Source organism: Gossypium hirsutum, chromosome A06 (genome assembly GCF_007990345.1).
Source record: "Gossypium hirsutum isolate 1008001.06 chromosome A06, Gossypium_hirsutum_v2.1, whole genome shotgun sequence".
Classification (NCBI taxonomy): Eukaryota; Viridiplantae; Streptophyta; class Magnoliopsida; order Malvales; family Malvaceae; genus Gossypium; species Gossypium hirsutum.
The window spans coordinates 86,563,741-86,635,829 of NC_053429.1; the positions used below are offsets into that span (position 1 = coordinate 86,563,741).

The following is a 72,089-nucleotide window of genomic DNA, read 5'->3' on the forward strand; positions in this document are numbered from 1 at the left end:
ATAATTTAATTAACTTAATTTATCAATTTACTTATTGACCCTTAATGAATAAACATATAAATTTATAATTCATGTCCATTAATGTCCATTAATACTACCAATGGTCTAATATCATCTTAAGGACTTTTAATTTAATTAATCATAACAATTAAGCACTTTAAACAAATAGTATGCAACTTTTGTATTTTACACGATTAAGTCCTTTTATCAAATTAAACATCCAAACTATAAAATTAAATCACAAAATTTTCACACACATGCTATCATGCTGTAAACACTTAAAATAATATTAAAATAATTTTTCGACATCAGATTTGTGGTTTTGAAACCACTGTTCCAATTTAGCTAAAATCAGTCTGTTACAACTTTCCCCCCTTTAGGGATTTTCGTCCCCGAAAATTTTACCATTGAATAGGTTTGGGTAATGTTTTCTCATAGCATCCTCCGGTTCCCATGTAGCTTCGTCAACCTCGTGCCAATGCTATAATACTTTCACTAATGCGATTCTCTTATTTCTCAGCTCTTTGATCTCACGAGCTAAAATTTGAATCGGTTCTTCAGCATATGACATATCAGACTAAATTTCAACCTCGGTCAAGCAAATGACATTTGAAGGGTCGGATCGGTATCATCGCAACATCAACACATGAAACAGATTATGCATTTTCTCTAACTCAGACGGTAAAGATACTCGATATGCCACTGACCCAACTCGCTCAGTAATCTCATACGGTCTGATGAATCGCGAACTCAATTTCCCTTTCTGACCAAACTGCAATATCTTTTTCCATGGCAACACTTTCAAAAACACTTTATCCCTGATCTGGAACTCAATATCTTTTCGTTTCAAGTCTTCGTACAATTTCTGTCTATCTGAAGCTGCTTTCAAACTATCGCAAACTACTTTCACTTTTTCTTCAGTCTCTCTGATTAGATCAACCCTGTGAATCTTATTTTCGCTGAGCTCACTCTAGTACAATGGTGTTCAACATTTATGACCGTATAGAGCTTCGTACGGTGCCATCTTTATACTCGATTGGAAGCTATTATTGTAAGCAAATTCAATCAGCGATATATATTTCTACCAGCTACCTTCAAATTCAAAAATGCAATAATCCAACATATCCTCAAGTATATGAATAACTTGTTCAGATTGACCATCTGTTTGTGGGCGAAATGCATGTTGGAACGCCGGTGCCTCCAAGGCGCAGGGAAAAAAATAAAATAATTAAAACATTCTGGCGATCCAAACCAAGGATCCATGTGTAAGGAACGAATCGGAGTGATAAAAAGGGTTTCGAAATTATCGAAACTTCAATCTGAGTAGACAGCGACGCCTAGGCAACAGGAATGCTGAACCACTATCGAACCAAGCCGCAACCTTTTCCGATGTCGGCCTCTACGTAGTCCACTCGATTGACAATGAACAATAGAAATCCCAAAAAACTATTTTCAGAGAGTATTTTGCTAAATGGCTGCTAGACCACACAGCATATTTTCGTGATAGTTTTTATATATTCTTTTTAGGGTTTTTTACCCTTTCTATATATAACTCCCTCTTAATTGGTATATATTTATAACGAATTTTAATTCATTAAAATTAATCCGAACATAATAATTATCATTCAAATAAATATAATAATGTTTAACCGAAAAATTATAATTACATTAATTATAATAAAGATTTTAGTAAACTATATTTATTTAAACTTATATACGAACTAAATTCATATATCAATAAAATTATGTTCTGATTATGTGTACAACATCCTTGTACATATAGTATGTTCAACAATTTGATTGCCCAATTAAATTAATTCTATAATTAATTTAATTCATGTGACAACCAAGCAATATACCAACTATGTTTTACCTCGTTCATTTCAACCATAGGGTGTGACCCTATAGGCTCTTGTAACGTTAGCAGTAATATTAGAACGAATCTAATGTTACAAACAATGAGTGGCATCTAGTAATGCATCAATGCTACCTAAGTTACAAGAAGTCATGATTCGACATAACCTTTTGTGATTAACCTTTCATGCATTAATCCTTAAGTCCTATATCTTTGGAATGGACACAAGTCATGGAATAGCCACACTTGCATAGTCCATCCCATGTTTCTTGATACCTTGAGTAGACTATGATACACAAATAAGTATGACATCTCATATCAACTTATTTGAGCATGACCATGCATTTCTAGCCTCACTCAATCAAGTGGCCTGGGATATTACTCCCATTATGTAGGAGGGACTTATCCTATATTGATCAACTATATCCCTCAACATAGATTGTGGTATATCCAACATCAGTCTTTATAGAACAACCAGTTATGATGTTTGTTTGACTGTATCAAAATATACAACTCACGATGTTAGGATAAAGATGATCTCAAGTATGAGGATCATATACATATTAATCACTATGAGTAATGTTGTGACAATTACATAATAATCCAAGAAACATACTCATAGCGGGTCAGTCCAATATGTTGTTATCTAACACACATATTCATGCATTGATTGTGACAACTCTTTATCATCAATCAACTACATGTTAGTCTTAATGTATTATTATTGTCCTAGCCAACAACAATACTTGACTAAGGATCTTTTAAGAATAAACATATTATTCTCAGGACATTATTATAAAATAGTTTATTTATGCACACAGAAAAGAAACTGAAATAATAATGGCAACGCCTTATATTAATAAACATGATAAACCAAGTATGTTATTACAACCATCTCGTGATTGATCTTTGGGCATACTCTTACAATGCAGTGCTAAAATGCAGCTTTGAACCCAAAGCTTCTTGCAATTTCTTCCAAAATCGTGAAGTAAATCTTGGATCTCTATTCGAAATAATAGATAGGGGAACACTATGTAATCTCACAATTTTGAAAATATACAACTCAGCTAATTTATCTAGCGAGAAATCTGTACGGATCGAAATGAAATGAGTTGATTTCGTCGATCTGTCAATAACAACCCAGATCACATTTTTTTCAGAGATAAGGGCAAACCCAATATGAAATCCATTATTACTCTATCCCACTTCCACTCAGGAATCATAATAGGCTGTAATAAACCTGACGGCACTTGATGCTCAACTTTGACTTGCTGACAAATCAAACATTTTGAAACAAATTTTGAGATATCTCGCTTCATGCCCTGCTAGCAATAAAGCTGTTTCAAATCGTTATACATTTTCGTGCTTCTTGGTGTACTGATAAACAACTACTGTGTGCTTCGTTTAGAATCTTCTGAATGAACTCAGAATTTTTTGGTACACATATTCTATACTAAACATCAAACAGTCATCAGGCCCTATTCGAAACTCTAAATCAGTTGACTCACACTGAGCTCATTTTGCTTGCAATTCATTATCAAATTTTTGAGCCTCGCAAATCTGTTGTAGAAATAACGGTCTCGCTTTCAACTCGGCTACTGTCGAACCGTCATCAGAAAAAGCTAATTGTGTGTCCAAAACACGTTAAGCAAATAAGGACTTTCGGCTCAAAGCATCAGCAACTACGTTCGCTTTCCTCAGATGATTGTCAATCACTAATTCATAGTCTTTTAGCAATTCTAACCATATCTGCTATCAAAAATTCAAATCTTTCTAAGTCATTAGATATTTCAAGCTTTTGTGGTTGATATAAATATGGCATTTCTCACCAAACAAGTAATGACACCAAATTTTCAATGCGAACACTATCGTGGCTAACTCTAGATCGTGTGTCAAATAATTCTTTACGTCTGGCTTCAATTGTTTCGAGGCATAAGCTACAACTTTTTCTTCCGGCATCAAAACACAACCCAGGCCATTTAATGATGTATCATTGAAAACTGCGAATTATTTACTCAACTCAGTCTGAACTAACACTAGTGCCTCTGTCAATAATGCTTTCAACTGCTCAAAGCTTTGCTGACACTTTTCTGACCACCTAAATTTAACATCTTTTTGAAGCAATCGTGTCATCGGAGCCGCAATCATTGAGAGGCTTTTCACAAATCGTCTATAATAGTCAGCTAGTTCCAAAAAACTACGAACTTCATATGCATTTCTCGGAGCTTCCAATCTATAATCACAGAAATTTTGCTCGGGTCAACTCTAATACTCGCGGCTGAAACTATATGTCCCAGAAAACCAACCTCCTGTAACCAAAACTTACATTTGCTGAACTTTGCAAATAACTGTTGATTTGCCAAAGTTTGTAACACGATTCTCAAATGCTCAGTATGCTCAGATTCATAACGAGAGTAAATCAAAATGTCATCAATAAACACAACTACAAACCGATCTAAGTACGGCCTGAAAATCCTATTAATCAAGTCCATAAAAACAGCAGGTGCATTTGTTAGTTCAAAAGGCATAACAAGAAATTCCTAGTGTCTGTACCTGGTTCTAAGTGCAGTCTTTATCACATCTAAGTCTTTAACTCGTAACTGGTAATAACTTGATCTCAAATCAATTTTCGAAACGACTGCTGCCCTTTTAACAAGTCAAACAAATCATCTATTCATGGCAATGGGTATCTATTCTTGATCATCACTTTGTTGAGTTGTCAATAGTCTATACACATTCTCATCATGTCATCTTTATTTTTCATAAATAACATTGGTGTACCCTAAAGAGAGAAAATCAGTCTAGTAAAACCTTTATCTGTCAACTCTTGCAACTAAGCTTTCAATTCTTTTAACTCTTTCAGAGCCATTCTATACGGAGCTATCGATATCGGTGTTGCTCACGGTATTAATTCAATACCAAACTCAACCTCTCTGATAAGTGGTAAACTCGATAACTCTTCAGGAAATACATCTGGATACTCGCACACAACTGGTACTAATTCAATCTTTATCTATGTCACTTTCGTATCAAGTACATAAGCAAGATAAGCTTCACACCCCTTTCTCACAAAGCTCTGAGCTAACATAAACGAGATCACAACTGACAAACTATTCAGAACATCAGATTCAATTCCAATAGTCTCATTATTCTGACATTTCAATTCAATTTTCTTTCATCTACAATTCACTATAGCATTATGCACCGTTAGCCAATCAATACCCAAAATTACATCAAATTCATCGAATAACAACAACATCAGATTAGTCAGAAAATAAAAATCCTGATTCATTAACTGACAATTCTTGCAGAGTTCGTCAACCAAAACACATTTGCCTAAGGGGTTCAATACTCTAATCACAAATTCAGTAGACTCTATAGGAAACGTCTTACTAGATGCTAAATTCATACATATATCAGAATGAGTTGATCCTAGATATATCAATGCAATCACATTAGTATCATAGAGAGTGAAAGTACCACTGATAACATTTGAAGATTACTCTTCTTCGCGAGCATGAATAGCGTAGGCTCTGACAGGTGCTCTAGCCTCGGATCTCACAGCTGAATCCTTTGTCACCCCTCTACTACCACTTACATTTTTGGCAATTCTAGGTGGTCTACCTCTATTTGACGTGTTACTTGGTCTTACATTCTGAACTTTATCATTCTCATCCAGCTCAGGGAAATCTCGGATGAAGTGATCTAGCGAACCACATTTGTAACAAGCTTTATTACTTTTATTCCAGCATTCTCCAAAATTTCGTCTCCCACACTGCTAACACTCGGGTTTGTTGTCTCTCACACTGCCAACACTCGATACTGATGTAGCCTGAGCTTTAGAACCTGAGTATTGTTTTCTACGATCTCTATTCGAATATTCATTTGAAGCATTTGGGCGAGCATACGAATCTCTGGATTTCTTTAATGAAGATTGAAATGGCTTACTCATCAATCTTTTTCTTGAGTCTCTAGCTTCTGAATATGCTTTTCTTCTTTCTTTGCTAAGATCCTCGGCTTTACAAGCCCTTTCAACCAGAACGACAAATTCTTTCAACTCTAGAATTTCGACTAGTAATTTTATATCTTCGTCCAACCCGTCGACGAACTGCTTACACATAATCTCTTCGATAGAAACATATTCCCTAGCATACTTACTCAACCGTACAAATTTTCTTTTATACTCAGTTACAATCATTCAACCTTATTTTAATTCTAGAAACTCTTTGTGCTTTTGATCGAGAAATCTTTGACTGATGTATTTCTTTCAAAATTTGGATTGAAAGAACTCCCAAGTATCCCATTCTTTCGGAACCACTGATATCAACGTTTCCACCATTGATACGTGGCATCTCTCAGCAAAAATACAACAAATTTAATACATTCATTAGGAGTACAAGACTATTCATTGAATACTCGAATCGTATTTTTGAGCCAAAGCTCAACTCTCTTAGCATCATCATCAACAGTAGCCCGAAACTCTTCAGCCCCATATTTATCAATCTTATCTACTGGCAGCTTGTTCAATCGTATCAGATCTCTAACTTGAGGAACAATAGGGATTTGTTGAGGAATAGGTAGGGGTGGAGGTTGTTGAGTGAACAAATTCGTTCGAACAAACTCCGTGAACCACTTGTTCATCATTTGGAAATAGGCTTGTTTACCCTCTCCATCGTGGCTACACATTACAGGCCTAGAATCAGATGGCACTATTCTTTAAGCGGGAGCGGGCGCATTACTCTCTACATCATCGGCTACAGCTCGTTACACAATTTAAGTTGTCAAGAATCATCACACTATCGTAGAGTATATATGGCATGTATAGCTAGACTCTCACACATGCTATGTTAGTCCTAGAACCGACTAAACCATAACTCTTATACCAATAAAATGTAATGCCCCTAACCTTTATCCGTTGCCAGAGTAGGGTTACGAGGTATTAATGATCAATACACATCATTTAACATACATAACTCATACATTTATGAATTCATACTCAAATACCATTTAATTACAAACATATTGTCCCTTATAAGGGCCCACGAGGCCTTAAACATGCTTTAGAAGTGATTCAGGACTAAACCGATAACATATGAGAATTTTGGAAACTTAGAAAAAATTTTAACCATACAGGGGTCACACGCCCATGTGAACAGGCCGTGTGCCTCACACGGCTCCAGACACGCTCGTGTCTCAGGCTGTATGGAAACAGGGCATAGATACTGACTTGTATCACACGGCCGAGGACACGCCTGTGTGCTAAGCCGTGTGAAAACTGGAGGGTATACTGACTTGGCCATACGGTCGACCACACGCTCGTGTGTCTAGGCTGTGTAACTCACTGACCTGATTTTTAAGCAACATCAAGGAACACACGGCCATATGCCATGACCGTGTGTCGCATACGGCTGAGACACACGCCCGTGTGTCTGCCCGTGTGGACAAAAATAGGCCATTTACAAGGCTAATTTGCCACCCCAACTTCAATGTTTTGCCATCCCAACTTCAATGTACCTACACAAGGAAAAATGTACAATTTCCATACACAAAGGGCAGCGAATCGATCCCAATTCATGCACAATTCATGGTATATAAATACAACCAGTTCACTTACTTAAATATATACCAAAACAACATGATCTTTAACCTCAATTCATACAATATGTATATATATATATCAACTTAACATTCACAACTGAAAACTATCCTAAACTCAATCAATTCATTCACTGTATTGCATACTATTTAACTACCAATTTGACATATAAATTCATGCCACAATAAGACCTTTCTCAAGCTTTCATCCACCATAATTCAAATAACCATTTTAACTTCCATAATGTCTTGGTTACAACCATGCCAAAACAAACCATCTCACAAGGCATTATAAACATCTTATAGAAGTCATTAACAACCATTTCTAATAGCCAAACACATATCAATATTAACATCATTTACAAGCCAAATCTCATGGCTATAATCACAACCAAAATGCCACATCTAGCCTATATATGCCATATAACATAAATGTATAATTCAAAAGCACCAACTTAGATGTTTGATAACGCGATGATGCTCCTAATGACTCCCGGATCTGAGCTAGCCCTTATTCACTAGAAACCATAGAAAAATAACACGAAGTAAGCTTTATAGCTTAGTAAGCTCGTATGTGAATAACTTGATTCATCGAATAAATGCAAATCAACCATGACAAAACCATATACACATTAACTACAAACCTTTCAAACTTGATCAAATACAAACTCATCGAACTTTCAATATTTAATACTCGAATAGGTTCTGCACATACTTGTGTTGCCTCGTACTAACCTTTTTCTCAACCACATTATTCTTTTACCCATTGAACCATTTGGAATAGAAATCAAATACTTAGGAGTCTCGTACAATAAGTACCTATACCATGGCCCATAACCACATCAAGGTAACTTATCAAAAGAACAATTATCATGGCCCGATGCCAAATTATCCAATATGCATGGCCCAAAGCCAAATCGGTAAAATACGCACCTGAAGTGCTAATATCATGGCCTGAAGCCAACTCAACGTAGCACTTACTGACATGTCAATAGTATCCAAAACAATTCTTCAAGTTCAACCTGGCTTTCACATTTTTCGTTTCTTTCATCGAATGCATCGTAGAGTCGTTTTCACAATTTATACAATATTAAAGCATTTTAACATACATTTATAATGTAATCATCACATACGAACTTCCCTCGTATTTGGAAGTGATAGATCGGGTTGACTACTCGATAACCTTGCTTTTCCCCTGATCTAAATCTGAATCCTTTCTTTCTTTAGCTATATGAATTCAAAATTAACTTATTTATTCATCTACTCATTCACTTAATCCAAAAATACACATTTGGGCATTTTTTCACATTAGCACTTAAACTTTCGCATTTAATCAATTTAGTCTCTATTTCACAAATACACAAAATTCATACAATTCAACAAAACCCAGCTTGGCTGAATTATATATAGGTCCCTAGTAGCTCAAAACTTTCATTTATTTCACATTTCAATCACACAATTTTCACATTTCGCAATTTAAATCTCTAAATTGCACTTTCATTAAAAATCACTTTACAAAACATGAAAATCTATTATCAAAAATTCATATTTCATCTTCAAACACCAAAGAACACATAAACTCATCAATGGAAACTCTTAAAATCTTTAACAGTTTTAGAAATGGAGGTACGAGCTAGTACTAGATGCAAAGATCACAAAAATCACTAAAAACCAAGCTCAAAATTACTTACAATTGGAGCATGCATTAGCCGAACCCTAACAAGCTTCCAAATTTTCTTTTTCCTTTGATATTTGGTCACCAAGGACGAAGATGAACACAAATTCATGTTTTGATATAATTTAATTAACTTAATTTATCAATTTACTTATTTACCCTTAATGAATAAACATAGAAATTTATAATGCATGTCCATTAATGTCCATTAATACTACCAATGGTCTAATGTCATCATAATGACTTTTAATTTAATTAATCATAACAATTAAGCACTTTAAACAAACGGTATGGAACTTTTGTATTTTACGTGATTAAGTCCTTTTATCAAATTAAACATCCAAACGATAAAATTAAATCACAAAATTTTCACACACACTTTCTATCATGCTATAAACACTTAAAATAATATTAAAAAAAATTTTGACATCGAATTTATGGTTTCAAAACCACTTTTCTGATTTAACTAAAATCGAGCTGTTACACTAGGTGCCACATACCTACGTACTTGATTGGAAATTTTTCCTAAGTGACCCTTATGTATGTACAAATGTTATCATATGATGCTTAAGGTATTTTAGCAAAACTTTATGATAATTAGAAGCATGTTTCACTTAAAACTCAAGAAAATACTAAAATGGATGACGTTTCTTCTAGAATGAGCTTTTAAATGTTGTGAATGACATGAGACGTTGGTGTGGCATCCTGATATTGAAGCTCGATGATCGAGCTAGATATAGGTTGCTACACATATAGCCAAAGGCCATCAATTTGCACCAATGTCTTACAGTGCCAAAAAGGTTCCTTGTTTTGATCGTATAACCAAAAAAGTCGATGGAATACTATTTTCCCAAGGACCAAACGATGATCAAAGTATGTTGGTTGCATTTCTAGATCGGTTATGGAACCTGGTACGTGTCATCTAATTGCTAACACCATTGCTATAAATCATTGTATGACCTGTCTTACCAGTAATCCAATGGAAAGTGAGGTCATCTAGCAAAACAAGTTTTGTCTAACATTTTCAAGAAGCCTGAATACAACTACCTGACCTTTGCAATGCTTTTAGAGATTTTCAGCATGTATAAGTGATATTCAATGAAAATGTTGTCCTACAATGAGTTTTCCTCCAAAATATTTTTCCTCTCTAATTGGATCCTTCCCTTGTGCCTATAAAAAAGGCTTCTCCTTCCATACTCCTTCATCCCAAAACCATTATCTCTCCCAGCCTCTATCCCTCCACTTTAAAATATTTCTCTCTCTTCATTTTCTTCCTTGCTTCATTGTTAAAAATTTTCGTCGCTAATATAATTTTCGGTTCAAAGTATTCTTAAGTCATCGATGATACGATATCGCTCTATCAATGTAAACATTTCATATATCTTGCCAAGATGGGACCTTTACCTCTGAAACCTATCCCATGGAAGTTGATATCCGAGGTTATTTTACTTTGTACAATCACGGGTGGAAGTCTACGTAGAGGTCACAATTGATGATCGTTATGCGGTCATGGATTAGAGTATAACGAGGGAGCTAGTTGACGGTTGTTACGCAGCCATGAGCTCAAACTTTTTAAATACACTAAAATGTTTTCTTATAAATACTATATAGAAGTTTGAGAGCATAATCATAGGGAAAAATTGTGGGGTTTTTCGCTATAACTGGTGTAATTTATTTTTACATTTCCACGCAGCCAGTATCTTTAACTTTCCTTATTATCCGAAGGTCAGCACGTCAAGGACACGGGAGGACTCTCAAGTAGGGAGCGGCTATTACGGTGCAATAAAGGTGATGCTCTTTTCGACGTGACAACGATTTTCGTTATTAAACAACCCATTAATAACTACAGCCTCTATCATGCTAACCCGAGTTTGACCTCTACTATGATGGAACATCCACTCTTCACCTGTGAGCCCTCTTGTGTCCACCTCGGTGTCAGCCTTCGGATAAGAATGAAAGGTTAAAAATATTGGTTGCTTGGAAATAAATAAAAAAATACGTTGATTACATTGGAAAGCCCTTTATTTTCCCTATGATTATGACATCAATCTTATGTATAGTATATATAAGGCATCATTTACGGGTATTCAAAAAACTTGAACACGTGACTGAATAACGACTGTCAACAGGCCCCCAGTTATACTGTGACCACATAACGACCACTGGTTGGGACCTCTACTTAGCCTTCGACCTGTGACTGTATCAAGCACTGTCACCCTGAAACTTGACTTCCATAAGATGGGTTTCTGAGGTAGTGGTCCTATACTGACATGACATACGAAATGTATGTGTTTCAAGGAGCATTATCGCATCCCTGGCCCCTCAAATCTACTTATAAACTTTTATTGTTTAAACCCTAAAACTCTAACCTTAATAAAAATAAAAAACCATAACCCTAGAAGAAAGAATGTGAAAGTGTGTTCATCCAAAAACAATTTATATCCTAAATTTAAAAAAATGGTCTAAAAGGCCAAATAAAAAAACATTTGACATATAAGACTAATTTAGCCTACGTGAATAAACTTGCTCATAGGTCGAGGTAGTTGACCTAGCCTGAAGGTCTGTCCAAAAAGTGGGAAGGTTTGGGCAAAAATATAGGCCCAAAAAATAGGCTTGGGAAAAAAAATAACGACAGTTTAGAAAACAGATCGGACCTCGGGTAAGGCTTTTTTGGCCCGAATCTGGCCCGACCCGGAACGAATATGCAAAAAAAAAACTATTGTTTTTTTGAAAGTTGGGTTAAAAATTAAATGAACTAGACCTAAGGTTAATTAAAACTAAAAGGGTGGATGTTAAAGGCCCAAGAATTTGGAATGAATTTCTGAATTGGTTTATATGGTTTAGTAAACAAGCTTAAAAATAGGTGGACCACTTGTCAAGGCTATTTGTGATCATAATTCAATGGAACCAAGTATTTCTCTCATTAGGAGAATGCAACATATTTTGTCACAAGAAGAAAGGTGGTTCATACGACATATTCCTAGAGAAAATAATCAGGCATGAGACACTTTAGCTAAAATGGCATTTGCAAACGAGGAAGATTTATGCTTGTATGAAGCCCCGCCTTTGGAAGTCTGGGAATTCTTTGAAAAGGATATTGCTAAGGGTGTCCTTTTCCCTGGTTCTATTTTGTAATCTTTTGTTTTCTCCTTAGACTATTTGTTCACCAAAAAAAAAAGGTGGACCACTTCAAAATAAAAAAAATGACTGTACTTTTTGGTGACAATTTCTGTGATTAGGTCACACCTTTTGTTGTTACTATGATAATTCTTAATTGACACTAAATAAATAAAAGCATTTTTGAAATTATTTTATGTAGAGTATGTCACTAACCATGTGACAATATCTTTTCACTTATATTTGAAATATTATGGCATTACTGGTGGGGATTATACCAATGAATGTTAATTACATATAGAATTTGGTGGTGGAACTGTTTGTTACAAAATACTTATTAAATGGTGGTGTTTTACATTATTATCATTAGTGTTATTATTTTATTATAATTGTTGATGATAGAATATGTAATTGACATTCTTACAATATCACTTCTATCACCTATGCATTGAATGTTATTCCATTATTGGTGATATGTTATCAACAATAAAATCTTATATAATTACCTAACACAACTATTTGATGACATTATACATTATTGTCACCATATTGTCAATATACATGACGAATAATGATACGTCACCCTTAACTTTTAGTGACAAACTTAAGTCACGGACATTGTGATGTCGAAGTTTTCATTGCCAAATACAAAAAAAGACATACATCTAATCTTTAGTACCAATATTTTAGATGCCACTAATAAGAAGATTTCTTGTAGTGATGCTAACATTGTAGAAACCTCTAGTGAATGCCACTAAGGATTTCTCTAGCTTTTTCACAAACTCATCCTTAATAAAACCCCTCAACCTCATTACAACCAACTCATCTTGTTCTTAGATATCAACGAAGTCAATGCTTGAAACCTTCTTTTTATGTAAGGGTGGTTTAATACTTTCCCAACCGAGTTGGTGTCCGGTTAACTTATGATAGCAACTCCTAGAATTTAAGGGTTTAAATAACAGTATAGACAAACTAGGTAAATAAAACTCTAGATTAGATGAGAGAGATCAACCCTAGAATTTCCATTAAACAAAGAGGAATCAAATTAAATCTTGAACCATGTTGATTAAATGTTAAATGTGATTTTAATGGGTTTTAAGTGATTTTAATGGGTTTAATTTAGAAGTTTTTTTTTTAGGAAAATGAAAGGTCAAGAATCATTGGTTTATGGCTTTTATTATATTTTAATATTTTCAGTTTTTTTTAAGGACAATAGCCTATAAATAGTTTTTAAGCATTTGATATAATATAGAGAGAAAAGTAAGAAAATTCAAAATACAAAGATAAAAGTTTTTTTTCCTATCTTGAGCAATTTGTCAATTTGGTATCGAGCCATGGAGAGTGTGACCAGTAATGTGCCGCAGCCTCGACTAACAAAGGTGAACTACGAGTATTGAAGCATCCAAATGAAAGATCTCATCGGGTCTCAAGATGGTTGGGAGGTGGTCCATGAATGTTTTTTAAAACCGACAACTAACGCGTGATATACTGTGTAACACCCCGAACCCGAGACCGTCGCCGGAGTCGAACACGAGGTGTTAACAGACTTCAAACCACTTATTAAAATTTTTCCAGACAAGCTGTCAATCTGCGTACTAGTCGCTTTAAAAATCATATCTTGAGCTCTGGAACTCAAAATCCAGTTCCTTGAATTTTCCCTGAAAATAGACTCATATTCCCATCTACATATTTTTTTCTAGAATTTTTGGTCTGACCAATTAGTACAGTTTATTAGTCAAAGTCTCCCATGTTACAGGGATCGACTACACTGACCTTTGTGCATTACGACTTGGATATCTCCCTGCACAGAGTTTCAATACTGATGCTGTTTGTTTCTATGAAAACTAGACTCAGAGAGGAATCTGTACATATATGGTACGACCCCTAATTATCTCGGGTTAGTTTATAATGAATTTCCAAAGTCGGAGCAGGGAATCCAGAAACCGTTCTGGCCCTGTCCCACAAAAATCTGATTATCTCTTAATATACTGCCCATATGATCTTTTCGTTACTTCCTCATGAAAACAGACTCATCGAGCTTCGATTACATAATTTATTCATCAATTAATTCCACTCCTACTATTTTTAGTGATTTTTCAATCTCATGACACTGCTGCTGCCAGCATCTGTTACGAAAGTAACTAGGTCCATTTCATGCCTACCCTTGATCCAACTCAATCGAACATTCGTGCCATTTTCGCATGGCTTAAAGTTTACATGCCAAAGTTCAAACACAACGTAATAGCTTATACATGCCAAAATGTTCTTCTAAGCCAACTAAGAAGAAAGTACCAAAACTTGCTATCCGGTGTGATGACTTCGATGACGGCCTGACCCCGCAAAAATAGATGAGTCCAAGCAACCTATAATGGGTGACAAGGAAACACCGAGTGAGTTTATAACTCAGTAAGTCATAAGAAATGCACTACCATCCGTCAATAACATTATCACAAGAGGAAACAAAATGGAACGAGACAATTTACTCCATCCATACCGAACCATACTATAGTTCCTCCAACCTATCGATTCAGTTTCATATCAATTCATGCATTCACATTCCATATACTCATCAATAGGACATTGAGGCATTTTCATAAATCAATTTATTTTCGTTACAATCAAACGACTAAACGGCCTTTCACCCATCCTACGATAAATTTTATGTACGTGACTTCAAGTATATTTGTCACATAGGTTCAAACTTACCGAGCTCAACACCAAGTATAAGCATAGCACCTATTAGCCATGTACTCAAGACACTTACCCGATCCGCTGTCCGCGATCGACTCGATAGTGTCGCACACATAGTGTCCATAATGATTCACGAATGTATATTGAGTCCGCACACTCAGTGCTATATAATCAACTCGCACACTTAGTGCTACGTAATCAAATCGCACACTTAGTGCTACATAGTCAAACTCGCACACTTAGTGCCGCATGGTCAATTCGCACACTTAGTGCATCATATTCATTTCGCACACTTAGTGCAACATAGTTAAATCGCACACTTAGTGCTGTACAATTTAATCCCGCGCACTTAGCGCCAATCTCATGGTCATAAATGGTTATACCCGCACGTTTAGTGCCGAGATCAACAACTCAGTACATCTTACCTCTTTTCTTTTCATTCAACAATTTCATCATCACATACGTACATGCATATATATATATGTATATTTATTCATTCCATTCAGCATCAATACATAAACATTATGACCATTTGAAATAATACCAACTACATGCTTAATGACTTACCTTGTGTTGGGTAAGACGGTTCCAACTCGGCTACTCAGTGATCTTTTCTTTGCCTTTGCTTGATTCTCCTCCTTTAGCTCCTTGAGCTTAATCAATAATTCACTAGTTTAACCATCTTGTTAAACATTCATAATTCAATTACACATGCTTATGTATGTTTGTATATTCGGCAACCATCCTCACTAATTACTCATGTTGATGGCCGAATGGATGTATGTGTGTACAATGTCAACTATAACATCATGTAATTCCACATATGACTACATTTCTTAAGTTACACATCTTAATGCCCATTATACATATTCAAATTTAACATCATATATATATTTACTCATGTGGCCGAATATACATACTCCCATATATTATCAAGTACTCACTTTAAGTATATTGCCGAATATACTTAATCATACGTACACCTAACCAAAACAATTTCCTAAAATCTTTATATCATTTATACACTAAGCCGAATACTCTCACCAAGTTCACCTATATTCTTCAACAATTCCTTCATTGATCAAGCACATATTCGGCTAAAGAAATGGCAATTTTAGCAACCTTCGATTTAGTACTTAACTTTTACCACATATCAAATAACTCATTTCCTTACTCATGTGACCACGTATATTCGGTCATGCATACACACATAAAATCAATTTGGAGACTCTATCAATCCAACATACATTCGGCACCTTCATCCACCATTCTACCAAGCATGTAATATTCAAACACAACCAAACTCACATTCGGCCCTAGCTCATAACAAGGTAGCCAATTCTTTTTATAGTTCAAACACCCCTCTATCATCATTCACCTAACTTTAACATGAAACAACAAAACTCACCATTTCTCATCCAAATAACATGAACAACAACCATTTCTTGAACACTTTCTCATGACCGATTGCTCATGTTACCAACAAGATTCAAGATTTGAACATGGGCTATTTAGAACTCAAGTCAATTACTAAAACATGCATGCATCTCAAGGACAACATCAAACATACCTTAGTCTAGCAAACCACCATAGCCGATTTTCTCAAGCTTTCCCCTTCCTTTCTTTCCTCTATTCGGCCAAAGATGTTCAAGAATGAACACTTTTTTTTTCTTTCTTCAATTCACGGCAACAAGGGGGTATGGATGAGACCATATTTTTTTTTTCATCACCCTTCCTTTCATTATTTAATCACCATGCTCATTATTTTATTTTTCTTAACATACATCACTAGCATAACATGTTGGAGACATGTTTCCACCCATAGCATGGCCGGCCACTACATATTAGGGAGGGGGAATTTGACATGCAAGTCCCCTTTTTCTTCCACATGCACTAATAGGTCCTCATGCATTGACCTATCACATTTTAAAATTTTCTCATATAAGTCCTATTGACTAAATTCACATGCAATCGACTAAATCGAAGCTTGAAATTTTCACACATTCATGATTACATATTCTAGACAATAAAAATCACATTCAAACCTTTCGGTGAATCGGTTTAGCGGTCCCGAAACCACTTCCCGACTAGGGTCAATTTTGGGCTGTCACAACTCTCCCTCACTTAAGAAATTTTCGTCCTCGAAAATCTTACCTGTAAATAGGTTTGGATATCGTTCTTTCATCGAGCTCTCGGGTTCCCAGGTTGCTTCCTCGATTCCGTGTTTGAGCCACAACACCTTAACCAACGGAACCCTTTTATTTCGCAACTCTTTCACTTCACGAGCTAGGATACGAATCGGTTCTTCTTCATAGCTCAAGTCAGATTGAATTTCAACTTCTGAGGGATTAATCACATGTGACGGATCGGATCTATAACGTCGAAGCATTGAAACATGGAAGACATCGTGCATCCTTTCAAGTTCAGGGGGCAAAATCAATCTATATGCAACCGGCCCCACTCGTTCGGAAATTTCGTACGGCCCAATGAATCTCGGGCTCAACTTGCCTTTACGGCCAAATCTGAGTACCTTCTTCCAAGGTGACACTTTAAGAAACACTTTATCTCCCACCTGATATTCAATGTCCTTTCGTTTTAAATCCGCATACGATTTTTGACGATCTGTGGCTACCTTCAGACTTTCGCGGATTACCTTTACTTTTTGTTCGACATCTTTAATCAAATCAACTCCGAAAATTTTACTTTCACCAAGCTCGGTCCAAAACAATGGCGTACGGCATTTACGACCGTACAAAGCCTCATAAGGTGCCATCTTAATACTTGATTGAAAACTATTGCTGTAAGCGAATTCAATCAAAGGTAAATACCGTTCCCATGAACTACTGAACTCGAGGATGCAACATCTCAACATATCCTCAAGTATCTGAATTATCCGCTCGGATTGACCATCGATTTGGGGTGAAAAGCGGTGCTAAAATGCAGCTTGGTACCCAAAGCTTCTTGTAATTTCTTCCAAAATCGTGAGGTGAATCTCGGATCTCTATCCGACACGATAGAAATAGGTACTCCATGTAATCTCACAATCTGAGAGACATACAATTCGGCTAGTTTATCCAATGAAAGATCCGTACGCACGGGGATAAAGTGAGCCGACTTAGTCAGCCTATCAACAACAACCCAAATCGCATCCTTCTTACTTACGGACAATGGCAGTCCGGACACAAAGTCCGTTGTGACTCGGTCCCATTTCCACTCGGGTATCATGATCGGCTGAAGTAACCCTGAAGGCACTTGATGTTCCGCTTTCACTTGTTGACATATTAAACATCTCGAAACAAAGTCGGAGATGTCTCGTTTCATACCATGCCACCAAAACTGACGTTTCAAGTCGTTGTACATTTTCGTGCTCCCCGGGTGAATTGACATTCGGCTACAATGGGCTTCGTTCAGAATCATCGGAATGAGTTCCGAATTCCTTGGAACACACAAACGACTTCTAAACCTCAAACAACCATCATCATCAATCTGAAACTCCGATTCCTTGTTCGGAACACACTCAGCTCGTTTTGCAACCAATTCATCATCGACTTTCTGAGCTTCACGAATTTGATGAGTCAATAATGGTTTGGCTTTTAATTCAGCTACTAACACATTGTCAGGTAGAACAGACAAGTGTACATTCATCGCTCGCAAAGCAAACAGTGATTTCTGGCTTAAGGCGTCCGCAACCACATTAGCCTTTCCCGGGTGGTAATCAATGACAAGCTCGTAATCTTTCAACAACTCAAGCCAACGTCTTTGTCGCAGATTCAAGTCTCGTTGAGTCATCAAATATTTGAGACTTTTGTGATCCGAAAACACATGGCACTTCTCACCAAACAAATAATGTCGCCATATTTTCAATGCAAACACAATGGCGGCTAGTTCGAGATCATGGGTCGGATAATTTCTCTCGTGTGGCTTCAATTGTCTCGACGCATAGGCCACAACTCGACCTTCTTGCATCAATACGCAACCCAACCCAAGTAGGGATGCGTCACTATAAATGACAAACTCTTTACCCGATTCGGGTTGCACCAAAATTGAAGCTTCAGTCAAATGAGTTTTCAGTTGATCGAAGCTTTTCTGACATTTCTCCGTCCATTCGAACTTAACATCCTTTTGAAGTAGCTTCGTCATTGGTGTGGCTATCATCGAGAAACCTTTGACAAATCGTCGGTAATAACCGGCGAGCCCTAGAAAGCTCCGGACTTCGGTAACATTTCTCGGAGGCTTCCAGTTAAGTATGGCTGAAATTTTGCTCGGGTCAACTCGAATACCCGATGCGGATACCACATGACCCAAGAAGCTAACCTCTCTTAACCAGAACTCATACTTACTGAACTTAGCATATAACTGCTTATCCCGCAAAATTTGCAACACTAGCCTCAGATGCTCAGCATGTTCGGTCTCATCTCTTGAATAGACCAAGATGTCATCAATAAACACAACTACGAACCGATCCAAATACGGCCTGAAGATCCGATTCATCAAATCCATAAACACCGCAGGGGCATTAGTGAGCCCAAACGGCATCACTAAGAACTCGTAGTGACCGTACCTCGTTCTGAAAGCAGTTTTGGGTACGTCCGAATCTCGAATCCGCAACTGATAATAACCCGATCTCAAATCTATCTTTGAAAACACCGATGCTCCCTTTAATTGATCGAACAGATCATCAATACGTGGTAACGGATACTTATTCTTTATCGTCACTTTATTCAGTTGACGATAGTCAATGCACAACCTCATGGTTCCGTCCTTCTTTTTCACGAACAATACTGGTGCACCCCAAGGTGAGAAACTCGGTCGAGCGAAACCTCTATCCGTCAATTCTTGCAACTGAGCTTTCAACTCTTTTAACTCGGTTAGTGCCATACGATACGGAGCGATCGAAATTGGCGTAGTTGCAGGTACAAGCTCAATACCAAACTCTACCTCCCGAACAGGTGGCAAACCCGGTAACTCTTCAGGAAAAACATCTGGGTATTCACAAACCACCGGCACCGATTCGGGTTTCTTTTCTAACTCCTTGTGATCAAGTACATACGCGAGGTATGCTTCGCACCCTTTCCTTACATATTTCTGGGCCAACATTGCTGATATTACAGCTGGCAACCCCCTTAAGTCCGCAGACTCAACTCGGATTATTTCATTATTTGCGCACCTCAAATCGATAGTCTTGCTTTTGCAATTCACAACCGCATCATGCGCGGTTAACCAATCCAAACCAAGAATAACATCAAACTCGTCGAACGGCAAAAGCATCAAATCGGCCGGAAAACAGGATTCTCGGATTATTAGAGGGCATCTCTTACACACTTTATCAACAAGTACGCATTGACCCAAAGGGTTTGATACTCGAATTACGAGCTCAGTAGACTCAACAGGTAGAGTCTTACTGGTTGCTAAGGTTTCGCATACATATGAATGAGTAGAACCAGGGTCAATCAATGCAATCACATTAGTATCAAAGAGAGTGAAGGTACCAGTGATGACGTCGGGGGAGGATGCCTCCTCTCGTGCGCGAATGGCATATGCTCTAGCAGGAGTACGGTTCTCGGCTCGATCGGCCGTATCAGAGGCCCCCCTCTGACTACCACCCCTGCCTCCTAAAATTCTCGGTGGTCTACCTCTAGATGTCACTCCACTAGGTCTTGCACCTTGAATCTTATTCTTCTCATCCAGCTCCGTGCAATCTCTAATGAAGTGGTCCTTCGAACCGCATCCGTAACAGTAACAGGCCCTGCTAGTAGACTTGCCCCAACATTCACCTAGGTGTCGTCTTCCACATTGGGGACATTCAGGTTTCTCGTGACGATTATTGCCCACACTAGCTACCGAAGTAGCTCGGGAGCCCATCGATGGTCTTGCCCTGATGGAAATTCCCGCAGTCGCCCTCGACTTATTAATGTCCTCCCTGAACTTCTTTACAGCTGAGAACGGAGCTTTACCCGTCGATCTTTTACGATAATCTCTAGCTTCAAATTCAGCCTTCCTCTTCTCCTTTCCAAGTTCTTCCGCCTTGCAGGCTCGTTCGACTAGTGTTACGAATTCTTTTATTTCCAAAATACCCATTAGTAGCTTTAAATCTTCATTCAATCCTTCCTCGAATCTTTTGCACATAGCAACCTCATCAGCTACACACTCCCGGGCATACCTACTGAGTCTTACGAATTCATGTTCGTATTCAGATACAGTCATACGGCCTTGCTTGAGTTCCAAGAACTCCTTACGCTTCTGATCAATGAACCGTTGGCTAATAAATTTCTTTCGGAATTCCGTTTGAAAGAAGTCCCAAGTTACTCGTTCGTTTGGGACTATGGAAATCAGGGTCTTCCACCAATAGTAGGCTGAGTCCCGCAACAAGGATATAGCACACCTTAGACATTCATCGGGTGTGCATGACAGTTCATCAAACACCCGAATGGTGTTATCAAGCCAGAACTCGGCCCTTTCAGCATCATCAGTAACTATGGCCCTGAACTCCTCATCCCCGCGCTTCCTAATCAAGTCTACAGGTGGCTTACTCAGCCTCACAGGATCAGTAACTGATGGCATTACTGGCTCCGGGGGTGGATTATTCAAATTCGGGAATTGTTGGACAGCCGGATTGGTTCGGGCATACTGTGCGACCCACTCATTCATCATGGTAAAGAAGGCTTGTTTAGCCCCCTCACCTTGATTATTCGCAGATGACTGAGGTTCAATAGGCGGTGTCCCTTGTGCAGGAGCAGCCGCTACACTTTCAACGTCATCCGCTAAGATTCTTTCTACACCGGGATCCATTTACTAATCAAAACATAAACATTTTAACCGTCAGAAGTCATCACACATTTAAACATTAACATTAAGGCATGTATAGCTAGACTCATACGCGCTATGGTAGTCCTAGAACCGACTAAACCATAGCTCTGATACCAATCAAATGTAACACCCCGAACCCGAGACCGTCGCCGGAGTCGAACACGAGGTGTTAACAGACTTCAAACCACTTATTAAAATTTTTCCAGACAAGCTGTCAATCTGCGTACTAGTCGCTTTAAAAATCATATCTTGAGCTCTGGAACTCAAAATCCAGTTCCGTGAATTTTCCCTGAAACTAGACTCATATTCCCATCTACATATTTTTTTCTAGAATTTTTTGTCGGACCAATTAGTACAGTTTATTAGTCAAAGTCTCCCATGTTACAGGGATCGACTACACTGACCTTTGTGCATTACGACTTGGATATCTCCCTGCACAGAGTTTCAATACTGATGCCGTTTGTTTCTATGAAAACTAGACTCAGAGAGGAATCTGTACATATATGGTACGACCCCTAATTATCTCGGGTTAATTTATAATGAATTTCCAAAGTCGGAGCAGGGAATCCAGAAACCGTTCTGGCCCTGTCCCACAAAAATCTGATTATCTCTTAATATACTGCCCATATGATCTTTTCGTTACTTCCTCATGAAAACAGACTCATCGAGCTTCGATTACATAATTTATTCATCAATTAATTCCACTCTTACTATTTTTAGTGATTTTTCAATCTCATGACACTGCTGCTGCCAGCATCTGTTACGAAAGTAACTAGGTCCATTTCATGCCTACCCTTGATCCAACTCAATCGAACATTCGTGCCATTTTCGCATGGCTTAAAGTTTACATGCCAAAGTTCAAACACAACGTAATAGCTTATACATGCCAAAATGTTCTTCTAAGCCAACTAAGAAGAAAGTACCAAAACTTGCTATCCGGTGTGATGACTTCGATGACGGCCTGACCCCGCAAAAATAGATGAGTCCAAGCAACCTATAATGGGTGACAAGGAAACACCGAGTGAGTTTATAACTCAGTAAGTCATAAGCAATGCACTACCATCCGTCAATAACATTATCACAAGAGGAAACAAAATGGAACGAGACAATTTACTCCATCCATACCGAACCATACTATAGTTCCTCCAACCTATCGATTCAGTTTCATATCAATTCATGCATTCACATTCCATATACTCATCAATAGGACATTGAGGCATTTTCATAAATCAATTTATTTTCGTTACAATCAAACGACTAAACAGCCTTTCACCCATCCTACGATAAATTTTATGTACGTGACTTCAAGTATATTTGTCACATAGGTTCAATCTTACCGAGCTCAACACCAAGTATAAGCATAGCACCTATTAGCCATGTACTCAAGACACTTACCCGATCCGCTGTCCGCGATCGACTCGATAGTGTCGCACACATAGTGTCCATAATGATTCACGAATGTATATTGAGTCCGCACACTCAGTGCTATATAATCAACTCGCACACTTAGTGCTACGTAATCAAATCGCACACTTAGTGCTACATAGTCAAACTCGCACACTTAGTGCCGCATGGTCAATTCGCACACTTAGTGCATCATATTCATTTCGCACACTTAGTGCAACATAGTTAAATCGCACACTTAGTGCTGTACAATTTAATCCCACGCACTTAGCGCCAATCTCATGGTCATAAATGGTTATACCCGCACGTTTAGTGCCGAGATCAACAACTCAGTACATCTTACCTCTTTTCTTTTCATTCAACAATTTCATCATCACATACGTACATGCATATATATATATATATGTATATTTATTCATTCCATTCAGCATCCATACATAAACATTATGACCATTTGAAATAATACCAACTACATGCTTAATGACTTACCTTGTGTTGGGTAAGACGGTTCCAACTCGGCTACTCAGTGATCTTTTCTTTGCCTTTGCTTGATTCTTCTCCTTTAGCTCCTTGAGCTTAATCAATAATTCACTAGTTTAACCATCTTGTTAAACATTTATAATTCAATTACACATGCTTATGTATGTTTGTATATTCGGCAACCATCCTCACTAATTACTCATGTTGATGGCCGAATGGATGTATGTGTGTACAATGTCAACTATAACATCATGTAATTCCACATATGACTACATTTCTTAAGTTCCACATCTTAATGCCCATTATACATAATCAAATTTAACATCATATATATATTTACTCATGTGGCCGAATATACATACTCCCATATATTATCAAGTACTCACTTTAAGTATATTGCCGAATATACTTAATCATACGTACACCTAACCAAAACAATTTCCTAAAATCTTTATATCATTTATACACTAAGCCGAATACTCTCACCAAGTTCACTTATATTCTTCAACAATTCCTTCATTGATCAAGCACATATTCGGCTAAAGAAATGGCAATTTTAGCAACCTTCGATTTAGTACTTAACTTTTACCACATATCAAATAACTCATTTCCTTACTCATGTGACCACGTATATTCGGTCATGCATACACACATAAAATCAATTTGGAGACTCTATCAATCCAACATACATTCGGCACCTTCATCCACCATTCTACCAAGCATGTAATATTCAAACACAACCAAACTCACATTCGGCCCTATCTCATAACAAGGTAGCCGATTCTTTTTATAGTTCAAACACCCCTCTATCATCATTCACCTAACTTTAACATTAAACAACAAAACTCACCATTTCTCATCCAAATAACATGAACAACAACCATTTCTTGAACACTTTCTCATGACCGATTGCTCATGTTACCAACAAGATTCAAGATTTGAACATGGGCTATTTAGAACTCAAGTCAATTACTAAAACATGCATGCATCTCAAGGACAACATCAAACATACCTTAGTCTAGCAAACCACCATAGCCGATTTTCTCAAGCTGTCCCCTTCCTTTCTTTCCTCTATTCGGCCAAAGATGTTCAAGAATGAACACTTTTTTTTTCTTTCTTCAATTCACGGCAACAAGGGGGTATGGATGAGACCATATATTTTTTTTTTATCACCCTTCCTTTCATTATTTAATCACCATGCTCATTATTTTATTTTTCTTAACATACATCACTAGCATAACATGTTGGAGACATGTTTCCACCCATAGCATGGCCGGCCACTACATATTAGGGAGGGGGAATTTGACATGCAAGTCCCATTTTTCTTCCACATGCACTAATAGGTCCTCATGCATTGACCTATCACATTTTAAAATTTTCTCATATAAGTCCTATTGACTAAATTCACATGCAATCGACTAAATCGAAGCTTGAAATTTTCACACATTCATGATTACATATTCTAGACAATAAACATCACATTCAAACCTTTCGGTGACTCGGTTTAGCGGTCCCGAAACTACTTCCCGACTAGGGTCAATTTTGGGCTGTCACATACTGCGTCTCAAAACAAGACGTTGAAAGAGATGCGATCAGATAAGGCGACATTGTACATGCTGTTCTGAGCTGTTGACGAGTCAGGCTTTGAGAAGATTGTGAGTGCGGCAACTTCAAAAGAAGCATGGGACATTTTGGCAGAGGTGTACAAAGGAGCTGACCGGGTTAAACAAGTCTGCCTTCAAACTCTTCGCGACAAGTTGGAAGACATGAAGATGAAGGAATCGAAAGGTGTCTCCGACTATATTACGCGTGTTCAAATCTTAGTGAACCAACTCAACTGAAACGGAAAAGCGCTAAACGATGCACAAGTTGTGGAAAAGATTTTGAGGTCGTTAACCGATAGTGTGGTACCTTGACACGGGTGCAAGCAACAATATGTGCGGGCACAAGCACCTATTCAAAAAGATGTGAAAGGTTGAAATGGACATGTGTCATTTGGAGATACGTCGAAAGTTGAGGTAAAAGGCCAATGTACCATTTTTTATTTAGAAAAGGATGGGTTAGTTGGGTCTATCCAAGATGTTTATTATGTACCAAACCTCAAGAGCAACATTTTGAGTATGGGGCAACTTATGGAAAAAGGTTATTCGGTACTTATGAGAGACCGGGTGTTGCACTTGAAAGATAAGTAAGGGCGTTTGGTTGCTCGAGTTGAAATGGGGAGAAATCACATGTACAAGTTGAATTTGAGAAGCCTTCGAGAAAAAGGTTTGCAAGTCGACGTAGAAGACAAGGCGTCATTGTGGCATCTCTGTTTTGGTCACCTACATTATGGTGGTCTAAATGAGTTAGCGAAGAAGTACATGGTGTACGGGCTACCGGACATAGACTGGGAGGGAAATTTTTGTGAAGAGTGTGTGCTTGGAAAGTATACAAGAACTTTGTTTCAGAAGAAGGCAGAATATCAGGCTAAACAACCTCTCAAATTGATTCATACCGACATATGTGGACCAATTACCCCCCGAATCTTTTAGCGGTAAAAGGTATTTCATTTCCTTTATCGATGATTTCTCACAAAAAAACAAGGGTTTATTTTTTAAAAGAAAAATATGAGGCGTTCGAGGTGTTCAAAAAGTTCAAAGTAATGGTGGAAAAGGCAACCAGTAGATACATCAAATCTGTACGATCCGATAAAGGTGGCGTGTATACTTCGACGTGTGACAGCCCAAAATTGACCCTAGTCGGGAAGTGGTTTCGGGACCGCTAAACCGAGTCACCGAAAGGTGTGAATGTGATGCTTATTGTCTAGAATATGTAATCATGAATGTGTGAAAATTTCAAGCTTCGATTTAGTCGATTGCATGTGAATTTAGTCAATAGGACTTATATGAGAAAATTTTAAAATGTGATAGGTCAATGCATGAGGACCTATTAGTGCATGTGGAAGAAAAAGGGGACTTGCATGTCAAAGTGCCCAATTCTTGATAAGTGGCCGGCCAAGCATGACTCCATTCCTCCAAGTTTATGTTGTTTATTATTTAATATTGGTAAGTAAATTAAAATAAATTAAAGAAAGGAATTAAAAAGGAAGAGATGAATAAAATAAGGAGGGAAGAGGGAGTGTTCATCTTTTTTTTCTTTGGCTATTGCCGTGAGTGAGGAGAAGGAAGGGAGATTTGGTTATTGGATTTTGGCTTGGAAGATGGCTAGAATGAGGTATGTATTGAATGATTCTTGAAAATCTATGCATGTTTGAGATGGTTAGTTCAAATTCTACTCATCCTATAGATTAGACTTAGGATTTTGAGGTTGAAATTCGGCCAAGAAGCTTGAAACTCTTAGTAGATGTGTTAATGTCATTAAAATGGATAGTAATGTAGGATATGGTGAGTGGTTAATTGCTTTTAACTTGAAAGTTGAGGTTAAAGGGGTTAAGTGATTGCCGAATCTAATTTAGGGGTGGAGGATTGTGTTCATGTTATATTGGATAGGTAGAGGTTGTAATGAGGTTGAAATTGTTGAATTGTTAGCTTGGTAACTAATGAAGTAATCGGCCATATGGGGTAAAAATGGGATGTTCATTTTAGTTGTTGTTTCATTTTTGTGAGAAATGGGTCAAGTATTCATGAGATGAAATTGTGTGATTAGATAAATTAAAGGTAATAGTATAGTTGATGAATATATATAGATATACATATTCGGTCATCACTTAGGAGCTTATGTGATGTTGAGTTAAGCTTTGCATATTCGGCTATATATATATATACATATATATGTAAGCCCATTCATGATACTACCCTAGGACTATGTATATATAACCGACAAAAGAATGGGAAAAACTAGTAAGGGTGAAGGCCGAATGAGCTATAGGTGGTGTGGATGACTTTTATACATGTGGGTGTGTGTGTATGCCATTTAGTTGGTGACATTCGGCATTTCTTAATTAACATTAGAGATGAGTGAATGAAATCGGCATGTGTGCTTGTGAAAATGCCGAATGTGAATTTGGATAATATTGAGTAATGTATGTGCTTTAAAATGATGGAATGGAGTGGATGCTTTAAATGTGTTATGAACAATTATAAGTTAAATTAAGGGTTGCTAAATTACCATTGTCATTGCCGAATATACAAACATACATATGCATGTGTAATTGAAGTATGAATGTTTAGCAAGATGGTTAAACTAGTTAAATTATTGATTTAGCTCAAGGAGTTAAAGGAGGTGAATCGAGCAAAGGCAAAGAAAAGGTTATCGAGTAGCCGAGTTGGAACCGTCTTACCCAACACGAGGTAAGTCATTAAGCATGTAGTTGGTATTGTTTCAAATGGTCATAATGTTTATGTATTGATGCTGAATGGAATGAATAAATATACATATATATATATATATGCATGTACGTATGTGATGATGAAATTGTTGAATGAAAGAAAAGAGGTAAGATGTACTGAGTTGTTGATCTCGGCACTAAACGTGCGGGTATAACCATTTATGACCATGAGATTGGCGCTAAGTGCGCGGGATTAAATTGTACAGCACTAAGTGTGTGATTTGACTATGTTGCACTAAGTGTGCGAAACGAATATGATGCACTAAGTGTGCGAATTGACCATGCGGCACTAAGTGTGCGAGTTTGACTATGTAGCACTAAGTGTGCGATTTGATTACGTAGCACTAAGTGTGCGAGTTGATTATATAGCACTGAGTGTGCAGACTCAGTATACATTCGTGAATCATTATGGACACTATGTGTGCGACACCATTGAGTCGATCGCGGACAGCGGATCGGGTAAGTGTCCTGAGTACATGGCTAATAGGTGCTATGCTTATACTTGGTGTTGAGCCCGGTAAGTTTGAACCTATGTGACAAATATACTTGAAGTCACGTACATAAAATTTATCGTAGGATGGGTGAAAGGCCGTTTAGTCGTTTGATTGTAACGAAAATAAATTGATTTATGAAAATGCTTCAATGTCCTATTGATGAGTATATGGAATGTGAATGCATGAATTGATATGAAATTGAATCGATAGGTGGGAGGAACTATGGTATGGTTCGGTATGGATGGAGTAAATTGTCTCGTTCCATTTTGTTTCCTCTTGTGATAATGTTATTGATGGATGGTAGTACATTGCTTATGACTTACTGAGTTATAAACTCACTCGGTGTTTCCTTGTCACCCATTATAGGTTGCTTGGACTCATCTATTTTTGCGGGGTCAGGTCGTCATCGAAGTCATCACACCGGATAACAAGTTTTGGTACTTTCTTCTTAGTTGGCTTAGAAGAACATTTTGGCATGTATAAGCTATTACGTTGTGTTTGAACTTTGGCATGTAAACTTTAAGCCATGCGAAAATGGCACGAATGTTCGATTGAGTTGGATCAAGGGTAGGCATGAAATGGACCTAGTTGCTTTCGTAACAGATGCTGGCAGCAGCAGTGTCATGAGATTGAAAAATCATTAAAAATAGTAGGAGTGGAATTAATTGATGAATAAATTATGTAATCGAAGCTCGATGAGTCTGTTTCCATGAGGAAGTAACGAAAAGATCATATGGGCAGTATATTAAGAGATAATCAGATTTCTGTGGGACAGGGCCAGAACGGTTTCTGGATTCCCTGGTCCGACTTTGGAAATTCATTATAAATTAACCAGAGATAATTAGGGGTCGTACCATATATGTATAGATTCCTCTCTGAGTCTAGTTTTCATAGAAACAAACGGCATCAGTATTGAAGCCCCGTGTAGGGAGATATTCAAGTCGTAATGGGCAAAGGTCAGTGTAGTCGACTCCTGCAACTTGGGAGACTTTGACTAATAAACTGTACTAATTGGCCGGACCAAAAATTCTAGAAAAAAATACATAGATGGGCACATGAGTCTAGTTTCTGGGAAAAATCACGAAACTGATTTTCTAGTTACGAAACTCAAGATATGATTTTTAAAACGACTAGTACACAGATTGGGTAGTGTCTGGAAAATAAATTTTATAAGGGGTTAAAGTCAGTTAACACCTCGTGTTCGACTCCGGTGTCGGTTTCGGGTTCGGGGTGTTACACGATGACTTTCATGGATTATTGTGAGGAGTAGGGCATAAGACGATTCCTAACTGCACCGTACTCTCTCCAACAAAACGGTGTGGCAGAAAGGAAGAACCAGGCTGTTCTCGACATGGTTCGGTCAATGCTCAAGAGCAAGAAGATGCCGAAGGAATTTTGGGCGGAAGCTGTGCAATGTGCCATCTATGTGCAAAATCGATGTCCACATGTGAAGTTGAATGATCAAACACCACAAGAGGCTTAGAGTGGACAAAAACTGATAGTTTCTCATCTCAAAGTATTCGGTAGTGAGGCCTATGCACATGTGTCGGATCAGTGACGAACAAAGCTCGAAGACAAAAGCAAAAGGTTTATTTTTATTGGGTATGATGAGAAAACAAAAGGATAGAAGCTACTCGACCCGATAAGTAAGAACGTTGCGGTGAGTCGTGATGTACGAGTTAATGACGCAAGTGAATAGGATTGGACTACCTCAACGGAGGTTATCATCAAAGATGGAGAATCATCAACCGCTACACCAACAATATACCAACAAATCCTGAAACTATCGATGATAAAGATGAACCGCAATAACCCAAAATGCGAAGTTTGCAAGATTTGTATGATTCAACAAGTGAGGTACACATTATATGTATTCTGGAAAATTATGAGAATATAAGTTTTGAAGAGGTAATAAGAGACAAGAAGTGGCAAACCGCCATGGACGAGGAGATTAAAGTAATTGACTGCAACAACACATGGGAGTTAACGGAGTTGCCAAAAGGAAGTCAGCTCATTAGTGTGAAGTGGGTGTTCAAGAGAAAGATGAATGCTCAAGGCGAGATAGAATAGTACAAGGCGTGACTTGTTGTAAAGGGATACAAACAAAAGGAGGAAATTGATTCTGACGAGGTGATTGCTCCCGTTGCAAGAATGGAGACAATCTAATTGCTCTTTTCACAAGCGGCTCAATTCAAATGGCTGATATTTCAAATGGATGTCAAGATAGCATTCTTGAATGGTGTACTCAAAGAAGAAGTCTACATCGAACAACCACCCGGATACATGAAAAGTGGAGAAGAGAAGAAGGTGTTGAAATTGAAGAAGGCACTTTACGGGTTAAAGCAAACACCGCGGCCATGGAATACTCGTATTGATACATACTTCAAGGAGAACGGGTTCAAACAATGTCCCTATGAACATGCCTTTTACGTGAAGAAGAATGGAGGTAATATGTTATTTGTTACTCTTTATGTTGATGACCTCATTTTTATGGGGAACAATGGTGAGATGATACAAGATTTTAATAGCACAATGACACAGGAGTTTGAGATGATAGATTTAGGTTTGGTGAAGTTTTTCCTTGGTTTAGAGGTAAGACAATAAGAGACAGGTATTTTTTGTGTCACAGGAGGCATATGCAAAGAAAATTTTGAAGAAGTACAATATGGCATATAGTAAACCAGTATCAACACCAATGGAAGCAGGTGTAAAACTCTCGAAATTCGATGGAGGAGAACGAGTCGACGCGAGCAAATGCCGGAGTTTGGTGGGAAGTCTTCGCTATCTCACTTGTACAAGGCCTGATCTTTTGCTAAGTGTTGGCATTGTAAGTCGGTTCATGGAGGAGCCGGTTTATTTACATTGGAAGGCGTTGAAGCGAATCCTATGGTACATCCAAGGAATGGTGTCACTCAGGTTATTCTATTCAAATGTGGAAGATTACAAGTTGATTGGGTACTCCGACAGTGATTGGTGTGGAGACTTAGGTGATCGGAAAAGTACATCGGGATATGTGTTTTTTATGGGTAACACGGCGTTTACTTGGCTTTCAAAGAAGCAACCAATCGTGACACTCTCAACATGTGAAGCTGAATATGTGGTAGCGTCTTGGTGTGTGTGTCATGCTATATGGCTCAGAAATTTGTTGGACATGTTGGAGCAACAACAACTCGGTGCAACTGAGATACGAATTGACAATAAATCAACAATTGAGTTAGCAAAGAACCCAGTGAATCATGAGAGAAGAAAACATATTGACATTCGTTTTCACTTCATCCGAGATCATGTAAAGGAAGGAAGTGTGAAATTAGTTCACGTGGCACGCCGAGACCAAGTTGTAGATATCTTTACGAAACCGCTATCGATGGTAATTCTTGACAACTGCAAGAAATTAAATGGCATGAAGGATGGCAGAAGCATTTAAGTTTACGGGGGAGTTTTGTTGATTAAACGTTAAATGTGATTTTAATGGGTTTAATTTAGAAGTTTATTTTTTAGGAAATTGAAAGGTCAAGAGTCTGGTTTATGGGGTTTATTAGATTTTAATATTTTTAGTTTTTTTGAAGGACAATATCCTATAAATAGTTTATAAGCATTTGATATAATATAGAGAAAAAAGTAAGAAAATTTAGAAGTCAAAGATAAAAGATTTTTTTTTTGTTTTTTTTTTTTTTTTTGCTTTGAGCAATTTGTCAAACTATACCATCAACTAGAGTTGCTAGTAGAAAAGGGGAAAAAAAAAGGTAAAGAGAGATGATGCTTGATAGGCTTATGCAATAGAATTTTTCTTGGTTCTCTTGAAGAAAAAATTAAATAGAGAAAAAAAAAACTTACGAACATTGAAAGAAAAAGAAGCAATTTTTCTTATAAAAATTTAATTAAAGTAAATGTGAAAGATTTGGGTTTTTAGCAACAAGCCATTAGTGTCCAATTTGTGTCTTTTAGTGAGAAATGAACTTTAAGTTTCTCATTTAGTTTATTTTTAGACTAACAGTCCCAAAGCTATTAAATGTAAGTATGGAGGCATAAATAAAAACCGTCATTGATACTGTTAAATTGGAAATTCAAGGGTCTTTTTTTTTTTAATCTTCCTCTTAACTGTGCACTAAAAGTCCCTTATTTTTGTAGTGAATTAAATCCAGCATTCCAGGTCAACCAATTAAGCTAAAAAAAAATTATAATATTATATGTTTGTCCTAAAAAAATTTTAAAAAGAGAAAAATCTAATAACCTTTCTATAACAAGCATTGGTTGGTTAAGAAAACAAGTAGGTTTTATCTAATAATAACAAATACCCTTAAAAAAGACCATAGATAAAAATAAATTGCAGCCTTTAAATAGTATATAAAATTAGCTTAAAAAGTAAAAAAAATTAATCTGAATCCCCATCTCGGTCCCTTTCCTTCTACTGGAAAAGCTTAAACCATTCTCATACATTTCACAAGTTTTCGGAATGGGGTCCAAGGTCTGGCATATGTTCCTTCTCTTGGCCTTGGCAATGGTTTCTGAATGCACCAAATTTGAGGAGGTCAATTCGGGTATTCACCATCGGGACAATATCAGTGGAGATTTGTGCATTGGCAGACACTGTGACATTAAAGATGATATATTCATGGATTCCGAGACAAATATTCGACTACTTGCTGCAAGAAGATACATTTCATATGAAGCACTTAAAAAAAACAATGTCCCGTGCCTCCAACAAGGACGATCTTACTACGAATGTTCCACTGGGAAACCGGTCAACCCTTACACTCGTGGTTGCACTTACGCAACACGTTGCAGAAGGTACACTGCTTAATTAAAAATATATCCAGAGGTGATGTAAACTAAGGGAGCAAGTTGGCTTCATGAAATCAGCTAGCAATCTATGAGCAAAAGCAACAGTGCAATAAGCATAAAGCTTAGTAATAAAATCAAGGAAAGTGTTGACTTACCTTTCTCCATTGAATAATAAAGCATCCATGAGTAAAATAGAGATCATATGCACAATTTTAACAAATAAGACATGAAAACTCATTCATCAAAAATACAATCAAGAGATGAAGAATATTGATTTATAAATTACATATCATACAAATTTATAAATTCATTTTATACTTCGCCCTTTGTAACCTTAGTAAAGTAACACTTGGACACTTGGGACTCCCACCTGAACTACTCACATATTGCATTACTAGTGTGCTCAACCTTAACACCACATATATAAATAACAATGGCCTATTAAAATGCACAAATATGTATTGCTACAAATGTTAGAAAATTGTATTTTATGGGAACTTTGAGGCATATTCTCATTAGTTAAAGGTGGAGAGTTAAATCATAAAATTATATTTTCTTATTCTACTCCATTAGAACTTTACAGCGGTATATCATATGCTGAAAATGGTTGAGTGATGAATGAGAAATTGATGCCCAAAGTAAGCTACTTGGAAATATTTGTTGAGGAAAAGAAAAGCTTAGATCCTACATTGGTTAAATAACAAGGGTGAGATGTGTTTATATGTGGGAACCCTCTCAAAATATGATTAAATGATTAACCTTGGAACATTTCTTTACACGCAAGGGGGATTTAGGTCTAAACTTGTTGGGGTTGGGGTGCACCCACACAACATAGGTAACGTGAAATGTTTGAAGGACATTTATCGTAAATTAAATAAAATATGTTTCGGGATTTATTTTAGCCGTTTAATAAGATTTTATTCAATATTTACTTGTTTCCAAACAAAGACTTAATCAAATAATTCTGTTTCAAGATTTATTCTCGTCATTTAACATAATTTATTTTGATTTACTTACATAATTTCGTTTCGAGTTTTAATATTGTCATTTAACAAAATTGACTTTGATTTTGTTTCAGAATTTTAACAAAATTCTTCCGTTTAACAAAATCGAAGGGAGATTTTCTGTTTATTTTTTTGTCTAAATATGGCTTGAAAGTGTGAATTAAAAAAAAAATTATCAATGGTGAATTAAAAAGAAAATATGAGAATGCATGTCTAGCATTGGTTCTTTGAAAGACTTGGTATTTAAGCGTGCTTAGTGCACCACCTCATATTTCAGCACACATGAAATTATTTTTCCTTAGTAGGCATAATCTATTTATATAAGGACATTTATATTAAATTAAATAAAATATGTTTCGGGATTTATTATTGCCATTTAACAAGATTTTTTTTCGATATTGATTTGTTTCTAAATGAAGGCTTAATCAAATAATTCTGTTTTAGGATTTATTCTCACCGTTTAACAGAATTTACTTTGATTTAATTACATAATTTTGTTTCAAGATTTAATCCTGCCGTTTAACAAAATTGTTTTTGATTTTGTTTTAGAATTTTAATTCTGTTGTTTAACAAAATCAAAGGGAAATTTTCTATTTTTTTTATTTTTTTGCCTAATTGTGGCTTGAAATTGTTAATTAAAAAGAAATTTATTAACAGTGAATTAAAAGGACAATATGAGAATGCATGTCTAAAATTGGTTCTTTGAAAGACTTGGTATTTAAGCGTGCCTAGTGCACCACCTCATATTTCAGTCCAACACGAAATTATTTTTCCTTAGCAGACATAATTTATTTAAATAATGACATTTATCTTAAATTAAATAAAATCTATTTCGGGATTTATTGCCGCCGTTTAACAAGAATTTTTTCGATATTGATTTGTTTCGAAACGAAGACTTAATCAAATAATTATATTTCAGAATTTATTCCGGCCATTTAATAGAATTTATTTTGATTTAATTACATAATTTTGTTTCGAGATTTAATCTTGCCATTTAACAAAATTGATTTTGATTTTGTTTCAGAATTTTAATTCTGCCGTTTAACAAAATCAAAGGTAAATTTTTTTTCCTAATTGTGGCTTGAAATTGTGAATTAAAAAGAAATTTATCAGTGGTGAATTAAAAAGACATTATGAGAATGCATGTCTAGGATTGGTTCTTTGAAAGACTTGTTATTTAAGCGTGCTGAGTGCACCACCTCATATTTCAGCCTAACACGAAATTATTTTTCCTTAGCAAACATAGTCTATTTATATAAGAACATTTATTTTAAATTAAATAAAATCTGTTTTAGGATTTATTCTCATCGTTTAGCAGAATTTATTTTGATTTAATTATATAATTTTTTTCAGGATTTAATCTTGCAGTTTAAAAAAATTGATTTTGATTTTGTTTCAGAATTTTAATTCTGCCCTTTAGCAAAATCAAAGGGAAGTTTTCTATTTTTTTTTCCTAATTGTGGTTGAAATTGTGAATTAAAAAGACAATATGAGGATGCATTTCTAGGATTGGTTCTTTGAAAGACTTCGTATTTAAGTGTGCTGAGTGCACCACCTCTCTTTTAGGGTTACTTACCTAGTGAATTATTTTATTATATTTTTTATTAGACAGTAGAAACTTTTTTTAATTTTATTAGATTCCTGTCATCTAGCAAAATTTGATAATTTTCTAATCCTGATTTTGTTTCTTGACAAAAAATGGAAATTCCCATCGATAGTGTGGAAGATATGGACGTATGTCCTGTGATTTCTGAAGTCAACATGGTTGATTGAAATCCAAGAGAATGGTGGCTTTATACAGGTGCCACACATCATATCTGTTGTGATAAAGACTCCTTTTCTGAGTTGGAACCTTGTGAAAATGGGGAGAAGTTCTATATGGGCAATGCTACAATTTCCAAGATCAAGGGGAAGGTATTGTGGTCTTGAAGATGGCTTCTAACAAAGAACTCAAGCTTCAAAATATGTTGTATGTGCCTGGCAATATGCAAGAACCTTGTTTTTGGGACACTCTTTAGTGTACACGGCTTTAAGATGGTGTTTGAATCCCAAAAGCTAGTTTTGTCTAAGAGGGAATGTTTGTGGGAAGGGGATATGTATGAAATAACATGTGGAAACTTAATGTAATCTCTGTAAAAGTAAAGAAAATGAATAAAAATGTCGCTTCTTCCTCTGTTTATATGCTTGAGTCATTTGATTTATGGCATGATAGGCTCATACATGTTAATTATGATATTTTACGTAGATTAATTAATTTGGAGCACATTCCTTCCTTTCATATTAATTATAAACATAAATGTGAAACTTGTGTTGGGACAAAATTAACAAGTCTTCATTTCAAACTGTTAATAGAAGCACAGAACCAATTGATCTAATACATAGCGATGTTTGTGACTTAAAGTTTGTTCAAACGAGACGAGGGAATAAATATTTTATTACCTTAATTGATGATAGCTTAAAATATTACTACGTGTATTTGCTTAAGAGCAAAGACGAAGCTATAAATAAATTTATTCTCTATAAGCAGAAAGTTGAAAACCAACTTAATAAAAAGATTAAGATGGTGAGAAGTGATCGTGGTGGTGAATATGTTGAACCATTCAGTGAATACTGTGCACAACATGGTATTATTCATGAAATGACACCACCATACTATTCTCAATCAAATGGAGTAGTCGAGCGAAAAAATCAAACTTTAAAGGAAATGATGAACGCATTGCTAGGAAGCTCTGGGTTATCACAAAACATGTGAGGAGAAGCTATTCTATCAGCTAATTATCTTTTAAATAAGATTCCTCACAAGAAAAGGGACAAAACATCATATGAGTTATGGAAAGGTACAAAACCTTCCTACAACCACTTGAATGTGTGGGGGTGTCTTGCTAAGGTAATGACTCTATTACCAAAGCAAGTGAAAATAGGTCTAAAACGGTGAATTGAATTTTTATTAGCTATGCAGATCATAGCAATGCATATAGGTTTCTTGTGTATGAACCAAAAAATCCTGACATTCATAAGAATACCATATTGGAATTAGAAAATGTTTTATTCTTTGAAAATATCTTCCCTTATAAAGCTAGAAAAGTTTATTCAATTCCATAAAATGAATTTCAGATAAAAATAGTCCTGACGAGGCTGAAACTGAGACAAAACCAAGGAGGAGTAAACAGGAAAGGGTAGAAAAGTCTTTTGGATCAAATTTTCTAATTATGCTAGAAGCCAAACCTCAAACGTATAATACTGTTATACGATCATTCGACAGTACATCATGGAAAAATGCTATTAAAGGTGAAATTGGTTCCATCATGCAAAATCATACATGGGAATTAGTGGATCTTCCTCTGGGAATTAAACCATTAAATTCTAAATGGATTTTCAAATGGAAAATGAAAGTAGTTGGAAAAATTGATAAGTACAAGGCTAGATTGGTTATAAAAGCCTATAGACAAAAGGAAGACCTGACTACTTTGATACTTTCTCTCCAGTATCTAGAATAACTTCCATAAGGATGATACTTGTAATTGCCATCTTACGAAATCTAGTACATCAAATGGATGTTAAAACAACTTTCCTAAATGGAGATCTTGATGAAGAAATCTACATGGTACAACCTGAGGGACATGTAATTCCAAGACAAGAAAGGAAAGTTTATAAATTAGTGAAGCCTTTATATGGACTTAAGCAAACACCAAAATAATGGCATGAAAAGCTTAATAATGTCATGATCACAAATGGCTTCAAGATTAATAAGTGTGACAAATGTATGTATGCCAAAATTACCGATATTGGATATATAATCCTATGCTTATATGTTGATGACGTACTCATTGTTGGAAGTAATAATGAAATGGTAAAACGTATCAAAGACATGTTAAATTCAAGATTTAACATGAAAGATATGTGACTAGCTGATGTGATTTTGGGTATCAAAATTAAAAGGTCATTCGAAGGTCACATATTGACTCAGTCACACTATGTGGACAAGATTCTTAGGAAATTTAGCAAAGATGATTCTGGCATAGCCAGAACTCCAATAGATACGAGCCAACATCTGTTTAAAAACAAAGGTGAAAACATTAACTAAGCGGAATATGTCAGGGTCATAGGCAATCTAATGTACCTTATGAGCTGTACTAGACTAGATATTACTTTCACCATGAGTAGTTTAAGTAGATTCACAAGCAATCTAGGTGAAAACCACTAGAAAGCAATTGTAAGGATACTAAGATTTCTCAGATATACTCGGGACTATGGATTACTTTATTCCAGAGATCCTACTATTTTCGTAGGATTCTCTGATGCCAGTTGGATATCTAATATTCAAGATACCAAAGCCGCAAGTGGATATGTCTTTACATTGGGAGGAGGAGCTGTGTCATGGAAATCCTCAAGACAAACGAGTATAACCAGATCCACATAGAAAAATCTGGAAAAGAGGTAAAATGACTTCAAAACTTTTTGGAGGATATTCCTAACTAGCCAAAGCCTATGCCCATAATATGTATTGTGATAACCAAGTAACAATTGGTAGAGCACAGAATACAATGTATAATGGTAAGTCGAGACATATACGTCGTCAACAGAATATCGTTAGACAACTGATCTCAAATAGAGTTATCTCTATTGATTTTGTAAAGTCAAAAGATAACATTGCAAATCTGTTAAATAAAGGTTTAAATCGAGATTAGGTTGATTAAACATTGAAATGAATGGGACTAAAGCCCATGAAAATTAGAGGCAATATGTAAAAGAAAACCCAACCTAGTTGACTAGTGATCCCAAGATTTAGGTTCAAAGGGACAATCTAATTGCATAGACCTTATGAGGTCACTATGGGGGTTCTTATCCCAAGTCGGTTCCTAGATGTAAACAGTCACTAAAAATGGGAGAGGTTAAGCAATGCTTTTAATGACCATTGTATGTTTCGGTGAGCCAAACAACATAAGTCACCTATGTGAGATTGAAGTGGGGTTGCTCGAGGAGACTATTGGGCATAGTTCTCTCAAATTTTTGCAGAACTGGGAGATGTTTTAGCCCAACACAAAATTATTTTTCCTCAGCAAACATAATTTATTTATTTAAGGATATTTATCTTATTTATTTGATTATAATAAATTTGATTTAATTTTTAATCAAATTAATTTATTGGCCTCTTTAATGGCAGATTTTGTGGATATTTCCAAAATTCCTTCATACTAAATGCCTACAAAATGCTATGAATTTTGTAGAATTTTTCCTGCACTCATACTTTCTCACACTTAATTCATTTTGCTCTAAAAACTCTTCTTTTCGTCTCTATATTTTCCAATGCTCCGGTGATAGAAAAAAGACAATGTTTGTTCGTTGATCGTTTCAAAGGTGCTACTGTTTTGATCATTGTATTGTTGTATCCTGGGAGACATTTGACCAACGTTTCTCTAAGTACCGTAGGAGCGGCCATATTTTTTTTAAGGAAACTGTGCTAAACATGCCTCAACGTTTAGTAAATCTCTATTCTTATTTTCGATTTCAACTTTTTATTATGGTTTTATTGTTTATGTATTTGACAATTGAAATATAAATTATTATATTTATATTTTATTTTATATATATAAGTATTTTTTATTTATATTTATCTATTTTGTTCGCTAATGTGTTTTGTCCAACAACAAAGACATCACAACACATCATCGTTACAAATACACATTGATGTTCCAAGTTGTGCAATCTAGTCCCTAATTGATATGTCAATCATTTCCTAACTATTCTACCAAGTTTACAAGGGTCATTCCCTTGACAATTGTAGATTTACAAATTATGGACTTTCTGTTGGAAAAAAATTCAGTTTGAAAATGACTTTCTTGCATAGAGGAAAATAAAAATTTTGAAAATCATTTTGGTTTGTGATATTTATAACAATAAAATATTTATCAAAATAGCACTTGTGTTTTTGTCTAGACGGATCAGTGTCATTCCTGGCATTCTACCGAATAACCTTCTCTACTATTCTTGTACCACAAATTGCTTCAAGTGTGGGCTCAAACGATTGAAATCAAACACAGAACCATAAATAATTTTCTTTACTTTCAGTGTGAAAGCAAAATCTTTCTCAATAGAAATCATTAGAATTATTATTTTGGAAAATAGAATTAATACTTAGATAATAAAATCTCTTTCTGGTAGAATAACATTATCTTAAAGTTTTGTATGTTAGCCCTACTGGTGCCATCTATTTATAAGAAGAAGAGGCGAAACCCTTGTTGAATAGTAGAAGCCTATTTTAATAGAAAAATGAACTCCTAGTCTAACTAGGATTAGGTGGGGTGACAACCCTAGTTAAACAAACTAGGGTTTGTCATCCCTCCTTCTAAATAGAGGGACTTTAGGCATCTTCTGTAACAGCCCTTTTTTTAGGGTTGATCGGAACAGTGGTTTCGGGGCCACCAAATCTGAACGAGTAGGTTGGTAAATATTATATTTAATATTTACGAGTTAATTGTGATTTTAAAAATGTTTTTGATATTGTGATTTTTGTTTTATAAGCGATTTATTAAGTTCAAGTGGTATACCCTAAGGTCAAGTGGGTTTAGAAAATGAGGTATCGGGACCTTGTTTCTATAAACTGAGTCGTAAATATTTTTATAAATATTTACGTAGTGGCAATAAGATGGTATTAAAGTTTCGTTGAAAAATTTTATCATTTCGATAGTTAATTAAACAAAAAGGACTAAATTGTGTAAAGTGAAAAAGTTGTGTTCTATAACCTAAAGGTATTAAATAGATATAGAACTTAAAAGTAGAAGTCCTTATTTGGTAATTATCCCATTAAAGAGATAGTGGGATATGATGGCTTGGCATTTGGTGTAATAAATAAAGTGTATAAAGGTTAATATTGTAAATTGGTTAAAAATAATAATAAAATGAATATAATAAAAGAATCAAGGTGTCATCTTTTTCATTCTTTTTTTACCAGCCGAATATGAAGGCTTGAAAAGCCATGGAAGAAGCTTCCAACTTTCAGCTAATGCATGGTAGGCATTTCTAGTCCCGTTTTTAATTATTTTTATATTTTTGGGATCGTTGTTGCTTAATCTATCTAATGAGGGGACTATTTTGCAAAACCATTGAATAGTTTGATATTTTCCATTGATGAGTATAATAGGGCTTTGAAGTTTAATGGAAAAATATGAGTCATTGTTGATAGTTAAACACTTTTTGTTAAATGAATTTTTGTGAAATTGACAATTAAGGGCTAAATTGATAAATGTGAAAACTTTGTGGTTAAAATGTCAAATAAATGAAATGTGCGGGCTGCTAGAGACACTAGTGATATTCGTCTATAGTAGAATTTTACTCAATTTCATGAATTTGCATTTTTATGATATAGGGACTAAATTGTAAAGAAGTTAAAATATTAGGGGCAAAATTATAATTTTTCCATAAAGTGAATTATGGACTGTTTTGATACCATGAACATTTGGCTAAGCTTAATTATGGTTAAAATGGTTAATTTGCATGTTTTGAGCTCAGGGACTAAAATGAATAAAAGTAAAACTTTAGGGGTAATTTTGTAAAAATGACAAAAATGACCAAATTGTATGAAATGAGGTGTTTTAATGTCTAAATTAATATACTGAATGAAATTATTAATTTAGATCAAGATCGGGTGGAAAATCGAGAAAAATGAGAAAATTACCAAAATGCCCCTGAACTTTGGTATCTCTACAATTTAGCCAAGTAAGTTCGTGTGCAATAAGCATTGTTAAATTGATGTTTCTAATGCTTTAATATTGTATAAATTGTATATACGTGAATATTTTAATGTCTGACGACATATTGACAAAATGTGGCATTTAGTGTGTGGGGCAATCAAATATGGTACTCAGTGTACGAAATATTCAGAATGGCACTTAGCGTGCGAGATATTGAGAATAACACTTAGTGTGCAAAATATCGAATGATTCAAAGGGAAATTATAAATTGTGATTGAATGATTAAATAGAGCAAAGTGAACAGATATACATGCTATATTATATGAATTGTTTATGAGACGACTTTGTAATGGTGATATTTGGGCTTTGAGCCTAGCAAGCTTTAAGCTGGTGAATAATATTATCAGGTTTAAAACCTAGTAGGCTAAATGCCGGTGATTTGATAAAAGTCTAAGACTATGAGACCTTGTGTTAAATCGGCAATTGAATTTGTTCAATGCATTAAGTTGGCCAGTTATGTGATATATTCTTATGCATGTTAGATCGATTGGAATTGAATCATGAATGTGAAATGAGAAGCATAGTTGAAAATGCATATGTCATATATGTGAGTAAGGGCAAAACCATCGTAAATTATCGATAAGGGTGGACTATGTACGGAATCATCTTATAATTGCTAATTTGAATGGTTTGTGCGAATCATTGAGCATGATGTATTGTATTGAGATTATGCTTGAGTGAAATTATAGATATGTGATGAAATTGATTGGTGATATACATGTTTAAATAATGTGAATGCAAAGAATGTGTGAAAGAGTAAATTTGTAATAAATCTGCTTGGGACAGCAGCAGTAACGTGATTTTGGAAAATCACCATAAATATTTGGAGTTGAGTTAGAAGCTGAATAAATTATGTAATTAAAGCTTAATGAGTCTAGCTTCTTATAAAAGAAATCGTGTAAGCAAAAGAATTGCTGATAATGAGATATTTGAAGTGGCGTGGGATAGAGTCAAATGACTTCGGGGTCCCCTGTTCTGTGTTTAGAAAATCATTATAATTTGTACAAAAATGGTTATAAGATACAATTTATATGCTTACACTCCTTAATGAGTCTAGTTTCAAATGAAATCAAATAGAACATATTTTTAATTCTGTACAATGAGAAATTTGATTCGTAGTGAAGAGTGGTCAGATTAGTCAAACAGTGAAATAGGGGAAACTTTAAGAAAAATATGGTATTGATTGGCCAAACCTAAAATTCTGAAAATTTTATGGATAGAAGATATATGAGTCTATTTTCATGGAAAATTAACGGAAATTGATTTGGAGTTTTGTAGCTCCAGTTATAAATAGTTTAGTGACTATTGCTCATGAAGACAACTTGTAGTGAATTTGTGATTATGTTGTAAACATTGATAAAACTTGTTAATGAGTTGCTTATTGTTTTCTTATGAACTTACTAAGCGTAAAGCTTACTCCCCTTTTCTTTCCCATATTCCCTAGGGTTGCCAGGTTAGCTCGGGTTGGAGGCCGTCAGAGATATTATCACATTGTCAAGTCTACGCTATCGGCGTAAGTAAATCTTAGTGTTTCGAGTCTATGGCATGTATAGGGTTGTAAAGTTGAGTAAGTAAATGATACAAGACTAAGATATTGGTAAATATTTAATAATACCTCATGAATATTTTGGGCCTTGTAAGCCTGATTAAAGGATAATATACATGTGTATGAAAAGTTTAAAATTGATTAAAAATTTTTACGGTCTGGTTTTATATAAATGGATGAGTTTAAATCTGGTAGCACCTCGAACCCTGTTCCGGAGAGGGATACGGGCAAGGGTGTTACATCTTCCATATTGGGTCCAATTACAAGTACTTCTTATACTTTTAACATTGTACTTTACAATTCAGTCCAACCTGATATTTATTTTTCTATTTCCTGAAATAAACATCTTAATTTAATTTAAATAAGTTAATTTTCCAATTAAATAGTTTTCTCAACCTAATTCTAATTTCATTAAAATCATGACGACTTTATGCAAAAGAATATATGAGAAAATATATTTAATATTTTTACATTCAACGAATTTTACAATGACCAATAAATTTATTTACACTTTCTAACTTCAATTATTTAATTAATAATAATTTGAAAAACCATAAATTCGTTTTCTAGGTCATTTCCATTTAGAGAAAACCACATTCATTTTTGAATGTCTCTTATTTCTCTAACTTTACCATCTCTATCCGTTTCTGTTCACTTATTCAACATGCAATTTATTTTTTATTTCAATAAGCTAATGGGGAAATCGATTAGACATATAAAATTAGGGCTCAAATGATTTATAATTAAGTTCATTTTTCACCTGTTAATTATAAAATCATTTAGTCACGAAGTCATTTGTACCACTCCTAACCCGTAACAGTCGCCGGACTAGGGTTAAGAGGCACTACCAGACATATCAAAACAATTCGCATATACTTAAGCATAACATAATCAAAACATATAATAATCATTTTCAATTGTCCCTTATATAGGTCTTTGAGACCCTAAACATGCTTTAGAAAGGGGTCGGGACTAAACCGAGCTCATACAAAATTTTTCGAAACTTAAACATTTTTCAAAGTTATAAAGGTCACACGCCCGTGTGAACAGGTCGTGTGCCTCACATGGCATTCAACATGCCCGTGTGTCTAGCCGTGGCAAAATAGGGCATACATACTGACTTGACCACATGGCCACATGACATGCTCGTGTGCCAGGCCATGTGAAAATTAGGGAGGCTACTGACTTGGGTCAAACGGCCAACCACACGCCCATGTACCAACCCGTGTGCCACACATGACCAATAAACACACCCATGTGTTTAGGCCGTGTCAAAACTATAAGGTATACTGACTTAAAATCGTAGGGCACCCAAGGGGACACACGGCCGTGTCACATAACCGTGTGTCACTATAACATCCTGAATTAGGGCCTAGTCAGAATAGTCATTTTGGGACCACAAATCTGACGTTAAAATAATTATTTTATGATCATTAAAGGTCTAGGTTATGATAATAAGCATGTGTTGAAGTTTCATAAAGAAATTCTATGTGCAAGGTGTCCAATTGGAAATTAAGGACCAATTTGAATAAATTGCAAAACTTGGGTTGTAGAAGCAATTTGTATGAAATTTATTTGGAGTATTAATTAGAGGTCCTTAAAGAGTAATTTACCCAATTTATTAGTTTTTGGACAAAAATGGGCATGTATGGAAAATTTTAGAAGTTTAGTAAGGAAGGACATTTTGGTCATTTGGTAATAAACTAAATAAAAAGGGAAAAATCAAGCTAAAATCAGCTCATTTTCTTCTCCATGATGTCGAAATTCTAAGGGTCTTCATAGCTAGGGTTTTCCAACATTTCAAGCTTGATAGTAAGTCAACCCTTGCCCCGTTTTTAATGTTATTCGTAATTTTGAGACCCTCGTAACATGCACTTTCTTTTTCTACCCATATCTCATGCTAGGGTTCATGCTTAGGAAATTAACCATGCATGAGATGTTTGTGTTTTGATGATTTATGAAGGAATATGAGAGTTTAAAGGATGGTAAACAACTTTTACTAAGTGGTTTTTCAGAGAAATAACTTAAAGGACTAAATTGTAAAAGTTGTGAAAATGGGTAGAAAAATATATAATGAAGGAAAAACATGGGCTGCTATAAGCGTGAATAACATTCGGCGAGGCTTGGGTAGCCAGGGAATTACATGCATTTCACTAAACGAACCTTAGGACTAATTTGTAAAAGAGTGAAAGGTTAGGGAAAAATAGTCAATTTGCCTTAGGATGAGTTTTAATCCTAAACTCAAAAATGTGATGTATTAAGAGTCTAATTTTTTTGATATAGACCCCGAGGAACCAAGTCCGAAGGTCGACAATGGAAAACGAAAGGTTTCGGAATAACCGAGACATGAATCCGAAATGACTACCAGGTAAGTTCGTATAACCCGAAGTAAACTCTTAATATACTTAAAAATGCATGTTCTTGAATGTATGGTAATTAGATGTTCATTGCATGATAATCCATAAGACATGCTAGTACAAATGAAAAGATGATAAATGTCCTGGTTGAAATAAAAAGGGAAATCCGATGGTTAAATTATGGCTTACATGACTTGAAATCCTGCATGTGTTGCAGAGAAAGATTTAGCCCAGACGGGTAATCCGCTTATCTCAATATAGAAAGGATCTAGCCTGGACGGGTGATCCTTGAGTGATCAAGCCTCCCAAAGAATATGGGTGCAATAAGGATTTAGCTCGGACGGGTAATCTGATTGAGGACTGAATTTAGCCTGGACTGGCAATTCAGATCCAAGTTTATGAGAGAAATTGTCGTTGAAAGAGATTTAGCCTAGACTGGTAATCCCGACAATGCTCTGTGAGTTGATACTATGTGGGATTTATCCTGGACTAGTTGTCCCGCCGTAAGATGTAAGGTTCGTGGGAGTGTGTACTTGAGATGATCACTTGTATAACTTGACGGAAATTGGGCTATCCATCGAGAATTCTGAGAAATTCAACGGGATTAACATGAGAAATAAAGAATGGAAATATTGAATGGATGAGCTCTTCTAAGAATAATGTTATAATGTATCTATATGAGACTAACTTGATTATTGAGTACATGTGATAGGAAATTATACTATGCATATTGGCATGAATATGTATTATAGTTGTATGCTAAATAGCCGGTAAGTTTGCTTTCCAGTTATTTGAACTTACTAAGCATGGTAATGCTTATCCCTCCTCTCTTTTCCCTTGTCTTATAGAGCACACGGACTCGTGAAGGTTGGAAGACGATTGGAGAAATCATCACACAATCTATTTGTCTTGCTTCGGTATATAGAAACTTTTATTTTGTTATAGTTGCATGTATAAGTTTTTTGGTTATTTTGTTATATGTGTCATTTTTCTAGCCAATGTAAGGGCTTATATGATATGCTTACTCATTTTGTATATGGCCATGAGATATGGCTCATTTTGATGTAGGTTGTAAACCTATTAAATGTGCATTGTTATGCTTGAATGTTTCATGTGAATGCCTACTATGTTATATACCATGAATAGATATGTGAAAAGTGGCCATATCACTTGGAAATGGTTTAGGTCATAATCGGCATGAGTTATAAAATGTGCCAAGTACAAAAATATGTGATTGTTGAAATGGTAACCCCAACACAAAGAGGGTAATATTATCATAGGATAAAATGAGACATGTAGTAACATGTATGACCTTGGCCAAGAAGGTTTTAAGGGCATACCTATACCATGTTGGTTGTTAAAGGAATATGTGAGCGTGAATGGATGTTTAAGGGTTACTAAAAGGCTTGAAAAAATAGCCTTTAAAATGGTCCACACGGGTAGACACACGGGCATGAGTCTAGGCCTTATGTGAAACACGACCAGCCTCTTGAGCGTGTCGCTCAGCCGTATGTCCCCTACACTTAAAATTTTTAGGTCAGTTTGCATGGTAGTAAACACACGGGTAGTGACACAGCTGTGTGTCTTAGCTATGTGGAGGACACAGCTTAGCACACAGGCGTGTGCCTTGGCTGTGTGCACCTAGATGAATGATGACATCATAAACAAAATGTCTAGGGTTTTGGACACGGGCTATGACACAGGCGTGTCTAGGCTGTGTAAGGAACACGGGCCAGGGACACGGGCGTGTGCTTGGCCATGTGAAAACCCCTGTAGGTTCGAAATGAAAAATAAATTCCAATAATTCAACACAGGTAAGGGACACGGGCATGTCTCAATGCCACGGGTGTGCGCATTGCCTCCACACGGGCGTGTGAGGCTTAAACCTAGAAATTTTTGAAAGTTTTTCCAAAGTTCCCGGCTTAGTTTCAGATCACATTTAATGCATGTTTTGGACCTCGTAGGTCTATAATGGGGATAAGATGATTTTGTTCGATCGACTTTAAATTGAAATGAAATTTAATAGTCCGCATTTTCTGGAAGTGTCTCGTTTGTGTATGATAATGCCTCTTACCTTGCCCCAGTCTCGGGTACAGGTAAGGGGTGTTACAATCACACAGGACTGAGACACATGCCCGTGTCTTTACTCGTGTGGACAAAAATAGGCTATTTGCAAAGCCAATTTGCAACCCAATTTGGGTCATCCCTACAAGTATAAAACTAGCCATATTTCATAACAATTTCCAACCAATACATACATCAAAACATACACCATTTATACCATATCATTAACAGCCAATTTCATGCTTATAACCATACCAAATCATGCCAAATCCTAAGCCAAAAATCATACCAAAATATATGATTAATAATCTCAAATTACTTCATTCATTCTTATGCCAAAATATTACCGAATTTCAAAATAGACACATACCACAACCTACCAAAATTGACCATTTCATTTGGTCACTCAAGTGTGCATCAAAACATACCATTTTTGAACACAAAGCATATATCAATATTCATTCATAATCACATCCATAACCAAGCCATATCACATGGCTAGATATACACATTACAAAACATATTCAAATACTTCTAGCCTATACATGTCATACTTCAATATTCACCTTTTCAAAAGGTACCAAAATAGAGTTCTATAGTGTGGTGATGATCCTCGACAATCCACGAACTCCTAATAGCCTCGATATATAAAAAAAATGCAAACATACACAAAGTAAGCTTTCAAAAGCATAGTAAGCCATATACAAATAAACTTATCATAAAGCACAACTATAAACCAAATCATTTGTATAAATCATGGCATAAATCAATGTCAAGTTCATATTTCGTATTTAGCTAAATTGTACATTACATATGTACATAAATCATGGCATAAATCAATGTCAACTTATCATAAATCATAACCATTTGCTCATATGTACATTACATTTTCACATAATACAAACATATTTCATATGTTTACATATATACATATGCTTACCTTTCATTCTCAATCTTAGTATACATTTCAAACGTACCTAATTCGTATACATGTTCACATAATCATTCATTTCTCGGAATGCCCGTTGAATTGTTCGGAATCAATAAGGATACTCAGATAACTCAGAAAAATCATAAAATGCAAACGTCTCAGACGTAGTATTACATGTAATCAAATATTGATGCCACTATCGCAGACAGGGTCTTACACAAAATCAAATATGATGCTAATGTCCCAGACATGGTCTTACACGTAAATCATAAGTTGATTCCAACGTCCCAGACGTGGTCTTACATGAAATCACATTTCGAATCCTATGTCATGACATATGTATCCTTACTATTCCTATGGTTCATATGAGACTTTTCGGACGTCGAAACTTTGTTGACACTTTCTCGGATATCTCATGCTCAACTCATGTACTCATTTATCTTTTTTCAATAGCATATAAACATTAATAATTCAATTCAAAACATATTTATTTGTATATCGACTTACCTTGTACGGAAATGAATGGAAACGAGCAACTATTCAACGACTTCTATTTTCCCCCGATCTAATTCAGTTTTCTTTGGTTCTTGATCTAAACACATTCAAATTTAACTTATTCAAACTCACATTCATTCAGTTCAATCCAAAAACACATATTTAGGGCATTTTACAAATTAGTCCTCACATTTTCACTTTTTCACATTTTAGTCCCTAATTCACAAAATCAAAAAATACACAAAATTTCCATACACACTTGCTGAGCTGAATATACATGGTTTTCATATAATCCTATATGTTTCATTTATTTCACATTTTAGTCCCTTAAAATACCATTTTTACAATTTAACCCAAATTACTCAAATTCATCAAAAATTCAAAGACAAAATATATTAACCCAACACATATATTTAATTTACCATCATCAAACTTCATAAGACTCATAATTTCATCAATGACTCAACTCAAAATCATTAACAATTTCCAAAATTCAGACATGGGCTTGATAGTATACAGAGCAACGATCACAAAAACATAGAAATTATCAAAAACAGAACAAAATACATACCTAAATCAAAGTGAACAATAGCCGAACCCTAGCTTGTATTCTTTCTTTCTTTTTCTTTGTGTTTTTCAGCAAAATGATGAACAAATGAAGCAAAAATTATGTTTTGTTTGATTAATAAACATTTATTCATCATTTACCAATTTAGCCTTATTATTTTCATTATAATTCCACTATCTCATGTCTATTAATGTCCTTACATTAATTCAGTAGAATAATTGCATCATAAGGACTCCATATACATAAAGACATAGCAATTTAGAAGTTAATCACACAATCGATTAAATTTTCATACGAAACTTTCACACATGCTTAACCACATACTATAAACACAGAAAATAATATTTAAATATTTTTTTGACTTCGATTTGTGATCCCAAAACTACTATTTCGACTAGGGTCTAAACCGGGCTATTACATCATTCTACTATAGTATCGTGACTGAGCTCTCCCTAATGACATATCATTATGAAGCAACTCGATTAGTGCTCATCCAATGACTTTGTCATTAGTGTGTTACCCTCATAGGGTATCCTTTGTCTTTTTGAGATAAATATGTTATCCCAATATGATCCTATTTTATCTCATGGTAACCATTACATATTCCTTAATGAAAAGTCAATTACTATCAAATAGTTTTTATTAATTTTATAAAGTAGTTTTTCTCATCACTTTAGGATCAATCATAATATAATTAAATTAAATTACTAACTAAACTCATTCGCGTAGAAGTTAATATTAGTTTAGTCTTGCCTCCCTTGGGTACGATCATCGGAGTACTCCAATACTTCGTTGTGAAAATTATATTATAACATGACCTGTATACTTGCAGACACTGCCTTAATTCATATCTTTAGCTACAGTATTCTCACTTCCGGCATTAGTACATTGGGAGGCGGTCATACCCAGGGTAGGATATCGTGACATCACTATAGATGGTCCCTGTTCTTCTTCAATTCGAGCCTGTCAGAGGTGTTGTGGCTTCCACGCTTTGATATCGTGATGCCTCTATCTTTGGCGATGCTTTCACCAGGCCACCATCAAGCTCTTACATCACTCAATCAATCATTAGGTCCTTGACGGTGAATTTGGTCATTTCGGATCTCAAAAGTGTTAAAAAAATAACATATCATTTATTAAAGCAAAAAACAAAAACTAAATCAAAACATATAAATTGATCAAAACAAGCTTGTTAAGTGTAATGAAGAGCCTAATTTAACATGTCAATTTACAATAGATCAAACTCCGACACTTAAGTCTTTACTTGTCCTTAAGCAAACACACAAAACATGCAAAAAGACGATGATCCTTGAACAATGATTTACGGTTTTTAATCATCAAAAATAATAACTCTTTCTTGATAAAAAAATGTAAAATATTTTCAAAATATTTCTTTATAATTTATTTAAGAGAATGCATGTATATATACACACATAACGTATACAATCACATAATCCTTGAACATTTTGGTATAGCAACTTGTCATTGGGCTAACAAACGATGGATATAAGGGAGAAAGCAAGGATAAACAAGTTGCAATTGATCAAGTCGCCATCCATTGGCCATGTTGATCACAAAAGTCCTCAATAAAAGCCTAAAACCCACCACAATGCGATTTCTATGTAACTAATTTCTACTATTTATCTACTTGATTTTTTGCCACTTTCATTGTATATTAACATTATTTAAAATTAAAGTAAGTTTTGTTTGATCATATGAAGATTTTACTCTACTCAACAAAAAAAAAATAGTTGTATGTAACTATATTAATTTTTATATTAAAAATTTATTTGTATTGTATATTTTTGGGGGCTAAAACATGAAACTTAGTAATAATCTAAGTAGTTGAAATAATCTAGAATTTCAACAACAAATCAACCATTGCAACTCATAACACCGATTACAACAACAAAATCAAATACGTTTCATCCTAATTTGTTAGTAGTAGTAGGCTATTAGGTATGTTAAATTAATTATTAAAGTAAATGTGAAAGATTTGGGGTTTTAGCAACAAGCCATTAGTGTCCAATTTGTAAATGTAAGTATGGATGCATAAATAAATACCGTCATTAACACTGTTAAATTGGAAACTCAAGGTTTTTTTTTTTTAATCTTCCTCTTAACTGTGCACTAAGAGTCAATAATTTTTGTAGTGAATTAAATCCAACCTCCCAACCAAATAAACTAAAAAATAATTCATAATATTATATGTTTGTCCTAAAAAAAATAAAAAATAGAAAAATCTAATAATAACCTTTCCATCATGCCAACAATGCACCAAATATTGTTACTTTCTATAATGCTCTTTTGTTTTAGTTTTTCACTTTTTGCCAGTAAAGGTAAGCGTTTGATTGAATCGAATGAAAAATATTTGAGTTAAAATTGAATTGACGAATCATATTTTATCATCCTAATTTGATTTGAAATTTTCTCGAATCGATCGAGTGAGATGGAATTCGAATCGAATATATTTGTTCGAGTTAAATTTTAAAAAATAAATTTGGGTCCTTGTAACTACTGTCACCCATCGTAATAAAATTTATCCACATTAATCAAAATTTTTATTAACTTTTATCACCTCATAATTTATTTATTAATCTTTTATATACGGGTTAGCTTCTTTGCTTGCTCAGTTAATGCAATTATCTTCAAATTCTTGTCACTATGTATTTTGGAATTAAAAAATATATTAAATGTAAAAATGTGATTTTTTAATAAAAGTTATTTTAAAGATAAAATGTGAAATTAATACCAATATAAAATTTTAACATGAATATTTTATGGCATAATTAATAAATCAATTTTAATATAAATATTCAATATGACTAAACAATTCAACAATATAAATAATATAAAATGTGAAATTTAATTTAATAATATAATAGTAGATATAAATAAAATTATTACTATTTATGTTTAGTGATTTTTTTTGGATAATTTTGATTTTTTATTTGAGAGTAAAGGGTGAGAAGTAAAAGTTTAGGGGGGAAATAAAAGGTTTTGGCCAATAAAAGTTTGAGGAAAAGTAAATAGGGGGGAGTAAAATTTTGGAGGAAAAATGTTAAAAAAATTTAGGGGGTGGGTTTGGGGTAGATGGGAGGTGGGATGGGAAGGGAGTAAAAGTTTTAGGAGGAAAGTGGGAGGGAGTAAAAATTTTTGGGGAAAATAAAAAGTTTTAAGGGTTTTTGGGAGTAAAATTTTGAGAAGAAGTAAATGGGAGAGTAAAATTTTGGTGGGGAATGGATTTTGGGTAGATTGGGGGTTAGGCTGGGAGGGAAGTAAAAGTTTTGGGGGGAAAGTGGGAAGGAGTAAAAGTTTTTAGGAAAAAGTAAAAAAGTTTGGGAGTTTAGGGTAAAAATGTAAAATATTATAGTTTGATATTCGAATTATTCGAATTATACTCAAAATTTGAAAAAAATTTGAGTTGACTCGAATAACTCGATTAACTCGAATAACTCGATTTGTTTAACTCAAAATTTGAATTTTTTCGATCTTATCAAGTCGAATCGAGTTTTGCTCATCCCTACTTGCCAGCCATCCATTATACTTAGCAATTAAAGAGCGTTGAATAACTAACATGTTTGTTTAACATCTCTAAAACAAGCATCGGCTCATTGAGAATAAAAATAGGTTTTATATGGTAATAACAAATACCTTATAATACCTCAAACCCAATCTAGATGTTACGACCGAATCTGAAAAAATTACATTAGTTTGTTAAAAAACCCAAAAGTTTTAGTCCCAACTTTAGAAACCAAGAATTCTGAAAATAATACTTTTAGCAAAACACTTGTATGTTATTTCAAAAATTATGCACAGAGCTTATTTATTTTATAGTATAACTCTTAACTTGATATCGTTTGAAAACTTCCCATTTCAGTAAGTGTTTAGAAAATATTAATTTGGCAAACATTCATTATAAGCTATTTATTTGTTTACAAAAAAACCTTAAGAAATTACTTAATTTGCAGCGGAAAAATTTTCAGAGTTCTAGCTTTGAAAACTGAAGTCCATTTTGTTAACTCATGTGATTTTGCATATTTACATTCGAAAATATCAACTACCAGCGATTTAAACAAAAACCAAAACAAGCCAAAAACATATTGCAATCCCCTCCCCAAAAAAAAGATAGTACGAAAATCACTATATTTTAATTAACTGAGTAAACAGCCCGAGCTCCAGCATGAGTGAACTAAAAGCCCAGTGTGTAACACATCCCAAGCAACAAGTCAGAACACATACACAAACATATACATTTTCAAATACAGACTCAAACATATTCTCACATACGGAATCAGATGTATTATCATAATCAAACACTGATGCATATACAAGTTCGGATACAAATGCAGACATAGATTTAAATATAGATGTAGACACAAATCCTACCCTCATCCGCTACACACCTGCTCTGTCCAATCAATCACACCAATTAGGACTACAAGAGTCCATCCATCCAATCACATCAGGTCATGGTGGTATGCCACTCATATAAGTGTAGCTAAACTGTTAAACAGAAATGTTGCGTTAATCCGCCAGAATCAAATATATGTGGTCAAACCACTAAAATTGCAGTCAAGCTGCCATAACAGATATTGCGATTACACCACCAGAAGATGCAAGAATACTACCAGAACCACACTTCCTCCATCACATATCATATCCCACCCCAATGCAATGTGATATTGAATACAGGTACAAAATCAAAACAATAAGCATGTTGAACATGCATTCATATACTTAACAGAAACTAGTAAACATGGGCTTTCATGCTTTGTAGATAGATATATTATAATATGAATCACTTAAACCAGAAAAACCACAATGTCACATGCATGGTCAAATATCAAATTCAGAGTTTTACAATTTAACATATTTATACATCATAAACTCATACAAAACATTTCAAAACAGATACATGCCATCAGATTTGATGGAACCCAGTTAATACATATATATTTACATACCTTAAACACATAACATATAATAGCACACTAACAAATACCTTGTTTCCAAGTCATTTTAAAGTAGTATGGACCCTACAGAAAGTCTAATTACACATCACACATCATAAATGAGCTTAGGGTAAAATTTTGAAAAATGAGCCCATATGCCCATGTGTCACACATAGCCTCACACATGACTATATAGCTTTCACAACCCCAAATTTTGCTTTCAGCCATTTGTTGATTTCTCAAGTTTTCATTACACACCTTATCAAATTCTGACGTAGGCTCAAAAACCACATATTTTAGTACCTAAAATGACAATTAATATTGATTAATACCCAAAATTCAACCAATCCAATTAACTAATTTAATAAAACCAACGTCAAATGAACCTAAAAACAAAATGAACAACCCTGACTACCGCAAAAACACTCACCTCTAAACAGAACAATAACTTAATACAAACTTAAATCGTTGGAAAACTAACTGCCTCATGATCTTCTCTTAATTGCATCCAAACATCAATCACAAATCAATAATTACTTCCATCACAAATATGATAAGAAAATCCCCAATTTGCACATCAATTTTAAAAAATAGTAGTCTTTTCTACCTCAAATAAGTACTACATTGAAACAACAAGAACGAAATTGTAATACCCCTATAACCCGTATCCGTCGCCGGAATGGGTTATGAAGAATTACTAATCCGAATTTCAACATTAGTACATACACATTTACATAATTTAATTAGCAATTATACTTTAGCCAAGCACCATCAAAGATAGAAATTCAACTTATACCGACATTCAAAAGTTGCCATATTCACATGGCATATATACAAAAACATCTCAAAATAACATTCAGTTAAGTCTATTCTATACATGCCATACTAGTTCCAAAATATAGCAGTACCAAAAAGACAAATAGTGTGACGAGTTGCTGACAATCTGCTACCCGAACAGGTAACTAGAATCAACAATCTATAAAACAGAGAAATATAACAAAAGGAGTAAGCTTTCATAAGCTTAGTAACTTTTAAACAATACAATAGACAAACTCAATTATACATCAATTATCCAATTTCTCAAAAGGCCATTTCCTATATATTTATTACCATTATCCGAATATACACAAGCATATAATGCACACTTAGCATTCTAATTACACTTAATCTGAATTCATATGGCATAAATAAATCGAACATTTTTACATACAATCACACCTTGACCGAATATATCATAATCATAGATATAAATATATCATGTATTCACATATGTATCAAATTATACTCTTATGATTCAATTTAAATCATACTCACATATAAATACATAATACGTACCTAGCCAACTTAACGTATTGAATGTATTCATTTGTCGTTCTAACATGAGGTATCTTAGTTTTAGACTTTTATCAAATCACCGGCATTCAGCCTGCTAGGTTTAAAAACCCGAATTCATTCACCGGTATTTCGCCTGCTAGGCTCGAGGCTTGAATAATATCTCACCGGCATTATAGCCTGCTAGGCTCAAAGGCCCAAATAGTACTGTACAATATTCAAATCAACAAGTTTTATATAGCACAATCACACCAATTTAGGTACAATCATCATTCGAATATATCATCCTATACGTCATTCACTTTTATCTCATTTCATCACTCACATTTAAATACATAATAGTTTACACGTAAAATCTTATTCATTTTCATCTAACACTATCATTTGATCATGAAAACTATCACTTTTTACTTCCAATACAAATTGCCATTCGACCATGCACATATATGACAAGTAACACTTAATTCTCATAATCTGTCATGTCATTTTCAATTAATATCATATATATAACTACTTAAAACTTCCCTCGAATATATTTGAACAGTCTCGGATCGGCTACTCAATTACTTTTTCTTTTCCTTTGTCCAACCTTGGTTCTCTATGCTCTTGAGCTAATTCAAACAAAAATTTAATTTATAAGGTCCCATTATGCTAGCTTATGACAAATATGACAAGAAACTTAATAAATCATATAGCCATTCTTAGCTCAAATATAAAATGGTTATACACATTTTTAATCACAGTAAGTCATTTAATACAATTTATTTAACATTTCCTCATGTACATCTTTATGACCGAATATATATATATTAAACAAGTAATTTTCCTTAACACATAATACATATAGCCTAAGTACAATATAACCTTAATGACCAAATATAAGCATTACCAAAATTCCTATGACTTGAATTATAACCTTCATAGCCGAGTATTCATTTCATAATTAGCTTGCATACATGAACACAAAACTTATAAGACTGTTATATAATTTGATAAACAATCACACATACAACTTGATATATATATATAATGACATGTTCGAATATACTATTATAATATCGGATACATATTGTATTCTTACCATAGCTTTCAAAGCTACACATAACAATTGCATTTATTCCTATTAATACACTTAAGCTATCATGGAGCATTTTCCTAACTTATTACCTCGCATTTTCGAATTTTCATAAATTAATATACATACACATCCAATTATCAAATCATGGACAACTGTTGAATTACAAATTGAAATAAAATCAAAGCATAAATCCTGCTATGATATAATCATATTAAAACATTTTATTTATTTATTGATCAAATTCGGGTATAACAAAATAACCATAATTATCAATTCTCTCTTACAACACATTGATTAAATACCACCACCTAATACACCTATACTATTATCCATGCATATCATAACCGAACTAGCCACAAATTCAACCCAAACATATTAACCTTTCTCAAAAACATAATACTTATCTCAAACTTACTTTATAACTATCTAAATCATTAGAAACATCCAACAACAAATTCTTCTTTAATTAAACACATATTCGGCAATGACAATGGTAATTTAGCAAACCTTAATTTAAATTATAATTGTTCATAACACATTTAAAGCATCCACTCCATTCCATCATTTTAAACACAAGCATTACTCAACTATTATCTATGTTCACATTTGGCATTTTTACAATTACACAAGCTGATTTTTTTCTATCATTCAAACTATCTATATGAACATTAAACTAGTTCAAACATCACCCATTCCTAATTATTCCTTAAATCATAAAGGCAACAACCATTCCCTTAAACATCTTCCATAGCCGAATATTCAAATTACTACCAAATTCAAAATTTTGACATGGGCAAGTAAGGGACTTAGTAACTAGCTTAATATATGCAAAAATTTCAAAAACTAACATGGATTTCATACCTTAATTCAAGCTCAAAGTGACCGAATGCTATATCCTCTTTTCTTCTTTAAGGTTCGGCTACTAAGGAAGAAGATGAAACAAACATTTTGTTTGTCTTTTGTTTTTCTATTATCTATTCTTATTTTACTTAATTTTTTATTTCATAAATTAAACCATTACCATTATAATATTATTATATAATACATATTTTACTTATCATCATTATCATGGCCGGCCACTACAACTAAAGTGGGAAATTTGACATGCAAATCCACCTATTTACACCATTAATTATTTGGCCACTACAAAAATAACCTATCATATTTTCACAAATTTTCACATAAGTTCTATTTAATAATTTCACTCACAAATGACAATATTAAAGCATGAAATTTTCACATATGCACCTTCACATATAATAAGCACAGAATATAACATCTAATTATTTTTATGACTCGGTTTTGTGGTGCCAAAACCACTTTTCGACTGGGGTCAAATTAGGGCTGTCACAACTCGCCCCCCTTAGAAATTTTCGTCCCCGAAAATCTTACAAGCGAAAAGGTTAGGATAATGTTCTTTCATTAGTCCTCTGGCTCTCAAGTCGCTTCTTCAACCCCGTGTTTGAGCCACAGTACTTTCACTAATGAGATTTTTTTATTTCGTAGTTCTTTTACTTCACGATCCAAAATACGAACCGGTTCCTCTTCATAACTCAAATCAGACTGAATTTCAATCTATGATGGATTAATCACATGACAAGGATCAGATCTGTATCGACGAAGCATCGAAACGTGAAAAACATTGTGAATCTTTTCAAGTTTAGGTGGCAAAAGTAGTCTATAGGCAACCGAACCAATCCGTTCTGAAATTTCGTATGGTCCGATAAATCTCGGGCTCAATTTGCCTTTACGGCCAAATCTGAGTATTTTTTTCCACGGTGAAACTTTAAGAAACACTTTTTCTCCGACTTGATACTCTATATCTTTCCTTTTCAAATCTGCATACGATTTCTGACGGTCTAATTGTGACAGCCCTAAAGTGACCCTAGTCGGAAAGCGGTTTTGGGACCGCTAAAATAAGTCACCAAATTATTTGAATATGATAATTATTGTCTAAAATATGTGAATATGAATGTGTGAAAGTTTTAAGCTTCGATTTAGTTAATTGCATGTGAATTTAGTTAATAGGACTTATGTGTGACACTTTTGAAATGTGATAGGTTAATCTATAAGGATCTATTAGTGCATGTAATCAAAAGGGTGGACTTGCATGTCAATTTCCCCACTTAATTGGTAGTGGCCGGCCATGACAATGAGGGTGGACAAAATGTGATGGGTAAAACATGTCATAAACACGTTATGTTAGTGTTTTATGGGAGGAATGATAAAATAAGGAGCATGGGTAATAAAATAATAGTGGTTAGTAGGAGGAGAAAGAGAAAGAGAAAAAAAATGAGCTAGGCTACTCCTCCATTACCGTGACTTGAGGAAGGAATAAGAAGAGGGATTTCTTGCTTCATGCTCGGTTGGTTGGTGTTTAGGAGGAGGTATGTTTGATGTTGTTCCACGAGATTCATGCATGTTTTTAGTTGTTAGCTTGAGTTCTACCTAGCCCATGGTTTAAATTTTTGCTATGTGATGGAGATGATATTCGGCCATGGGTGTTGTCTTCTTGGTTGGTGTTTGATGTTGTGATGATGAGGCATGAAGATGAGTTAAGTTTCGGCTAAGGTGGATTTGTGTTGATGTCATTTGCATGCTAAATGTGAAGCTTTGTAATGATACATGTGATGGTGGATTGATGACTCTTGGATTTTGTTTTTAGCATTTTTGAGTTAGACATTAAGTTCTTTGTTTAACCCATGACCAAAATTGAAATGGTATGGTGTCTTGATGCATTCGGCCATGGTAGGAAGTAGAAGAGAAATATGGTTGTTGTTCATGTTATTTGGATGAAAAATGGTAGTAAGGTGCAGTGCAAATGTTAGTATTTGATTACTAGTGTATATATGTGTATTAGCCGAGTTTTGAACTTGAAACAAAATGGTATGTAGTCAATACATGTAACCATATTTGTAGGAAGTATTAAGCATATAATTGGCCTCAACATAGACATGCATATTAGGCCACATGAGATAGATTGGTGTTGCATGTATTCGGTTATAGGCGAGCGTAATGATGAATCTATCTTGACTTAGATAATTGGCTCAAGGAGAATTTGTTAAAGTGCTTAGTTAGTTGATATTAGGTTAATGATGTGTGTATTCGGTCATAAAGGTGCACATGAGGAAATGTTAGATTAATTGTATTAAAATTGCTCAATGTGATTAAAAATGCGTATGACCATTTTGTATTTGAGCTAAAGGTGGCTATATGACCTATCAAACTCCTTGTCATATTCGGCCATAAGCTAGCATAATGAGACTTTAATAAGTTAAATTTGTTTGAATTAGCTCAAGAGCTTAGAGGACCAAAGTTGGATAAGGGAAAGGAAAAAGTGATCGAATAGCTGCCGAAATCTTTCGACAACATCCGAGGTAAGTTTTTGAGTAATGGATCTTAGATTATGATTCGATTAGATCATGTTTTAAGTAAATCAAAATCATGCTCTTTGTATGTAACTATTGAGCCAAAAATGATAATGCTTGATAAGTGACTTGTGTTTGAATTCTAGTTATGAAAATGAAATATAGATGTGTCATGATTTATTGATATGTGCATGGATATTCGGATGATAACCGGGCTAAGTCCCGAAGGCATTTGTGCTAGTGACTAATTTCGGGCTAAGCCCGAAGGCATTTGTGCGAGTTACTATAACCGGGCTAAGTCCTGAAGGCATTTGTGCGAGTTACTATAACCGGGCTAAGTCCCGAAGGCATTTGAGCAAGTAGCTATATCCGGCTAAATACCGAAGGTACTTGGTTTGGGAATGAGCGATCTTGCTGTAATAATTTCAATTAATACGCTCGTCAAATCCCAACGATGATGTACGTTTCGTATATGCATTGGAGTAGTTGATTCCTTTTAAATATTATTCGCTCAGTCAATTAATGAGCTTCCGGCCTTTGGTTAAGTTGATCCCTTATGTGTGAATATAAGGGTTGTAAATGTGAAGTAGGACTGATTTTTGAGAATATGTGTATATGAAATTATACGTTTAGTTATATGAATGCTATACTTCAGTTGTGCCTAATTTCATTGCTCAAAACTTACTAAGCATTAAATGCTTACTCCGTTCTTTGAATCTCTGTTTTATAGATTTTGGTTCGTCAGCTATCGGACTCGGGATTGTCGAAGTCGAAGTCGTCCACACTATCAAAGCCCTTTTGGTACACTTTTGGTTGAACTCTGAAAATGGCATGTATAGGACTACCCTTTTTGTTGTTGGTCATGTACCCTTTTGTTTTGTATAAATTTGGATAGCCATGCGAAAATGGCTTATATATACTTTGAGCATAGCATTATAATCGTTTTGTATGTTGTTCATTGAGAGGTATGGAAATGTTTGGTAACGATTAGCCATTGGAATGGTTAATCATGATCATTTTGGTGCTTTGTATGACAAATTCTAGTTGATTCATGGAAAACCATGAAATAGGTAAAGTTTACCTTAAAAACAGATGCTGACAACAGCAGTGGTGTGGATTTGAAAAATCACTAAAAATAGTAGGAATGGAATTAAATAGTGAATAAATTATGTAATCGAAACTTGATGAATCTATTTTTATATGAAAGTAACGAAACAATCATATGAGCCGTATTTTATGAGATACTTAAGTTTTCATGAAATAGGGCCAAAGCGATTTCTGGATCCCCTGTTCTGATTTTGGAAATTCACTATAAATTAACCAGAGATAATTAGAAGTCATTCCCTATATGTGCAGATTCCTTTTTGATTCTATTTTCTTTAGAAAGAAACGGTATAAGTATTGAAGCCCTGTACGAGGAGATATCTAAGTCGTAATGCATGAAGGTCAGAGTAGTCGAACCCTGAAACAGGGGAGATTTTAACTAATAAACTGTACTAATTGGCTCGACCAAAAATTCTAGAAAAAAAATTGTAGATGGGTATATGAGTCTTGTTTCAGGTAAAATTTACGAAACTGGTTTTCGAGTTTTGGAACTCAAGATATGATTTTTAAGGTGACAGTGACGCAGTTAGCCAGCTTGTCTGGAAATTTTTGAAATGGACTGTGAAAATAAATGAATTAAGTCTGTTAGCACCTCGTGTTTGACTCCGGCAACGGTCTCGGGTAGAGGGTGTTACAATTTTATTGGTATCAGAGCTAGTGTTTAGTCGATTCTAGGACTACCGTAATACGTTTGGGTCTAGCTATATATGCCATTATGTGATTATTTGATAGTGTGGTGATTTCTGACAATTGAAAATGTGTTTATTTATAGTAATGGATCCCGATCCCAACCGAGCGGTAGCTGATGATCTTGAGAGTGTAGCGCCTGCTCCCGCACAAGAGACAGCGCCGGCGGACTCTCAACCTATTGCTAGTAATCCGAATGACGAAGCTAGACAAGCTTTTTATAGCGTGATGAATGATTGGTTCAGCCAATACATTCGAACTAATACGGCTGTTCCACAACCTCCATTCCCGACTAATACCACCCCCGCACCTACAATACCTCCGGCAACTGACCAAATAAGGTCAAATAAGCCCCCAGTTGACAGAATCCGAAAACACAGGGCTATTAAATTTAAAGCTACGGACAGCGATGATGCCGAGCAAGCTGAATTTTGGTTGGACAACACTATTCGGGTACTCGATGAGCTATCTTGCACACCCGATGAGTGCCTAAAGTGTACTATCTCCTTGCTACGTGATTCTGCCTACTATTGGTGGAATACGTTGACTTCTGTTGTGCCCAGAGAGCAAGTAACTTGGGAGTTTTTCCAAACCGAGTTTCGGAAAAAGTATATCAGTCAGAGATTCATGGATCAAAAACGGAAGGAATTTCTTGAACTTAAACAAGGTTCCATGTCGGTTACCGATTATGAACGAAAGTTTGTAAGGCTTAGCCGGTACGCTCAAGAATGCATTTCGTCAGAAGTCGTGATGTGTAAATGTTTCGAAGATGGACTGAATGATGATATAAAGCTGTATGTTGGCATTTTGGAAATCCGAGAATTTGTGGTACTTGTCGAGCGAGCTTGCAAAGCCGAGGAGCTCAGTATGGAGAAAAGAAAAGCTGATATGGGAGCAAAGGAGTTTCGTAAGAGGTCTTCGAGGAGGCCCTTTCAACAGTCATCGAAGAAATTTAGAGATGATTTAGGCCGATCTAGAGACACTTCGGGTTTTTCTAGACGAGATCGTGATCGACCCCCTGTGAGTACACGAGTCACTTCGGTCGCCAGTGTTGGAAATGATCGTCCAGACAGAACGGAGTGTCAGTATTGTGGTAAATGGCATTCAGGGAGTTGTAGATTCCATGACCACTCCTTTTACAAGTGCGGATCAGCTGACCACTTTATTAAAGATTGCTCGAGATTGTTTGAACAGAACGTAAATCAGAGTGGGAAACCTGGTGCTACTACTGCTCGGGGTAGACCATCTAGAAATGCGGGCAATGATAGTGGCGATCAGAGAGGATCTAGAGATGCTACAACCAGGTCTGAGGCTCGTGCTCCTGCTAGAGCTTACGCTATACGCGCACGCGAGTATGCTTCCTCGCCAGATGTTATTACCGGTACTTTTACTCTCTTTGATACTAATGTGATTGCTTTGATTGACCCTGGTTCTACTCATTCTTATATATGTGAAACCTTAGCATCCAGTAAGAGTCTACCTGTTGAGTCTACTGAGTTTGTAATTCGGGTGTCAAATCCTTTGGGTCGTTACGTGCTTGTCGACAAAGTGTGCAAGAAATGTCCCCTAGTAATCCGAGGTTCCTATTTTCCGGCCGATTTGATGCTTTTACCGTTTGACGAATTTGATGTTATCCTCGGTATGGATTGGTTGACCGTACATGATGCAATTGTAAATTGCAAAAGAAAACCATCGATTTAAGGTGTGTAAATAATGAGATAATCCGAGTTGAGTCTACTGACTTGAATAGGTTGCCAGCTGTAATATCATCGATGTTGGCTCAGAAATATTTAAGAAAGGGGTGTGAAGCATACCTTGCGTATGTACTTGATGACAAAGAGTTAGAAAAGAAGCCTGAATCTGTGCCAGTGGTTTGTGAATACCCGGATGTTTTTCCCGAAGAATTACCGGGTTTACCACCTGTTTGGGAGGTAGAGTTTGGTATTGAGCTTGTACCTGGGACTACACCAATTTCGATAGCTCCGTATCGTATGGCACCAACCGAGTTAAAAGAGTTGAAAGCTCAGTTGCAAGAGTTGACGGATAGGGGTTTCGCTCGACCAAGTTTCTCACCTTGGGGTGCACCAGTATTGTTTGTGAAAAAGAAGGACGGAACCATGAGGTTGTGCATCGACTATCGTCAGCTGAATAAAGTGACCATAAAAAATAAATATCCGTTACCGCGTATTGATGATTTGTTTGATCAACTAAAGGGAGCCTTGGTGTTTTCAAAGATAGATTTGAGACCGGGTTATTATCAGTTGCGAATTCGAGATTCGGATATACCCAAAACTGCTTTCAGAACGAGATACGGTCACTACGAATTCTTAGTGATGCCGTTTGGGCTCACTAATGCCCCCGCGGTATTTATGGATTTGATGAATCGGATCTTCAGACCGTATTTGGATCGGTTTGTAGTTGTGTTTATCGATGATATTTTGGTCTATTCGAGAAATGAAACCGATCATGCCGAACACCTGGGATTAGTGTTGCAAATTTTAGGGGATAAACAGTTATATGCTAAGTTCAGTAAGTGTGAGTTCTGGTTAAGAGAGGTTAGCTTCTTGGGTCATGTGGTATCTGCATCGGGTATTTGAGTTGATCCGAACAAAATTTTGGCCATACTTAACTGGAAGCCTCCGAGAAATATTACTAAAGTTCGGAGCTTTTTGGGACTTGCCAGTTACTACAGACGCTTTGTAAAGGGTTTCTCGATGATAGCCACACCAATGACGAAACTACTTCAGAAAGATGTTAAGTTTGAATGGACAGAAAAGTGTCAGAAAAGTTTCGATCAACTGAAAACTTGTTTGACTAAAGCTCCAGTACTAGTGCAGCCCGAATCAGACAAAGAGTTTGTCATTTATAGTGATGCATCCCTACTTGGGTTTGGTTGCGTATTGATGCAAGAGGGTCGAGTTGTAGCTTATGCGTCGAGACAACTGAAGCCACATGAGAAAAATTATCCGACCCATGATCTTGAACTAGCTGCCATCGTGTTCGCTTTGAAAATATGGCGACATTACTTATTTGGTGAGAAGTGCCATGTATATTCGTATCACAAAAGTCTCAAATATTTGATGACTCAAAGAGACTTGAATCTGCGACAAAGATGTTGGCTCGAGTTGTTGAAAGATTATGAGCTTGTCATTGACTATCACCCGGGAAAGGCTAATGTGGTTGCGGATGCCTTAAGTCATAAATCACTGTTTACTTTACGAGCGATGAATGTACACTTGTCTATTCTATCCGACAATGTGTTAGTGGCAGAATTAAAGGCCAAACCATTGTTGATTCATCAAATTCGTTAAGCTCAGAAAGTCGATGATGAACTGGTTGCAAAACGGGCTGAATGTGTTTCGAATATGGAATCAGAGTTTCAAATTTATGATGACGATTGTTTGAGGTTCAGAAGTCGTTTGTGTGTTCCAAGAAATTCAGAACTTATTTCGATGATTCTGAACGAAGCTCATTGTCGCCGAATGTCAATTCACCCGGGAAGTACGAAAATGTACAACGATCTGAGACGTCAGTTTTGGTGGCATGGTATGAAACGAGACATTTCTGATTTTGTTTCGAAGTGCTTAGTATGTCAGCAAGTGAAGGCGGAACATCAAGTGCCTACGGGTTTACTTCAGCCGATCATGATACCTGAATGAAATGGGATCGAGTCACGATGGATTTTGTATCTGGGTTGCCAGTGTCGGCAAGTAAGAAAGATGCGATTTGGGTTGTTGTTGATAGACTGACTAAATCGGCTCACTTTATCCCCGTACGCACGGATTTTTCATTGGATAAACTAGCTGAATTGTATGTTTCTCAGATTGTGAGATTACACGGGGTACCTATTTCTATTGTGTCGGATAGAGATCCGAGATTCACCTCACGATTTTGGAAGAAATTGCAAGAAGCTTTGGGTACCAAGTTGCATTTTAGCACTGCTTTTCACCCCCAAACCGATGGTCAATCCGAGCGGATAATTTAGATACTTGAGGATATGTTGAGATGTTGCATCCTCGAGTTTAGTGGTTCATGGGAGCGGTATTTACCTTTGATTGAATTCGCTTACAACAATAGTTTTCAATCAAGTATTAAGATGGCACCTTACGAGGCTTTGTACGGTTATAAATGCCGTACACCATTGTTTTGGACCGAGCTCGGTGAAAGTAAAATTTTCGGAGTTGATTTGATTAAAGATGCTGAACAAAAAGTAAAAGTAATCCGTGAAAGTCTGAAGGCAGCCACAGATCGTCAGAAGTCGTACGCGGATTTCAAACGAAAAGACATTAAGTATCAGGTGGGAGACAAAGTGTTTCTTAAAGTTTCACCTTGAAAAAAGATACTCAGATTTGGCCGTAAGGGCAAATTGAGTCCGAGATTCATTGGGCCGTATGAAATCTCCGAACGAGTTGGTCCAGTTGCATATAGGTTGCTTTTACCCCCTGAACTTGAAAGGATCCACAACGTTTTCATGTTTCGATGCTTCGATGTTACAGATCTGATACTTCGCACATAATAAGTCCCTCCGAGGTTGAAATTCAAGCCGATATGAGTTATGAAGAAGAACCAATTCGTATCCTAGCTCGTGAAGTGAAAGAGTTGTGAAACAAAAAGGTTCCTTTAGTAAAAGTGTTATGGCTCAAACACGGGATGGAAGAAGCTACTTGGGAACCCGAGGACTCTATGAAAGAACGATACCCAAACCTATTTACCAGTAAGATTTTTAGGGACGAAAATTTCTTAAGTGGGGGAGAGTTGTGACAGCCCTAAAGTGACCCTAGTCAGAAAGCAGTTTCGGGACCGCTAAACCGAGTCACCGAATTATTTGAATATGATAATTATTGTCTAAAATATGTGAATATGAATGTGTGAAAGTTTTAAGCTTCGATTTAGTTAATTGCATGTGAATTTAGTTAATAGGACTTATGTGTGACACTTTTGAAATGTGATAGGTTAATCTATAAGGATCTATTAGTGCATGTAATCAAAAGGGTGGACTTGCATGTCAATTTCCCCACTTAATTGGTAGCGGCCGGCCATGAAAATGAGGGTGGACAAAATGTGATGGGTAAAACATGTCATAAACATGTTATGTTAGTGTTTTATGGGAGGAATGATAAAATAAGGAGCATGGGTAATAAAATAATAGTGGTTAGTAGGAGGAGAAAGCGAAAGAGAAAAAACAAATGAGCTAGGCTACTCCTCCATTGCCGTGACTTGAGGAAGGAAGAAGAAGAGGATTTTCTTGCTTCATGTTCGGTTGGTTGGTGTTTAGGAGGAGGTATGTTTGATGTTGTTCCATGAGATTCATGCATGTTTTTAGTTGTTAGCTTGAGTTCTACCTAGCCCATGGTTTAAATCTTTGCTATGTGATGGAGATGATATTCGGCCATGGGTGTTGTCTTCTTGGTTGGTGTTTGATGTTGTGGTGATGAGGCATGAAGATGAGTTAAGTTTTGGCTAAGGTGGATTTGTGTTGATGTCATTTGCATGCTAAATGTGAAGCTTTGTAATGATACATGTGATGGTGGATTGATGACTCTTGGATTTTGTTTTTAGCATTTTTGAGTTAGACATTAAGTTCTTTGTTTAACCCATGACCAAAATTGAAATGGTATGGTGTCTTGATGCATTCGGCCATGGTAGGAAGTAGAAGAGAAATATGGTTGTTGTTCATGTTATTTGGATGAAAAATGGTAGTAAGGTGCAGTGCAAATGTTAGTATTTGATTACTAGTGTATATATGTGTATTAGCCGAGTTTTGAACTTGAAACAAAATGGTATGTAGTCAATACATGTAACCATATTTGTAGGAAGTATTAAGCATATAATTGGCCTCAACATAGACATGCATATTAGGCCACATGAGATAGATTGGTGTTGCATGTATTCGGTTATAGGCGAGCATAATGATGAATCTATCTTGACTTAGATAATCGGCTCAAGGAGAATTTGTTAAAGTGCTTAGTTAATTGATATTAGGTTAATGATGTGTGTATTCGGTCATAAAGGTGCACATGAGAAAATGTTAGATTAATTGTATTAAAATTGCTCAATGTGATTAAAACTGCGTATGACCATTTTGTATTTGGGCTAAAGGTGGCCATATGACCTATCAAACTCCTTGTCATATTCAGCCATAAGCTAGCATAATGAGACTTTAATAAGTTAAATTTGTTTGAATTAGCTCAAGAGCTTAGAGGACCAAAGTTGGATGAGGGAAAGGAAACAGTGATCGAATAGCTGCCGAAATCGTTCGACAACATCCGAGGTAAGTTTTTGAGTAATGGATCTTAGATTATGATTCGATTAGATCATGTTTTAAGTAAATCAAAATCATGCTCTTTGTATGTAACTATTGAGCCGAAAATGATAATGCTTGATAAGTGACTTGTGTTTGAATTCTAGTTATGAAAATGAAATACAGATGTGTCATGATTTATGGATATGTGCATGGATATTCGGATGATAACCGGGATAAGTAACGAAGGCATTTGTGCTAGTGACTAATTCCGGGCTAAGCCCGAAGGCATTTGTGCGAGTTACTATAACCGGGCTAAGTCCCGAAGGCATTTGTGCGAGTTACTATAACCGGGCTAAGTCCCGAAGGCATTTGAGTAAGTAGCTATATCCGGCTAAATTCCGAAGGTACTTGGTTTGGGAATGAGCGATCTTGCTGTAATAATTTCAATTAATACGCTCGTAAAATCCCAACGATGAGGTACGTTTCGTATATGCATTGGAGTAGTTGATTCCTTTTAAATATTATTCGCTCAGTCAATTAATGAGCTTCCGGCCTTTGGCTAAGTTGATCCCTTATGTGTGAATATAAGGGTTGGAAATATGAAGTAGGACTAATTTTTGAGAATGTGTATATGAAATTATCCGTTTAGTTATATGAATGCTATACTTCAGTTGTGCCTAATTTCATTGCTCAAAACTTACTAAGCATTAAATGCTTACTCCGTTCTTTGAATCTCTGTTTTATAGATTTTGGTTTTTCAGCTATCGGACTCGGGATTGTCGAAGTCGAAGTCGTCCACACTATCAAAGCCCTTTTGGTACACTTTTGGTTGAACTCTGAAAATGGCATGTATAGGACTACCCTTTTTGTTGTTGGTCATGTACCCTTTGGTTTTGTATAAATTTGGATAGCCATGCGAAAATGGCTTATATATACTTTGAGCATAGCATTATAATCGTTTTGTATGTTGTTCATTGAGAGGTATGGAAATGTTTGGTAACGATTAGCCATTGGAATGGTTAATCATGATCATTTTGGTGCTTTGTATGACAAATTCTAGTTGCTTCATGGAAAACCATGAAATAGGTAAAGTTTACCTTAAAAATAGATGCTGACAGCAGCAGTGGTGTGGATTTGAAAAATCACTAAAAATAGTAGGAATGTAATTAAATAGTGAATAAATTATGTAATCGAACCTTGATGAATCTATTTCATATGAAAGTAATGAAACGATGAGCCATATTTTATGAGATTCTTAAGTTTTCGTGAAACAGGGCCAGAGCGATTCCTGGATCCCCTGTTCCGACTTTGGAAATTCACTATAAATTAACCAGAGATAATTAGAAGTCATGCCCTATATGTACAGATTCCTTTTGGAGTCTAGTTTCTTTAGAAATAAATGGTATAAGTATTGAAGCCCTGTACGAGGAGATATCTAAGTCGTAATGCATGAAGGTCAGAGTAGTCGAACCCTGAAACAGGGAAGACTTTAACTAATAAACTGTACTAATTGGCTGGACAAAAAATTCTAGAAAAAAATTTTTAGATGGATATATAAGTCTAGTTTTAGGTAAAATTTACAAAACTGGTTTTCGAGTTTTGGAACTCAAGATATGATTTTTAAGGTGACAGTGACGCAGTTAGCCAGCTTGTCTGGAAATTTTTAAAATGGACTGTGAAAATAAATGAATTAAGTCTGTTAGCACCTCGTGTTCGACTCCGGCAACGGTCTCGGGTATGGGGTGTTACACTGATGCTGCTTTCATACTTTCACGGATCACTTTTACTTTCTATTCGGCTTCTTTAATCAAATCAACTCTGTAAATCTTATTCTCACTGAGTTCGGTCCAAAACAAAGGTGTACGACATTTACAACCGTACAAAACCTCGTAAGGTGCCATCTTGATGCTCGATTGAAAACTATTGTTATATGCGAATTTAACCAAAGGCAAATAACGTTCCCACGAAGTACTAAACTCAAGGATGCAACATCTCAACATATCCTCGAGTATTTGAAAAATTCCCTCGGATTGACCATCGGTTTGGGGATGAAAAACGGTGCTAAAATGCAACTTAGTACCCAATGCTTCTTGCAATTTCTTCCAAAATCGCAATGTGAATCTCGGATCTCTATCCAACACAATAGAAGTAGGTACCCCGTGTAACCTTACAATCTGAGAAACATATAGCTCGGCTAACTTATCAAGTGGATAATCTGTATGTACGGGAATAAAATGAGCCGTCTCTGTCAATCTATCAACAACAACCCAAATTGCATCTTTCTTGCTTGGTGACAATGGCATCCCAGATACAAAATCCATCGTGACTCGATTCCACTTCCATTCAGGTATCATGATCGGCTGAAGTAATCCCAAAGGCACTAGATGTTCTGCTTTCACATGTTCACATATCAAACATTTCGAAACAAAGTTGAAATGTCTCGTTTCATACCATGCCACCAGTATTGTTGTTTCAGATCGTTGTACATTTTCGTACTACCCGGGTGAATTGACATTCGGCTGTTATGAGCCTCATTCAAAATCATCGAAATAAGCTCTGAATTTCTCAGAACACATAATCTGTAACACCCCAAACCCGGCCTAGACGTTATGACTGGATCCGATGTGCCATATCGAAACGTTAAAAACATTTTCTATTTTTAGTCCAGAAAATCGTACTTAGTGTTCAAAGAATGATTCCATTATAGGTTAAAGTGAATGGAAGCTGTGCACCAGGTAGGAAACCGAGAAACAAGAGGTGAGTGCATCAGATTGCTTAAGTACCAAGCTCCCTTCGGATCCAATCCTAGACATGCACACCACCATTGCCACACCTTAACTTAGTGTATGCTCTTAGGAAACCAATTCAATTAAGTCCAGCTTAGGGAAAAAGTGATTAATTTTGGAAAACATTTTCGTTGTGGAAGTTTTTCTTTGTTATCGTGATATTTTGAAATCAATTACGATTATTGAAAACGTGCTCTAAAACTAATCAGTTCCGGCGATTAAGATAATATCATACCTATTCTAGTAAAACATATTAAAAATAATTAAAAATCATTAAAGCGGCCTTATTACAACTTAAAACCCAAATCATAAAAGTAAATAAAAAGATGTCCAATTCACCAGAAGAAAACCAAATTTGCAGAACGAGTGGCCACTCCGAATCCCTCACAGTTCTAAGCCCACTATGGTTGGGGATTACCTGCGTGGATGAAAATAAGGGGTGAGTTTGGGAAACTCAGTGTGTAAAATAACCCAACCATAGTCTCAACGAGTTCGAACCACATAAACAGATCAAATTGGCCTTAGCCCAGAACAGATTTCAGAATGAAGCCCATAGGCCCATAACAGAACAGAACAAATATTACATGTT

The 72,089-nt window shown here is 35.6% G+C and overlaps 1 protein-coding gene across 1 annotated transcript; it reads left to right on the plus strand.

The window, feature by feature from the left end:
- Positions 1-32,901: 32,901 nt before the first annotated feature.
- On the plus strand, positions 32,902-33,249 carry LOC107963596 (protein RALF-like 19). Its single transcript, XM_016900046.2, has one exon. The coding sequence runs from the start codon at positions 32,902-32,904 to the stop codon at positions 33,247-33,249; it is 348 nt and encodes a 115-aa protein (XP_016755535.1).
- The last annotated feature ends 38,840 nt before the right edge of the window (positions 33,250-72,089 follow it).

Excerpts from the sequence above, each read along its gene's own strand:
- LOC107963596 (XM_016900046.2), top strand. The coding sequence starts at position 32,902 with ATGGGGTCCAAGGTCTGGCATATGTTCCTTCTCTTGGCCTTGGCAATG.